Source organism: Bidens hawaiensis, unplaced genomic scaffold (genome assembly GCF_021521415.1).
Source record: "Bidens hawaiensis isolate Kalapana, Puna unplaced genomic scaffold, B.hawaiensis_p1.1 tig00010814_1, whole genome shotgun sequence".
Lineage (NCBI taxonomy): Eukaryota > Viridiplantae > Streptophyta > Magnoliopsida > Asterales > Asteraceae > Bidens > Bidens hawaiensis.
The window spans coordinates 416,263-488,351 of NW_027491834.1; the positions used below are offsets into that span (position 1 = coordinate 416,263).

Genomic DNA, 72,089 nt, shown 5'->3' on the forward strand with positions numbered 1-72,089 from the left:
CTCAGCGTAGCTGACTTTTAATATGCACGCAGGTGAGCTGATTACAGAGTTAGCATGAGGATGACACACGGCATGGATTGAACGGCTGGCATCTGAAGAAAGAAGTAAAAATGTTTTGAATATAGAGTTTTGTGTTATGGTATCAAAGAAAAGATTTAATGTTTTGTAATGAATGATTTATGTTTTATATTCCGCGAAAAGTTTTAATAAACTCTGATTTGAAGGACTGTGTTTATGAGTAAATCCGACGTTAAAGTAGGGCTACCGGGTTCGGGGCCTTACAGTCAGTATGTTGGTTGGTTAATGAGGCATTATTCTCAAAACTAGCCCATTAATGACAAACATGATTGGTTAATGAGGATTAATGCCCAAAATTAGCCCATTAATAGCAACATGATTGGCTTAAGGAAGTCAACAGCCAGATGGTGGAAACTTGATAATAAAAAAACTATAAAAGGTCCAGAAGGGAAATGAGTTTACACATCTTAACTTTTTAAAGCCTACATGCTTGTATTTTATAATGTAACTGGTTCGATCGATTTTCGTTATCATTCGTGTTTTAGGCTAATCTTAACGGGTTTTGCTTTGAATCAGGTGTAGGGTCAATGTCGTTGAAAATCCACGGAGGTCGGCGTTCTAGAAATCAATTGTAAATCGACAAAAGTTAAACGGTTTGGTGGTAGATAGCTGGTGCGACGATGGTAACCGAAATGTGGGTGAGTAATGCAATGGTTAGGAATATGAGAAAGAACCAAATGGGGAGGGGGGAGAGGATGATTGGGTTTGGAAATCATTTTTCATTACTTTTTTATTTTTTATTTTATATATATATATATATATATATATATATATATTTGTAAAATAAGTTACTTTAGTAATTTATAAAAAAATCTAATAGCTTTTTTTTTAAAGCTTTTGCTAGTGTTAAAGATGAAAAGTACGTCCAAGCATGTAATCTTGTTTGGTAGAGATTAGAGAATGAAACCCTAATATAGCATATCACAAAGATTAGGGGCTTCAAATTCTAACACGACGTGAACAGTATCTTATCTTACTTCTCGTCCTATCTTTTACATAGCATCATTCTAGGATCTCTATATATGATGTCACCTAGTTGCCATGGAGATAGTTTCCTAAGTAATCATCTTCCATTATATTATTGATATAAAACACAGAGCCTTTTTAGCTCTTTATAACCCGTGACCCGGTTTTTAGTGTTAATTAATTACTCGAGTAGTATCCAAATATTACCATCTACGTATTTAAACACAATTGCTAAAACCCTAATCCTTTGCCAAAGTTTCTCCACTTCTTCTTCCTCTTGTCGTCATCAAAGTTCTTCAATTCCTCTCTACTCCTCACTTTCTCTCCATCTACATACAAGTGTTAACCAGGTTGTTCGACATGTTGTTTGATTAAATCTATTGCCAATTTGTCAACGTATTCAATCGATTTAGGATTTTTAAAAATTTTGATATACGATTCCATCAGTTTAATATTGAGCCTGTGTTAAAATTGTTTATTAACTTGATTATAATCTTTGATAGACTCTATTGTATTCTCTTTACAATTGTTTTATTTTCCAATTTCATCATCTTTATGAATTATGTTTACTAATATAATAATAAATGTATTACTTTTTGTAAAGACTACTAGATGATGAATAGGTTGATGGCGGTGTTCAAGATAATGAGCAGGTTAATGATGTTGTTTAAAATCATGAAGATGTTGATGCTGTTGTTCGAAATGACGGTGATCAAGAAGATGTTGTTGTGACTGTATTTGTTACTCTCCAAAATTGTTTTGTAAGTATTGTTATAAATATTTTGTAGTTTTTATTAATTTACTCTGCATTTTCTTTTTTCTTTTTTTGAATTATGTACATATTCAATTTAAATTTTATGTATTATACAAACTTAAAAGCAATTGGTTAGTATTCTATTTAGAGTATAAAATTACAATACTTGTTAATAATTATGTAATGACACCATTGTTATATTTGGTGTTATATAGTTGACCTAATTTTAAAAGTTGCATGCATTCTTATTATATATATATAATATATATAGGTTACCATAGAGTCATATTTAAACCTGACCGTTAGATAAAAATCCAAGATTGATTCTCAACTCTCTAATAAGCTTATAGTGAAATTTATATCTGACCGTCCGATAAGAACCAAGATTGATTCTCAGCCCTCCGATAAGCCTAAAGCAGTTACATTTTTCTCACGTGTTTATCTTCCTTCTTCCTCAATAGTATGGTAGTTCCAGGCAGTTTCTTCTCCATTCCCACTCTCCCCGTATCTATCGGTATCTCCACCTCACCCATAAAACTCCCCCATTCATTCCGTGTTCGATGAATCAACTTTTGTGACTCAATTGCCTTTCAGGTTAACCAAAATTCTCTCTCGTGCACTTGGAATTGCTCAATGAACAGAGGGCGTCTAGGTTTAGGTTTACTTCGGTCAATTAATTTTCCTGTGATTGGATCGATGGTGTTGTTGCTAATGTGTTAAAGGGAATTGTTCGGTGTTATTTATTGGAAAAATATAAGGTTTGATTTTTAAACTGATTTATGGACTGCACACCAAATGCTTGATAAAATGTCTAGCACAGAATTTTTATGTTTATGACTATTATTTAATTTTGGGTTTTCAGAGAATTCAATCAGTTACTGCATCAGATTGCTCGAATGAACGTCTTGCTGCTTGCTTCCCATCATGGAGTCCCTATGATATCCAAGCCTACATCCTCTTAGTCAGGTATATATATATACTAGATTTTATCCCCCGTATTACGGGGATTATTTTACATTATTCGTTTTTAATATATATATATATACATATATATATATATATATATTTAATTTTATTTATTGTAAGAAATTTAATAATTATTATACTTGAGGTTTGATGGTAAAATGGTTTCACAAATAAATGATATGTTATAATCCGGTTTAAAAGCTATCTGGGTTTGGTGATACCCCATTACCCGCTTATTTTCTTTATTACAAAATTGTTTCTTAATTATAAATAATATCTTTTTTTAAATAAAATAGGATATTAATTTTTAGTATATCCCTATTTTATATGATTTTCATATCAAATATCTGATGAGATTAATTTTTAATATAATGAGATGTTATAACCCGTTTAAGAGCTATCTGAGTTTGGTAAGACCTTTACCCGTGAATTCGGGTCAAATGCGTGATAAACATTCATTTACAAATAAAGCAATCTTATGGCTTGAGAGAATGGTTATTTTACATTTTTTGTTTTTTAATATTAATTTTTTAGATTTTAATTTTCTTTATTGTAAGAAAGTTAATAATATACTTAGGGTTGGATGATGAAAGGGTTTCATAAATAAATGATATGTTATAACCCGTTTAAAAGCTATCTGGATTTGGTGACCCATGACCCGTTTATGTTTTTTACTATAAAATTGTTTATTAATTATAAATAATATATTTTTCTTTTTAAATTGGATGTTAAATTTTAGTATATCTCTATTTTATAAGATTTTCATATCAAATAATTGGTAAGATTAATTTTTAATTTAATGAGATGTTATAACCCGTTTAAGAGCTATCTGGTTTTGTTAAGACCCATACCCATGAATTTGGGCTAAATCAATGAGAGACCTCCATTTAAAAAACAAGCAATTTGGTGGCTACCGTGGCTTCCATAAAAAGGGGGAGTGACTACATTGCGACACGTAGGATTTTATGGGTTTATATATATATATATATATATATATATATATATATATATATATATATATATATATATATATATATATATTGTAGTGTAAATATTAAATGTTCACTTTTGCTTTGTAAGTTTTACTTTTGCTTCCACTATGTTAAGCCGGTAAAATAGATTATGTGTTAAAAGAATTGGTTCGTTGGTCGGTCCTCAAAACAAGTTCTTAGTTAATAGTAATAATTAAAAAGCATGCAAAATAAAAAAAACCGCGTTAAGTGTGATAATGGATAATATTGTTGAAAATATTAGAGAATTTGGTTGGGTCTAAACAGGTTGGCTCGGGTTAACTATTTATGCTAACTTGATTCCACCATTAGTTATTTGGAGTCTTGATTGTTACAAATGTGTTTGTTAACGTTTGATTTTTCCCTTCATAGCAGGTCTCTACTAAGGTTAAGGCAGCGCATCGAATTTAATGATTTTGGTCGTTGAAGAATAAGGTGCGATTTTGGCTTTGATGTGGTTTGGTTATGGCTAAAGAAAGGTGAATCACATGAATGCCAGTATGCTCCGATATTTTGTGATGAGTGCAACTTAATGCTTAAGGCAGTTATTTCTTTCATTACTTCGGGTAGTTTAAATCAAATTATTAAAATTATTATATATTGGATTTACTTTTATAGTATCCATTATTTATCCTCGTCAAATATCAGAAGTTATATGTTCATTTGGTTAATAAAATATAAATGGGTGTTCGTCTCTAGAACTAATCTGGATTGATCAAATCTGACAACCATATTTCCTTTTGGAACCTTCCTTGGTTTTAAATTGCGCGCATGTTGCGCTGATGCGTTGTTGCAATGGTAATAACATATTTATTAAACATGAGTTCTTTCTAATCTTATTAATAACATATTTATTTTTCTAAAATATTTATAGATGTATATGTTTAACTCTTTTTTATTAAGAACATGGGTCACCCATATATTAAAGTATTTTATATTGGCTTTCTTTACATCAAATTTGTCCATGAACATGCCAAATAACGAAAACACCCTTCAAAAGTCTTGAGAAACTAAAATACAGTTGCATCCTGGTTTTGTTTTTTTTTTTTTTTTTGGAAAACAATACTAAGTAAACGAATGCAATCTTTTGGTTTAGTAATTAGTAATTACCACATGGTTAGCTAAAATTGACACCAAATAATTAAGGGCGTATTTTTTTAGCTTAAATGTATCCTATTTAGTCTCCTAATTAGCCACTAGATGTGGTACTATATTTTATTTGAGAAGGTCATTTATGTCAAACCACTTCTTGGTTTTGTATTAAATCATGCAGGTTTGACAAATCCAGTGATCTGGGCTCCTGGGACAACTCGTGTTGCTTCATTTTATTCTGCAACCGATGTTTATGTTTTAAATTCCCGAGTGTAAAATTTTTTATCTATACCTTAATACAGTTTATATGCTGCTTGCTTAGAGATTATTTGTTTTTATCACATCATTATTTTAATAATGAAAAAAAAAAGAAAATCAAAAGGGTTTTAGCTTAAGCATGTCAAATATGAAACTTTAACCCCAAAGTGAAAGGGCTGATAGCTCACCTGAAATATAGATTTATGGCTCATACAAACCTATAGCCCGTGTGACATTGTTGGATTTTACAATGTAATTCTAGAAAAAAAAAGTCAAGGCAGTGTTCATGGATTTCAGGTTAACTATATAATACCTACATTTTGTATTGTCTTTCACTTATAGTATGGGCAAATTGGGTATTTTAACCAAAATTTCTATGATATGCAAGGCTGTGGTTATAGAAAACAATGTTTATTTGCCGGACAAAGAGGCAAACGCTCCAGTTATTTTATATTTCTGAGGACTTGAAGCATATTAAATAGATAGCCGAGAGAGAAGGTATATTTGACTTGCTTTCTAGATCACTTGCACCTTCAAACTGTGGGCATTCATGGAATAAGAAAGAAATTATTTTTCTTATGCTTGGTGGAATAAAAAAATTCTTAAAAATGTAACCCACTTAAGATGGTATGATGCCATTTCTTTTGTTGTCAAGATACTTGTGTTTGTTTACAATATCTTTAGACTTTAGGCGTAATTCAGTAATATATTTTAGAAATAATAAAGTTGATTTTGCCATAATATTTGCAGTGACATTAACATGATGATGGTTGGGGAGATCCTTCTGTTGCTAATTCACAGCTGATTAGGGCTATTATGGGTTATTTCTCCTTTGCCAATTTCAACCGCCTGTTCGTGGTTCTTCTAGATTGACAGTTGTTATTACGTCCGATCAAGAAACGAGTAAAACATAGTGATAAATATGAGAAATTTGAATAAACCTCATTTTTGTTACTAACTTTTTTATGACCTACTTTATAGGAGAACGAATGCTGGAAACTGGTACAATTGTTTGATAAATTAGACAAAATGAACGATCAAGATCGTGTAACAGACTCAGCCATTGCAGAAACTGACATTCATGCATCATTATATGCTAGATGCGGTGGGGTAGCATCTGCTAATCACATTCATTATAGTAAGTATTTTAATGAAAATCTGATATTTTATTCCTATTTTTGTTTCAGTGCAAGTCAAAGTTAGCATGACTTAGATTATATCTATAATATTTTTCCTATATTTTTGTCATATTTGATGTGTATAAACTATAATCTTGAAAATAATGTTGTATTATTTGCAGTGCATTGTGTCGATAGGAACTATATCAAAGCTATTGTGGCAACAAGTAAGATGCCTTAAGATTTTTAAATTGTTATTATTCATGTTACCATTATATTTTGATTGTGAGTTTGTGACTATGACTCATGTATCTCCATTCTCCAATTTCAAAAAATATTCCTCTTTCGGTTCATGTATCTCCAATTTTAAAAGTATATGAATAAACTCTTATATATAAAGGTAACAAACAGGGTTGTATTAAAGAAAGGTTGGTTGAGTTGACATTTACATCGTAGGCCACAATCTAAACGATTAAATTATTAGTAATCTAATGATGTTCTATTACGAGTTTCTTAAAAAGTGAACTGATTTGACCCTGTGTTATTTGAGTATACGTTCTAAGCATACTCATTTGCAGCAATCCAGTCCCTTTTTCACAATTCATAGCCTGAGTAGCCAATTTTTGCATCAATAGCTGATAATTGGTGTTTGGTCATGTGATGATAAAACAAACCATTGAAATATAGACCGAAGTTTATAATAATTTTTTATTAGACATACATTGATATATAATACATATTTTATGATGTATACAATTTGGTAAGACTTAAGCATGCAATTCATTCACATACCACAAATTACATAGTGAAGTAAGAAACAAACCCAAAAGATTCCAGTTAACACGTAAAAAGTACAACCATATATACGCTTACTATTCCCTACTACCTCAATATCTCATATAACACCTGTATTTTGCTCATTCATGTTATTGAAGTAATGTAGTCGTCACATTCCTACGTTAATGTTCCCGTCCGCCGGACGGATAAAGTACTAATTTTAAATAGTTGCAATTAATGACGGTTTTTTTCAAAATTAAAAAGATATCGATATTAACTCCCATAACTTTAGCAAATCATCATAAATTCGCTATACAAATTCAATGTTTAAGATTTAAATTTCCCACTAGTTTTATGACCTTATTTTTAAATTAAAATTAAAAAAAAATGATTTGTATAGTCATTTTTTTTAAATCATGTCTTCAAAATTCATTTGTTTATATAGTCCTTTTCACTCTTCTAAAGTTGTTATAGTTACAACAATGTTACAAAGGTATGTTTTCATCTTTTAACTTTTCATGTGTTTTTTTTACATTGATTCATTGCTCTATTGAATAAGGTGAAATTAATTATCCCTCACTTCGTAATAAATATCTTACAAAGTAAAGCGAAATCTAGAAATAGAAACCAAGAGAAGATTGACAGACTACATGTAATATTAAAAGTCAGCAATGATGGCTGATTGATAATATGCTATATGAGAAAAGGATCAATGTTGTTAAGTAATAGAAAAATGTGATGTGACAATGTCACCGAGTAGTTAAGATTTGACAGTTAAGATTTGACAAAAGATAACAAATTTTCTCATTTGTGTACATATATTCAAGGGTAATTTCACGATTTACATTACACTTTTATTTATGAAAAAATATTGCAAGCATGTGAAAAACTATTACAAGCTAGCATTGTTGTGCACGTGTTCTATACATAGATGACCATATATAAGACAAATATTCTACTAACTTACTTTAATGACCCCCCGGATCCTTTTAAGATATATCTAACATTTTAAATGTATACAAATGTTAAAGATGTATATGCTTGTGGTTTATTAATGGATACTACTCCCAAGTTCTTTTGTTAATATTTTTACAAAAGACAAATTGGCAAAAGACATCCTTTACGTTTGACCCGATTTTCATTAGACGTTCTTTAATGAAAGAAATAGCAAAAGGCATACATCATGTTTCAAATTCCTATCACGTTACGTCATTTAGCACTAACCCCGTTAACTTTTCTCGTTAAATTCGATCATGTGCAAGGCACATGAGGGTAGTTTTGTAATTTCACCTATATATTTATTAACTAAAACTAAAAAGAATAAATATATATAACCCACTTTCTCTCTCTCTCTTTCTCTTCTCTGCACTCTCTCTCCCCCTCCCTCTCCCCGCTGGCCAACTAGAGGTGCACAAATCGGTTTTTTTAAAAAAACCGGTTCGGTTATTAACCGGACCGGTTTTTTTTGCCCGAAAAAAAACCGGTTCGGTTAATAACCGGTTTTTGTGTGTCAAAACCCTAACCGGTCTAACCGGTTTTTTTATTAACCGGTTTTTTAATAACCGGTTTTTAGGTTAACCGGTTTTTTTTTTTTTTTTTTTTTTTTTTTTTTTTGGGTTTAGGGTTTAGGGTTTAGTTTGGAAGACCGAAGCCATTCTTTGCTTTCGTTGTTAGGGTTCTTTGCTTGGAAGATTAAAAACACATAACTTTCATTTATAGTTTTTATATTAAAAATACAAACATTAAATCGTTATCGCATATTCGTAACTCAAAAATACAAACATTAAAGAATGCTTAGACACGATTACATGAACAACTTGCTGTTTCTTACTCATTATTTGCCTCCATGTTTGCTGTTTCTTTAACTAATTTTCTTCGCTACCCGATCCCGAGCTATTCCTTAGGTAATCGTCGTACGCGGCTTCTTCATCGGTCATTGGTTGAGTGTGTCCTTGATTGACCTCGTCTTCATACAAGCCCGCCTCATACTCCATTTCCCCCTCGAGTGAGCGTTGATGTTGTGCCCTATCTAAAGAGTCCAAGTAATCCTTGTAGCAAATCGACATCTCTACAGCTGGTGGAGTGAGTCGAGTCCTCCTAATCGATATAACCCTGCCAGAAACAGAAAAAGCAGACTCCGAAGCTACCGTGGAAGCTTGGACCGTTAGTAAATCTTTGGCCATGGCGGCGAGGATCGGAAACTCATCCTCCTTACCTCTCCACCAAGCCAGCAAATCAAGACTTCTAAATTCATCCGGAGTCATGTGTTTCACAAAGTTGGTACCACCATACCTTCCAAGTTCACTGCTTGGGGTGTTTACCTTTTGACGTTTACCGGCGTCTTCCCAAATCATGTAGTACATCCCCATTTCAAGGTCGGTTTGGGATTGGGATTGGGCAACAGCTCTTAACGAGTCATGAATTTGGGAAGACGACCCGTATTTTGTAAGGTAAACATCATACATGTTTGACAAGGTGGTGTTGAAAGCATTCTTTAAAGTTTGGCTATAATAGAGGTTTTGATCGTCGTTTAACTCTAGCTCATCACAAATTTTTTCTATTAAAGCTTCAACACCACCAACATTGATGCAAGGGTTTAACGCAGCAGCACATGTCAAAACAGCGGGTAGTTCTTGAAAATATTTTCTAAATTTTTCTTTCATTTTTACACCCATATCAAAATAAGGTGCACCCCTACAATGAAGTTCACTCAACTTTGTGCACATGACAGCAATTTTTGGTAAAGCAATGGCGCTTGTTGGATAGTAAACCCCGGATAAACTACTTGTGCAAGATTTAAAAATTTGAAGGACCTCCGTAACGATCTCAATCAATAACCAGTTTCTAGGATCGTACGGTGCACATTTACCCCTACTTGACAAAATTTGATGAAACGCAATTAATGATTCTTTTTGTTGGATGGCTTTCTCAAACATATCACAAGTCGAGTTCCATCTTGTTGGACAATCCCAATTTGGCCCCAACCATTGACAATTAGCTTCTACACAAAATTTTTTGTATCTTGAAAATGTTTTATTGTTGCTGAAAACATCTCGTAACATTCTTTTAAAATTGTTTCTTTGCGTTTCGATCACGTTTAACCCATCTTGCACGGCCAAGTTGATAATATGTGCAATGCATCGGCTATGAAAAAACGCTCCATCACAAATAGGTTTATACTTTAATTTTAAATGGCCAACCGCGGCCGTATTGTTGGACGCGTTATCAAACGAAATTGAAAAGATTTTATGTTCAATCTTGTATTGTCGAATGACTTTATCCAAGAGTTTAAAAATATTTCTACCCGTGTGCGGGTAATCAAACAATTGAAACGCAACGGTTCGTTTCATCATTTGCCACGACTCGGGGTCAACCCAATGAGCCGTCACACAAATGTATGAGTCGGGCGAACCATTAGGTACCGACCACACATCCGTTGTTAAGTTTACACCAGTTTGTAAGTTTGAAAAGTATGAAATTAGTTCGGATTTAGCGTTTTTCCATGCTTTAAGACAATCTCTTCTAAGGGTCGAACGACTTACGTGTTGGTAGCGTGGTTGAACATACTTTTGCATCATCTCCGTGAATTGAGGGTTGTCGAAGTGGTTGAAAGGAAGTGTTTGTTGAATCACAAAGTTTGAAAACTTTTGACGTACCGCTTCAAGGTCGTACGTAAACACCGTTCCTTGATTCGTCATCTCCGGCTGCGAACTACTTCCCGATTCGTCCTTCAAGGCCTTGCAAAAGGGCCTTTGTACATGCGCTTTTAAAGTGGAGTTTGCATCTTTGCCATAAAACTTCAAACAATGTTTGCATCGAGCTTTTTGGCTACCGTTAGACATTTCGCATAGGTCGAAATGTTGCCAAACATCTTGGTTTCGTTTCGTGGGGATGACCCGAACGACCGTTTCTCCCGTGTTCGAGGCACCCATGTTGACGGATGAAGCAGCACTTTGGGAGGCCATGATAATCGACTACGAAATAAGAGCGTATGGAGTGGTAATGTGGTATAATTGAGCGTGAGATAACAAAATAATCGCGTATGAAATAAACGTTTAGAGCGTTTGGAGTTGTATAATCGAGTGTGATCTAACCAATACCCAACCTAAACTATATATAGATGTTTGTGGGGGTAAAATGGTAAAAAAAAAAAAACGGTCAAAAAAAACGGCTATATAGCCGTTATACAACGGAAAAAAACCGGTTTATAACCGGTTAACCGGTTATGGAAAAACCGGTTAACCGGTTTTTTTATAACGGTCAAAAACCGGTTTATAAAAAAACCGGTTAACCGGTTTTTCCATAACCGGTTATTAAAAAAAACCGGTTTTTTTAATAACCGGTTCGTTAACCGGTTTTGGCTCTAAAATGTGTAACCGAAATACGAACCGGCGGTTTGTAAACCGGTCAAACCGGTTTATAAAAAACCGGTTTTCGTAAAAACCGGTTTCCGGTTTAAACCGGCAAACCGGTTCCCGGACCGGTTTTTTTGACCATCTCTATGGCCGACACCATCATTTCCGGCAACCTTTAACACCATCGCCTGAAACCGCCACTTCCATCACCAAGACATTATCCTCTTCTTCCTCCTCATCGAAGCCTAACTCTACCTCAATCGAAACCCTAGATCTATGCTAGAACAAATCAAACTCAACTACCATCGAAACCCTATTTTGAATCGATGGTAGTTAGGGATTCTCTGATTCTCCAAATTAGTTTCAAGCGCCGACAGGATTGACCGGTAAGTGCGTTTCCGCAACCAGAAGAAAATTAGGGCAGTCATCGGAGGTGTGGGTCCCAAGGATCAGTTTATGAACGGCAAACGAACCGTCGGAGTACAACGACGGCGGTGACGGGAGCCACTGCATGGTGAGAGAAGGCCACTCGAGGGAGTGAGAGATGACGAGATCGTACATGGAGTGTTCTTCCTCCAGACGCTGAATTCTTCTTCCACTTGGTAATCTTCGCCGCCGCCGGTGTCTTTTTCAGTCGCCATTTGGGTTGGGTGGTTTTCCCGCGCTTGGAATTAGGGTCTGGGAAATGGTTGGAGTGAGTGCGAAACCCTATTTTGAATCGATGGTAGTTGAGTTTGATTTGTTCTAGCATAGATCTAGGTAGAGTTAGGCTTCGATGAGGGGGAAGAAGAGGATAATGTTTTGGTGATGGAAGTGGCGGTTTCAGGCGATGGTGTTAAAGATTGCCGGAAATGATGGTGTCGGCCAGCGGGGAGAGGGAAGGAGAGAGAGAGAGTGCAGAGAAGAGAAAGTGGGTTATATATATATATATATATATATATATATATATATATATATATATATCTTTTTAGTTTTTGTTATAAATATATAGCTGAAATTACAAAACTACCCTCATGTGCCTTGCACATGATCGAATTTAACGAGAAAAGTTAACGGGGTTAGTGCTAAAGGACGTAACATGATAGGAATTTGAAACATAATGTATGCCTTTTGCTATTTCGTTCATTAAATGACGTCTAATGAAAATCGGGTCAAACGTAAAGGACGTCTTTTGCCATTTTATCTTTACAAAATTATGTACGGGTCACCAAACTATGTATCTATCCTTTAGGTGAACTCATTAGTACAGTCGGCACATGTGCTCTTTTCGGTTGATAAGGTAAATATTTTCAAGTATTCTTTTTGAAGCGGTACTAAACTATCCTCATTCACAAACCAACCCAACTCAATCTTTATTATAAAATTAATTTTTCTCTCTTTAACTTACCAAACAAAACCAAACCAAACCAAACGCAACTTTTCACACTCATTAGCAACTCAACCTACATTATTTTTTTATTAAATAAATGTAATTTATAATTGTTGTTTTTTTTATTGAAAGTGACTAGAAATATAAACATATTTTTGTTAATAAATAAACAATATATTGAATTTAAAATATTTATATATATATATATATATATATATATATATCAAACACACTCAATACAGTAAATAAACAAAATAACAATCGTCGTATGAAATATGAATTAAACTAACGAATGATACAAACTACGTAATCACCCAATGCCAACTTTTTGTCATATATGCTCAACCAAATTGTTTTTGAAAGCAATGTGAGCTTCTCTATTGGTCATATAACCAAATAAGCTTCTAACTCGTTGCGTAGAGTATTGAAAAGTTTTTTCATCATCTTCGCTTTAGCTTCTTGCCGCCAGTCAATATTTAATTTATATTAAAAAGTATATTTTTTTATAAACTCTGTTTTTAATGAAATTTATACCGATGTGTTCACAAAAATAAACTAAACAAGAATATGTTTTTAGATTTTTTTAAAACCTTAATTAATAAAAGTTATTATAAAAAATCAATATTATAGTTAAAACTAATTAGTGTATAAAGAAAAGAAAAAACAAATTAAATAAAAATCCAATAAAATAGGGACATGTGGTAGTGAGTGGGTTTGCAAACTAGGTTGGTATGGTAAACTGTTTGGCCCATCTGTTTGATTTTTTATTTTTTATTTTTTAATTTCAAATAGTAAAACAAACCATGTATAGTTTGCTAATGAGAGTGGTCTAATTGAAGGCAGATTAAAAGAGCAATACCACACATTTCAAGTCAGATTAAAATCAGTGACTCAAAGTTAATTTGGGTTAAAATAGTTGTGAAGATGCATGTAAATGATTACTGAATTTGATAAAGATTAGCTATAGTATAGTTGAATTAAAGATTCACCTATACTTTTAGTTTTAGGTGTTATGAAAGAGCCCAAAAAAACATTAAGAGATTCGAAGTAGATTTTTTTTTTATCTTTTGAGTTTTATGTCAAAAAACTTGTGTTTGTATATTTTGTTTGCCAGTTTTATTCGAAGCTCAAGGATAAAATCCACACAAAATATATAACCGTATCAGCATGAACTATATGAAGTATATATGTTTTTATTTGTTATGTTGATAAGTTTGGATTATGTTAATCGTTATAATTGTTTTTACACTCATTTATGTTATTCTTCTATTCAATCTACTATGACTTTCTATATGATTCAATTGAATATCATCTATAAATAGAATTCTATTTAAATTATTTCCTAAATTTACACCCTAAATAATTATACTCTTCTAAATTCAAAATATTCAATCATGATTTTAATATTAGTGAACTAATTTATCAACTTTCTTATTTGACACTTCTTTTTGAATTTTAAATTTCAACTTGTTTAAGTTAAGTGTGTATTTTTTAACATTTTTTCACTAATTAAGTGTGTATTTTTTAACATTTTTTCACTAATTAATTACTAGTGAAAAATTAATAAGGTGAATACCTAGTCTGTTAATTCGGTTTCAAAACTAATTCCTTTGTTTTCAGAAAACCAATCAACTCATTTAATGATTGCTAATCCAATGACTTTATAAAAGTATCATAACGTGATGGTAAATACATATTGCGTTGAGTCCTCGGCCCCTTTTGGTAAACCGATTGATCATTATACTTAAATACAAAGTAAGTTTTTTTTTCGTTTTCCTACATTGATCATTATACTTAAATACCACACACATGCAAATAATTATTTTTGTTAGGCAGACTGTTTGATTAAATGGTCATAACCTATGGATGGATGAACAGTTCGATCTTAGCACAAATGATCCAGATTTATTACCTTATCTTGCAGGTATCTTTATAAAAATCTTTGTAATTGTAAAAAAAAATGTAAACCATTCTAATTGATCAACCGCAATTGCTAAGATTGGGTAATATTTTTTGGGCTTCCTTTTAAGTAGTGTAATCTATTTTTTATTCTACAGATTTTACATCAAACATTGGATGAATGTAGTTTAGTAGTAACTTCTTTAACTTTTGAGTTTCTTACTTCTTTAGGTTTGACCATTTATAATTTTTATATGATATTACTAGGGGCCGGGTGATCATGGAGTAGGTTCAATTTTTATCTAAAACCCAAGCCATAACCGAACACTTTGATTATAAAGATATTATAAATGATCGGTTTTGGTTAACAGTTTAGTTATTTTTTTGTCTTTTTAAGTTGTTTCTTTTATTTGTTTCAAGCTATGATTTTATCTACAAGGTTTATTTATTTATATTTATAGCTTCTTTTAGGTCACCACCAACCAAAAATCAAATTTATAACATAAGTTATATGTATAATACAGGATCAAATGATGGTTTATCAGGCACTGTCTCATTGATCATTTTGTTCTATGTTATGGACGGTGTAATTATTTCAATTTTGATTGTATGACAATTTTTTAAAGGGAAAACACTATAAAATAGTAACCAGGTTTCAAGTTTGTTCCGATTAAGTCACCCATATTTTGTTTTGTCCCAATCAGGTCACTCAACTTTCAGTTTGTCTCAATTAGGTCACTTAAATTTCAATTTGTGTTGTAAAACGAGAGAGGCATCTATTATATTATCGTAAGCGATACATTTACTGATAAACAATAAAAAAGTGTTGGGTTTAATGACGTTTAAGTTATTTATAAGCATATAATATGAAGGGAAAAACATAGTATTAGAACATTTATTGAAAGTTGAGTGATCTAATTGAGCTTAAATTGAAAGTTGAGTAATCTAATTGGGACACATTGAACGTTTAGTGACTTAATTGAGACAAAATTGAAAGTTTAGTGATCTAATTAAGACAAAATAAAATATAAGTGACTTAATTGAAACAAACTTGACTCGATTACTATTCTATAAAGTTGTCCCTTCTTTAGGTGAATTACTAAGTCAGTAAAATCTGAGTTGGAGATCATGTTGTTTAACAAGTGGGTGGCGAGAGTTAAAAAGAAGAATTAAACTCACTATTTTATGATTTTGCATATTGTATATATCACTAAGGGCACCTACTTATTGATTCAACACAGATTTATACTCCAAAGCCCTATGGTGGGTCATTGATAGGTAATTATAATATTGCGCGTGTTTCATATTAATTCCTTTGTGTTTCATATTTCAAGATACTTCTATATTGAAACGTTATAGCTTACGGTAGCATGATGGGGGTTGCTTAACAGGTCAGGGTTCATGTTTAAACTGGTTAGGAATGATCGGGTCAAGTTAATCATGATTTAAATAATAGAAGTATCTGGTCAAGTTAATCATAAGTGAATTAAGAAAATAATTATATTTATATATAACATTTGAGGACTATGGCGCCACAGAGCATCCCATTGGGCCATTTTGTGACGCCTTAATAGTGCAAGTTTTTTGTTTTTTTTTGTTTTTGTTTTTTTTTTTTGGGTTTTGGTGCGCAATAAACGTGACGAAAGTCGATCGAATGTCAATTTTTTTGTTTTAGTAATGATACCATAACAAACATAACGGAATCCGAACTAAAACTAAAACATAAAAAAAATCAGCATTCGGTCGATTTTTGTTACGTTCGTTATGCACACTGGAACTAAAACAAAATGCAGTAAGTCTATGCGAAGTCGGTCGGATTCCGATACCGTAACAAGTGTGATTGAAACTAACCCAATTTACGTAGACTAACCGCCTCAACGCATGTGATTGAAAACAGTCGACTTATACCAATGATCGAGTTTTACCAATCGGCGTCACCACATTGGTCCACTTCAATTTTTATACTTTTTTTTGGTTTTATTTTGGTTATAATTCCGATACAATAACGCGCGTAACTGAAACTGCGCGAATTCGCATCAATTTAACGCCTCAACGCTAGGGACCGACAACGCTTGGGTTTTACCACCGTCAATACGCCGGGTAAAGCCCTAGTTATATCTATTATTTATGCTGACATTTGAAGTCAAATATGACATTTTTAAGTTAAAAGTTAGACTTTTTAATTCGAAAATTAATTGCTTTTAAACATGGTAATTTACTAACTATATTTTTTTTTCCAGTTCTACTTTTGTTAGAAGTAATTCAAAATTTGTAGCAGCCAAGCAGGTCCAAGAGATTCACAGCATAAAATTAATCATTCATTTCAAAGTTCATGTTGTTTGGATAAAAGAGAGGAAAATTTTTGGTTATTAGTTTACATGTAATTGGTACCATATTGTCCTTTTGTATTATTAGATTAAATATGTGTTGGTATATTGTTAGTTTAAATACTAGCTGGAATATTATGGATTTGGAACTATTATCCAAGTTTGAAAAAAATAAGTATATTCTTTTACAAATTCTTAAGTTGTTGTATTTATATTTTCAACCGTGTGTAATACATGAGCTAACCTATTATTTACTAAACTAGTCAACCGATCACAAACTGTTTAATAAGTAAGTTAACCTGAGCATGATACATTAAATAAATGCCTCTTTAACAGTTTTAGGCAACAAAGAAGTTGACTAATATTAGAGCATCTACAATAAGTCATTTTTATATAATATTTTTGTTGTGTACTTGCCTAACCAATCACAACCTCTCTCTCTTGTCCTACTCACGTACACTTAAAAATATCATTTCTCTCACAACTCTCCTCTCTCATAATCACTCTTACATACAAGTTTTTAGTAAGGAACTAATCATCACCCTCTCTCTCATCCACGTCACCTCTTCTTTTCTAAAAGCATTTTTAAAAATATTTATTGTGGATGCTCTCTTTGCTTGCATGGATTTTAAGGAATGAGACAATTAATTATTTGATTACAAAGACTATCTATATTTACTGAAATATATGTGAATGATTGATGATATGTTCAAATTTTATAGGCTGAGGTAGCATGGGTTTATATGGAATTAACACCTAATTGCACATAAACTTCATCTTATTTTGTTTTGTTTCTTTAATGTCTAGATATGTACTAGTGAACTTGAACTCTTAATCCAATCCGTGAATGGAAGAAAGGAGGATGTTTGGATGTGTATATTCAAAGTAATGGTTAATACTTCACATTGCTGTTCCCAACAATTGTAAAAACTTTTTGTGCCGATCGTGATAAAAAAAAAATTGAGTCTTAATTAAAAGAGTTTTTTTTATTGGGTTCAAGCAAAAATTTTTGTAAAGAAGCTCATTAGATTATACTGTAGGTTGTGCAAAATTTATTTGTTTTTATATACATATATGGGCATAAATGAATCTTACTATACTATTAAAGCAACATATCTTTTTCACACGTCATTTAATTAGGTTATCCATATAGGATGCCAAGTATATACAAAATCTATAAATAAATTATCCATCTAATAAACAATTTAATTTTAAACATTTACTCATAAATTGAAGAATTTTCAAAAAAAAACTCATAAGTTGGAGAATGCTTCAAAATAAATGGTTATAATCACCATTTATTGAGTAGCAAAGGCAATTAATTGTCTTCATTATTATTTTCTAAAATTTTGAGACTTTTGATATTTTATTTTATTTTATTGGATTTTGGGAAATTATTTATGAACGTTTGGACTGGATGTATGGATGTTTTGATTGAAATGCTGGTTTAAGTCACGAAATTTGGATTTTATTGTTGTTTTATTAAACGGTTTAATCAAAATTATAATTGTTATATCTCATTATTATATTTATATTTGTAGCATTCTTTATGTTGTGTGCTTATATGTTTTATAATTTCAATAAAAATAGTTTTTATAACACAAAACTTATGTTACAACATCTACATGTTTACGATTCATAGCTTACAACATATGATTTCAGTATATGATGAAGTTTTAATTAATATGTCTTTTTTTATTTCATGGTATAAGTTAAATATATTTTAAATTGTTATTTATCTCTGTTTTCTTTATATGTTGAATTATTATACTTAAAAAACAATGTGATACTTTATATTAATAATGTTTGATTATCTGTCGTTTACAATTCATTAAAATGTATAACACATACATATACATATATATATATGAAGTTTTATATATTTCCACCCGTGTGTAACACGTGATCTAACCTAGTTGGTTAATTATATAGAGTAAAGTGGCAAAATCGTCCATGAGGTTTGGTCAGTTATACGATATTCGTCCAAAAATCTTATTTTTTGCAACTGGACCATCGAGATTTCCTATTTGTTGCCAATTATGTCCTAGCTAACTTCGTTAGTTTTTAACGTTAAATGAGGGGCAAAATGATCTTTTTATATAGTTATTAAAAAATAATAATTTATCAATATATTATTGTTATTATTATTAATAATATTATTATTATTTATAATATATGATAAAATTGTGTTAAAAATGGGTCCCGCCAATCCATTCTTCTTCCAGACCCTCACTCACCCATCTGTCCCTTTTCTTTTCTTCTTCGACCATGAGGACGATTTTTCCGGTATCCATATCACCGTCTCTCTCTCTCTCTTCTTCTTCTTCTTCTTCTTCTTCTTCTTAGGAGACTAAGTTGGTGGTGGAGGTTCATAAATCCATAGGCGCTGGTGGTGTGATGGTGATTGTGAGATTGATTTAAACCGACGGAGATGGACGTTCACAGAGAAATTACTGACTGCAACCGCACGCATACCCATCTCCGTCTTCGTCTTCCTCCGTCGACGATGAATCGAGACACCCCAAACATGGATCAAACAACAAATCAATTCCTAAACATCATTTCAAGACGTATTGATACCCGAAATAGTGAATCCAACATCAAATCGAGACCCCAAGCAGGAAGTCTATAAATAATGATGAAATCTGGTTGAACTGTAACATTCGTTATTTTTTAAACCCGAAAACCCGACCCATTTTGAATTTTTGATTTTGTTTATTATATATATATATATATATATATATATATATGCTTAAGTTCATGAGAGAAATTAAATTACTGTGATAAATGTGATAAATGAATATAGACCACTAGTTTTATTTTATGTTTAAATGTTTAAAAATAAATGAAAAAAATGTAAATACAACAATAAATGCATTCTCTCTCTTCAATTAATACAACTAATATAACCATAATAAATCACTCTCTTTTCAATTAATACAACTAATATAACCAAAATAAATTCTCTCTAATTAATAAATATCGAAACATAATATTTTTTTCAATTGATATACTTAGAAAAATTATTGTTATAAATAATAATAAAAAAATATCTTACAAATGTGTTCATTAAATATAAACAATAAATATACAACACACACAAAATTATATAACCTACAATTGTTTTGAGCAATAAAAACATAAAACATACAAAAAAGTATACAACTTACATATGTAATATAACAAACCATAATAAGAAATAAAATAATCAAAGAAAAAAATGAAGAAATGAGAAGGAAAAGAGAAGAAATAAAAAGGAAGAATGGAAAATATAAAGGAAAATTCTATCCCACATTGGTGGAGGAAAGAAAAGGGAAGACTTCCACCATGGTATAAATAAGATTTCTAACTCTTGTCCCACATCGCTAGATTAAAAAACTTGTAAGCTCTTTATAAGGAATAGAGTTCACATGATAATATTCTTATGTGCCAAATTACACCCGGTAGTCCTAGCAGAGGGTGCGAAGCACCCGACGCGCACGCGCACCGGCACGGGCTCGGGCGAAGTGCGATGGGCGCAATGTGAGACGCTTAAGGGCCGCCTTAGTATTTTTGCACATTCGCGATACGCGAAGGAGTATGCAACGTGTCAAGCCACGTGGCATAGCTAGGGCTGACTCGACAACCCTGCTGCAACTTCGCGATACGCGAAGATTCCTTCGCGATACGCAAAGATGCTCAATTTCAAGTATAAATAGGGCAGAAATCTGGACTTCATAACTCGTTCAAAAATTTCATATTTTCTCTCTTCTTAAAACTGGTATTATACCCGAGTAATTGTAACGGTACCTCTCCGATCGAAAGAAATATCACGAATCCAAAAGCTCTACCTTAACAAGGTATGACATTGTGCCATCGTGTAAAGTTTCATGTCTCGTGATTATCGTTATAATTATGGGTTTATACTAATATAGATATACTACATTGTGCTTAATCTAGGTGCTTAACATCAGAAGGCTTGTTAAATATAAACTTGCAAGGTGAGACATTCGAGTTTTTGCACAACTCACATTTGCGTGAGACAACTGATTTTCCAATGATGTCATGATACTTTTCTAAATCCATTAAACTCATGACAGATAGTCCAAATATTTTCAAACGATTTTAAATACATTACAGTGATTAAGTCTCTGTAGACTTACGGGATGGTTACTACTGGTAATGTGGGGTTTTGTATACAAGGCTTGTCTACTGGGCTATTACACGTTACTTATTGGACAAGTGCCAGCCACTAAGTAATATGACCATAGTCACAGATACGGTTGAGTGACAAGTAACTTTTAGTAATTTGTAAGCAGGCAGATGTAAAAACATCTTAATGCTGTAACTGTAAAATGTGTCATTTATAAATGAATGTACTCACCAGTATTTCCTGCTTATCAAATATTTTTAAACATGTTTCAGGTGACTTGTTAGAGATAAAGGAATGATGCCTACGGGCTTCTAGCTTAAACAAGTGGCTTGTCACCAGAATAAATAAATGTGTTTTGTAAATTAGGGTTATCCCTATAAAACTTATGTTTGTATAAAAAATGGGTTTTTATCCCAGTTTATGAAATAAGAATTATGGTGTTTTTATAACTCTGATTAATTTTCCTAACTACGGTTCTGATGAAATATTATGCTGCAAATCATTTTAATAAACACCGATACCATCACTCAACGTTCGCGGCTCCCCTCCCGGGGTATAGGGGTCAAGGGCTGTGACATGTAATTCGACATCAACAATTATATAAACTAGAAAAAGATACACACATCCTATACGTGTGTAGGTTATATATTTTTTGTGTGTAGGTAATATGTTTTCTTATTCTTAGAACAAGTGTATGTTACATGTTTTTGTGTAGGTTATATATTTTTTATTGACATTTAATGCTAACATCTGTAAGATAGTTTTTGTATTATTCATCACAATGTACCTACGTGTTGATGGATATTGATATATTGAGTTTGAAGAAACTGGTTTTGGATAGAAAAAATATTTAATGTATGAATAAATTGTATTTAAATGTATAGGATAAAATTTTCGAGTGTGATGTTTTGTATAGGTTATATATTTTTTATTAACATTTAATGCTAACATATGTAAGATAGTTTTTGTATTATTCATCACAATGTACCTACGTGTTGATGGATATTGATATATTGAGTTGGAAGAAATTGGTTTTTGATAGAAAAAGTATTTAATGTATGAATAAATTGTATTTAAATGTGTAGGATAAAATTTTCGAGTGTAGGTTATATGTTTTTGGTGTGTAGGTTATACGTTTTCGTTGCTTGTGTAGTTTATTGATGTTGAATTTTGTGTGTCGGTTATATGTGTTTCCTGTGTAGGTTATATGTTTTCTTATTCTTAGAACAAGTATAGGTTATATGTTTTTGTGTAGGTTGTGTAATTTTTTGTTGATATTTAATGTAAACACGTGTAAGATAGTTTTTGTACTATTCATCACAATGTAAATACGTGTTGATGGATATTAATATATTGAGTTGGAAGAAATTGGTTTTGGATAAAAAGAAATTTTAATGTATGAATAAATTGTACTTGTGTAGGTTAAAAATTCAAGAAAGAAAAAAATAAGTCATGAAAATAAATGAATTCTTAATATTTTCCAATTATAATAATTTCATTAGTTATAGTAATTAAATATATAACTATTTTATTTATTAGTTATATTAATCGAAGAGAGAGCATGCATTAATACTTTCCTCATTTATCTTTAAGCATTTAAAACCTAAATTAAATTAGTGGCGCATATTCATTTCTCACAGTAATTTTATTTCTCTTCTGAACCATCCATATATATATATATATAAGATTTTTTGTTTACACTAATCTATAATTTGTGTAAAATGACTAAAATGCCCTTAATGCCATAGTGAAAAGTCATTATTACCCTTGATTTAGTGATAAAAACTAACTGAGTTAACAACTTAGACGTAATTGAAAAGAAATGTTACACCTCGATGATCCAGCTGCAAAAAATAAGATTTTTGGACGAAAATCGATATAATTGGCAAAACCTCATGACGACTTTGGCACTTTAATCTTATATATCTAACTAATATATTAAAACAAAACATGTTTTTCACATGAACTTCAAATATGTCATCCACATGGAATGCCAGCTAATCTTCCATTTATACATATTCCACATAATAAACTAATTTTTAGTTACCATTCCTTCAATTTAATAAATTTTTATGTTAAATGATATAGCAATTAATGCATTTATTACTATTTAATATTTATTAATTACCTCAACTAAACCAATTATGACTTTCTTAAAATTATATTATTAACAATTTCTAATTACCTCAATGTGGATGACATATTTGAAAGCTGTGCAAAAAACATATTTGTTTTAAATATATATTATAATTGTTTACTTCATGTTTGATTTCACATGTAACTTACATCGAATATGCAAAATTTTTTTATTGACTTTATATAATTTTTCAACTCGTATAATATACGAGTTACTAACCTAGTATATATTAAAAACAAACATTTGGCTCACCCACATTTTTTAACTATTCATCAAAAGTTCACATGACTTTCAACTAATTAATTTTTGCTCCCTCAACTTTCATTACAAACTTTGTTTATATATTTTTTGGCTCCTCAACTTAAATTTCACATATTTACTTTTTGACCCCTCAACTTTGGTAATGGAAGTTTTGTCACAAAAACTTACCAAAACGAATTGAAACGATAGCGATATCCCACCGCGTACCCACCGCAACGCGCATTATATATCGAACTTGTAGTGTATTTAACCCGCTCCGCCGCAACGCACGGGTAAATATACTTGTTGGATTTAACTATTAACGATACATATTTTTATATAATTTCTTTTAGAAAAAGTCCGAGCCTATTGGGTAATCAGCCGAAAGCCGTCCCCACCCGACCAGGACTGCTACTTCATATATGGTTTGTTTGGATTGTATACATATATGCATCCTTATCACCCCGGTGGGGTTGTTGGTTGTTATAGTTTGTACATCTAGACTTGACCGAAGTGTTGTAGTCAAAATAGGACATGGAATCTTATGCAAGAGACCAAAATGGTAGGGTTCACCCGTTAATTCAGAAATATCTCTTGTAACTAACTTAATGGTCCAAAATATTGTCAATTACAAAACTATCCCTATTTGCTTGAAATATAGTTTTATTTTCCTATAACCATTTTTTCTTGAGCATTCGGTCCGTTACGGCTATCCAACCCGAACCGTGAGAAAGATTCTTTGAAATGGAGAACAAGATAGTTTATTTGAATTCAAGATTGAGAAGATCCAATATTATTTTTCAAAATTAAAATTCGAAGTGTATCTTAATTGTTTATCTATAAATAAGTTTACAAGGATTATTTTTTAGTGGGTTGTTTGTGTTGAATTTAAAAGATTGTAGGCTCGTCGCCCGAAGCTGCCAGTTCGTAAGCCTATGAATTACTCATGTGTTCTTGAGTCATTTCAGTATTACCGTGAATTAAGTGAATTAAGTGCAAAAATAAGAACAGATAAGTAATTGCATATACATATGGTTTTTATTTGACTACTATATCATCCAAATCTTCAACACAATATGTAAATAATATTTTGGGTCTTGTTTAATTATATTCTATCCTGACATGTCAACATTCGTAATACTTTATTACATCATATAATAGACTAAAATATCGTAGCACGTTGAATGTTAGGTAAATGACGTAAATATATTTTTTGAATAATACCTCAACCACAGGAATGTCAAACCAAATAGAAAAAAAAGTCTATTCAGGCCGTCTTCATTTCTACTTGCTAGCAAAATATATGGCTGTCGAAACTACAATGTTTTTTTAACCTCAGGCATAAGAATCGGCTAAATTTTAGACTGAGAGCATGAAAAAAATTGATTATGTCTTAAATAAAATGGTTTTTATTATCAGGTTCAAACAATTAAAATTTTAATAAACCTACTATGTTATGGTTTGAGTTGTGTAAATTTCTTTTATATATAAAAAATGGACTTAAATGAACAGGGTTTAAATATTAAGAGGGCTTATTTTTTTAATAAATATATATGCAAACACACGTGTATGATTAAAAAATTTCAAATGGGTGATCGGGCCAAGGACATACGCTCCCTGCCTCCTCCCCGCCCGGCCCTGACTACAAGCCACCACCGTCAGTTGAAGGCATCAAGGCTCTCTTATGCTTATGGGTCATAAACAGATGAAAAGTGGTCACACCCCGTATGGTATACGTCCTTATCATCCTGAATGTGGTCTTACATGGACACCTCCTCATTCACTGATGCTTGAAGAACACCGCGCCCCTGCCTAAATGACCACGCATGACGGGGTCCAAATGACCATGGTCATGCGGATCATTCCCCAATCCACCCAATCGATTTAATTTGTTTTTTTTCCTTTTTCTATTCATTTCTTTTTTTATTAAATAATATAATGGTGGAGAATAGTAAAAATAGTGAAGAATAAGGTATAACATGATTGAGTAGTGGGTTAAATGATATGGGAAAATATGAGTTGGCAATGAGGTGACGCAGACGTGACGAATGATAGAAAATAAGAAATGAATTATAACCCATAACTATTTAATTCATCCCATAACTATATTTATTTACAACTCAACATTTAATAAAAATTAATTTCTCTATATTTTATTACATATATATGATTTAGTTTTTAATTCATCCTATAAAGTTTTAACAAAAAATAAAATAATCTTACGAACTCGTATTAAAAAAATAAATATTCTTGAAAGTACTCCGTTTTTAATTTATCCCATAACTATATTTATTTACAACTCAACATTTAATAAAAATTAATTTCTCTGTGTTCAACTAAACAGCCCAACCCTATCTAACTTTTACTCTTATTCGTAAACCAACCTAAATCAAGTTTTTATTACATATATATGATTTAGTTTTTAGTTCATCCTATAAAATTTTTACAAAAAATAAAATAATCTTACAAACTCGTACTAAAAAATACATATTCTTGAAAGTACTCTGTTTTTAATAAAACTTATATCAAAATGTTTGTAAAAAAAATTAGATGAAACTTTGTTTATATTTTTTGAAACGTTAAATAATGTAAGTCATTAAACAAATACCAAATTATTAATAAAACTTATTATTAGTAAGAAAAAAGTAAAAAGAAAATTAATAGTTGCTATAACAAATTAACAAACAACAACCTTAGGTTGCTATAACAAATTAACAACCAGGTTATGATAATTTTTTTGTTTTTTTAATTATTTAGTGTAACCTATAGCAACGTCATCAATAAAGATGGTCTTTACACTAATTAGTAGTTTATGTTATTTACCGACTAATTTGACCTTTTTATGAAAATGAAAGTTGCTTTAGCATTCTTGATTGGTGTAAATTAATCAAAAGAATAAGGGTAAAAAGTTGAAATCATAACGTGAGACAGAATTATTAAAGATATAAAAGTAAAATGGTGCCACAAGTCATTTTAGCCCCAATATGATCAAATGATAATTCGGCAAAGTCAATTTGATCAAAGTAATTTTGAAATATCACTTATCTTGATACTATTGAGAGTGTAATTTAGATGTAATCAAACTTAATTATGTAGGTCTTAGTTTGGACTTGTCGAACTAAGAATTTAGGGATTCATATTCTACATCAACCGTCTATTTTCAAATCAAATGAATTCTAACCTTTAAGTTAATACAAATAAAGCATGTTCTGTGATCGACATAATGAAGATCAGTTAGTAAGAGTTTGAGTTTAAACTATTATAGAAACCACACCTATTTGTCATTTATCGGGCATACGCTCCTTTATTGCTTGTAGATTCAACGTAGCCAACATCATTAGCGACAAACATTTTGAATGGAATGTTTGTTACATGATTTTCACTTAGCTTTACTATTATGCTTTATAATATATATACTTTTGGGAAATTTGCCCGCATATAATAATAAATAGTGGTTACAAATGATATCGGTACCAAATCAGTCCATACTAAATAATATTGAAACTGAAAACAAGCAAAAATTTAAACCAAATATTTTAACAGTTTTGTCAGTTTCAATACACGTACCACTAAAAATGCCAAACAGTACCGAAACCAAAAACATAAAAAACAAATACCGGTACTAGGACCAATAATGTTCAGTTACTATCGGTGTAGTACAATACAGTACCGGGACGCGCCACCGCTCATAACATCCGGTACGCGCCACCTCATAACATTTATAGAAAAATTGAAAGTTACAATACACTAACACACATAACACAAACACATGAACATGCTACTTCTACTTATATGTAAAACTCAACCAGTGGCGGAGCCACATTGTGGCCATCGGGTTTGGCCGAACCCCGTCTTTTTTCGGTTTTATATATAACCGACAGTGTCAAACCAACGAGCGAACCCATTCATTTTCAGCGAGCGAACCCAGTGTCATTTTAAAAAATATATATTCGAACCCATTAGTTATGAAAATTTTAGTGTGTGTGTATATATATATATATAGGATCAGGATCATGTAAGAACTTTTTGAGAATTGAGAACTATGGGAACCATTTTGGACCACAAAAAAACCCAAAAATAAAAAAAATCATAAAACAAAAAAAAACACAAAAATAAAAAAAGTAAAAAAACCAAAGTTCTTATTTATCATCCCGGTTTCTAAAAAAAAACGTAAAAAAAAAAATTCTCGGTTTATCTAAATTATACATATATATATAATAGTACATATATGTACACACATGCTTTTTTCCTATACACATATGTATAATTTAAGGTAAATGATAATGTACATATGTGTATATTACATAACTAGAGATTAAATTAAAGTATACATATGTGTATAGATATAATACGAATTAAAAAGAAAAAAGAATCGGTTTTTTTTATTATACATATATGTATAATATGTACACATATGTTTTTTCCTATACACATATGTATAATTTAAGGTAGATGATAATGTACATATGTGTATATTACGTAACTAGAGATTAAGTGAAAGTATACATATGTGAATAGGTATAATACGAATTAAAAAGAAAAAAAAATTTCGGTTTTTTTAATGAAACCGGAATAAAATATAAGAATTTTGGTTTTTTTATTTTTTTAAAATTTTCGGTTTTGTTTGTTTTATAATTTTTTTAATATTTTTTTAGATAGTTTTTTTAGCGGTCCAAAATGGTTCTCAAAGTTCTCAATTTGCCAATGGTTCTCTTAGGATCCTTACCATATATATATATATATATAGGGTAAGGTTAAAATGAAAGCCAACATGAGTTGTAAAAACCCGTGAAAACCCTATGTAACATCGTTTTTTTTTGTAATATATGTTGTAACATTTAACACAAAACATCGAAACATAAAAAAAATGTTTTTCTATTTTTTAACATTTTTTTACTAATTTTTATATATGTTTTCAAGAAAGAGAAAAAATTATATTTATATTTACATTTTTTATTCACTTTAATTGTGGACCACAAGATTTAAACATTAATTAAAAACATGTGGTTGTGAATGAGTTTCTAGAGTTTTCACAACTCAAGTGGGTTTTTATTTTATACTTAGCCTATATATATATATATATATATATATATATATATATATATATATATATATATATATATATTTGTAAAATATGAAAACTTTAAAAATTGCTAACAAACATTATAAATGAGCCAATAATAACCGTATATAGATTATAAAAAAAGGGGTCCAAATTATTCGTAGAATTGCTCAATAAACCCAACCCAATGAACATTCTTAAACATAATACCCAAGTGAAAATTAAACAAAAGAACAAATATAACATCAATTGCTTTGGCGAGCGATATATTATGTTTCTATCGATCAGACGACCATCACCTCATCGCCTCGCCAGTTCACCTCAAGGCTTCAGCCATCGTCTTGCCTACCAGACATCAACCAGACGATAACAATGGCGGTCGATCAACTCTTTCTTTATTTGCTTCAAGACTTCAGTCGATCCAGACCTCTTGACGAATCTATCCTTGATTTTGCGTAATCAGATGGATGATGACTATGTATGATGCTTGCATTTGTTATATTGAAAATGAGTTCTTTATTAAAGTGACGATTGAAGATGTTACGAATCATTTTCAAAACATGAAAATACGTAGGGAACAATTATAATATGTACTAGGTTAGAATCTGTGTGATACATAGGTGGTTAAAGAAAAACAACAAAAAGAATGATTAAGTCTACCTTCAAATCCCGACATTAATATCATAAATAAATTTGAGATTCAGAAAGTTAATCATGAATCTAATCAAAATTCAAAACAATGAATTGAATCAAAATTTTTAAAATTACATCGAATTGCGTAGAACACTTGTCATCCTCTAACCCCAAATATTTCAAAGGTCTAATTCCCTATAAGCAATAGTGAGTGCAACAATTAACCAATTTTAGATTAACTTTTAATCCAAAATTACAAATTAGAAAGTCACCTTATCAATTGAAGGTTCTACTCATCGAATTAGAAGACGGATTTGTGACAATCGAAAATAAGAATGAACCGATGATGATTGTTGATTTTTCGATGGTGAAAACATAAGATTAAAAAAGACGAAGATAGTGTTTTGGTGAAAATTTGGTTTTGTCTGAAATTAGCGTGAAATGTATGTGGAATCGATCGGACCGGTGATGGTGATTATTTTAATTTAATTTTGATTTGTTATATTAAAGAGAAATTTTAGAAGTTCAATGCCATTTAATTTAATTTTTAATTATTTTATTATCAAGAAATTATGAGAATGCATGTTATTTGGAAAGAATTATTTAGTTTAATTTTGAATTATTTTAATAGCAAGAAATTACAAGAATGCATGTTATTTATGGAAAGAAACATTGTTTTAATATAGATATATATTGATATTGATTTTTTTATTAAATATTACTTTGTATTTTAATGAATGTTTATGATTTACAGGGCCGGCCCTTAGGGTTGGTAGTGTGGTCGACGGCCACAGGCCCAACATCCCGCTAGGTCTGATTTTTTTTTTGAAAAAAATTATATGTATTTTATTAAAAACAATATGTATATTTAATTCTTTTTTTTGAAAAAAAATCGAGGTTCTGGGTTATAGCCTCACTTGAGACGTGTTTAATTCTTTTTTTATATACAAAAGTTTTTTACACAACTCAAATTATAACAAGTAAGCACACATAAAAATTAAACTGTTTAAACCCAACAAAATACTCATTTTACTTAAGGCCCAAAAAAATTTTTCGCCTTCAGTCCAAAAGTTTTTTTGCTTTCTCGGAGCCGGCCCTGATGATTTACATTTATTATTATCGTGAAATTGCAGTTTATTTATCTCACCGAATGACCGGCCCGACCCAACCCATTTGAGTCCGAAAACTTTGACCCGAGAAAAAAATTTGAGCACCGTAAATCTAAACCCATAGAAAAAATTATCTGGCAACTCACACTTAAATGCTTGATAACAATGGCGAAGTTCTTTGGGGACCCGGGGTGGCCCCGGTCATTGCCATTTTTTCCGTTAGTATGGTAAATATCGCGATTTTTTCCGAAATTTTTTATAGGCATTAAGCGCGGTCACCCCGATTTATTTTTCCAAAATGCTACCGGTCACTACTATTTTTTTTAAATATAATACCCCATCTTTTGATTTTTTTATAAAACCTCACAATTTTTATAAGCAAAAGTTACAAAATAGTAGTCGAATAGTAAAAAACTTTGTTTTTATAAAACTCAAAATTGAGGGGGCTATTTGTAAAAATAAAAACTTGTTTAAACAAAACATTAAAAAAAAACAGGGATTGATTAGGGAGTAGAATATTACTCTTTTACAATATCAATTGCATAATTTTAATTTTGAAATGGCAAAGAATACCAATCTAAGTAGTGTTTTCAAGTATTTCTGATTATGCAAAAGTCTTGTGAAAACTCAGAAATGTAAGACATATTATTTGGTTGATAGAGTGCTTCGGCTAATCTTGACACTTGCAGTTTCTACTGCAACAACAAAGAGGGCGTTTTCAGTAATGAAAATATTCAAGAATCGCCTTCGCAATAAGATGTCAGATGAGTATCTCGCAAATGACTTGGTGGTTTACATAGAAAATGAAACAGCTGAAACATTTGTTTCGAAATTCATAATTGAGGAATTCAAAAATTTTAAAGGTCATCGAGCTATTTTGTAATTCTTCTTCTAACTTCCTCTCGGCTCTAGCATTGTTATGAATATTTTAGGTCTCCGTTGGTTAAAAAAATGTCAAGTTTTTTTTTAATTGTAAGAACAATCGTTTGAATTAATGAAAAAAACTTAGATATATAAATGTCATATTGTATCTGACCCGAACCAAACAACCAACAAAACCGTATCATCAACCCAAAAATTTTTGTAAGTAACTTCAGTTACCGCCGTAATGAAGCCCAAGCTGCGCCAACTTCTTGATAAAACTCAAAACACAAACGTGGCAGACTTTCGTTTCTTCGGGACTTTATATTTTTATATAATTATTTTCGTCGTTATTCGTACATCTGACGTGGAAATGCGTGACCCTTGTCGTTTCAACTTTCGTTGACTAATTTTCACACTAACCTACGCCTAATATGCGCACTACGCACCCACCCACTTTACCAAAGGTCTAACTATGCGCACTACGCACCTTGCGTATTCAAGTCTCTCTCCTCTTTATATCAGTTTAAAGCTACACGTTGACTGATTTTATTATTCCAAATTATTATTATTATTACAATTACAAATTTCAACATTTGTCTCGCCGGAATCCCACCGTCAATACCCACCGACGCTAATCTCCTGTTGTTATATTAATATGTGCTTTGTTTATTTGTACCTGATTTTGAAATTAGGGGTTTTGTATCAGCTTCATGAAACCCTAAATTGAAGGTGTAGTTTTTCGATTCAGTAGTGTTAGATGATATATCGAGATCGCTAGATCGACGCCGTTGTTTATTCGAAGAAGCCCTAATTTGAAGCTTTAGGGGTTTGATTGGAGCTTCGGAAAACCCTAAATTGAAGGTGTAGTTTCTCGATTCAGTAGTATTAGATGTTGTATTGAGATCTCTAGATCGACGCCGTTGTTTATTTGAAGAAACCCTAATTTGAAGCTTTAGGGTTTTGATTGGAGCTTTGAAAAAACCCTAACTTAGGTGTGGTTTCTCGATTTAATTGTATTAGATGATGAATTGAGATTTTTAGATGGACCCAGTTGTTGTTTGTTGTTTAATTTTATAATCTTGAAATTAGGGTTTGTGAATTCTGCTGACGTGGCGGGTATCTGTTTGAGAGCTTTGTTTTGGGATCTTTTTTGTTATTTGTTGTTGGGTTTTTGTTTTCTTGATTAAGTATGAAGAGATTGAAGTCGAGTGATGATTTGAACTCGTATGGAGGCGAGAAAGGCGTGTTTAAAGATTGGGGAAGAAAGGATGATGATTCGGGTTACCGGAGTTTTCATTACAAGTCGGAAAGTGGAAAAAAGGGTTTGTCGTCATCGTCTTCTTCGCGGTATGATCGTGGTGACGATGATCGGAAGGGTTCGAGGTTGGTTCGGAAGAGGTCGGAGTATGACGGCGATGGTTATGAACGGAGGAAGAGTTATGACAGGTATAGGGATCGGGATAGGGAGAGTAGTGAAAGGGGGATTTTGAGTTCTTCGCCTCGAGGTGGTGGTGGTTATAACAGTGATAGGATACATAGATCCGAAAGTTTTTCGGGGCCGAGGAGGGATTTTCCGAAGGGGTTTAGATCGGAGAGGGATCGGTCGCGTAGAGAGGGGAGTGTTTCTTCGTGGCGGCGGTTTGGTGGTGGGAAAGATGGGGAGGAAGGTACGAAGAGTGGTGGTGATTCTGCGAGAGGAGGTAGTAAGGCGGTTTCGGAAGAAATTAGTAATGTGAGGTCTCCACATGGAGGTAGAGATGCAAAGTCGCCGGCTTGGTCGAAGGACTCGGGAAGTGAGCAGTCGAAAAGTGTTGAAGTGAAAAAGAGTGAAAGTCTTCTGGATGAGAGTGGGAATAACAGTGAAAGAGAAGAAGGCGAGCTTGAACCTGATCCTGATCATATTAATGATTCTTGTCATGAACCTGCTTCTGTTGTTGAACAAAGATCTGGTGAACCGGTTTCTAAGCATTTGAAAGTCAACAAAGAGGTTCAAAATGAAACTTGTGTTGATGACAAATGCTTGGAAGATAGTGCAAAGGTAATGTCGAAAAAAGAGGTAAAGCCTGATTTAAATGAAAGCCAAACATGTGTTCTAGCAAAGAAAGCTGATGTTAAAGAACCGGAAACTCTTAAAAAGGCAATGGGTCCCACAGGTAATCAGTCTTCATCCGAGGATTCTTCAACTCCAAAAACGGTTGAAAATGCAGTTGCAGTTCCAGTATTATCAGATAATGAAAAGAAGGATGCTCCTAAAGAGGATGCTAGAGATGTTTCTGGAAGTAGTAAACCGCTGGAAACAACACTGAAACAAGATAATGATACAAATGAAGTCAAGGGGGAGAATTTCAATACAGATATACAACAAGATAATGATACGAATGATGAGGTCAACGGTGAGAATTTTAATGTGGAGATGCATGTACAGGTAACCGAAACTGCAGACGTTAATCATACTCTTGTGACAAAAGAACTGACCCAAAATTTCAAAGACAAGGGCAAAAGCGTCATTTTTTCAGCTTCTGATGGTAATGATGAACCAATAGGTTTTATGACTAGTAAAGAGATTGACATGGAAGGACCAAGTACACGCGGTTTTGATTTGTTTTTCATGGATCCCGTCAAAAAGCAAGAAACTTCTGACTCAAAAGGAGCCGCTAAACCGAAAGATGAAGAACTATCGTTAGAACCGCTTGAACTGTCTCTTCGTTTACCGTCTGTTCTTCTTCCTATTGGTTGCACGAATCCGATTCAAGGTCCCGATTCTCCAAGTCAAGATATGAGCATTCAGTCACATGCCAGCTCGTTCCAAACAAGCTCTGATGGATTCACTAGATCGTTTTCGGGTTCCCAGAATTTCACTCACAACCCTAGCTGCTCGTTAACCGAGACTTCGTTCGATTTTGAAAAATCCGTTGGAAGCCGCCCTTTGTTTCAAGGAGTAAACTGGCAGGTCCAGCCGGCAGATGACCAGAAGAACACAGAACCACCGCCCGCTCTTCAAAGAAGCGTGTCAAATGGGAACGTAGGCGTTTCAAATGTCCAATCTTTACAGTTGCATGGTGGTAGGTCAGCAGAAGGTAGTTATAAAACGCCTCTCGGATTGGAAAGACAGCTAAGCAGTAATAATAACGGTAAACAGCCATCAGGGTCACACTCGAGGCACATGAATGAGATAAGATCCCCAACTCAAAGTGTTGGATCTCATGAAACCGGTTCAGAGTTCCATAGAGATAAAAGGCGTGTTATGCGAGATGTTATCGGTACTAGTCCAGCCGATTTGGCTGAGCCCAAGCCCATTCTTGCTATGGTGGTTTCTGACCCGTTACACATTGTGTCCCGGATATTAAACGAAATGAGCCCACCGTCTTTGACAAGTTTAAAAGATTTAGCCCGTGATGTTATTCTAAACCCGAGCAAACGAAGACAGTTTTCCGCATTTCGTAAAACACTCGAAAAAAGGTCAGATATTACTTTAGATGCTCTATCAAAAGCCCATAGAGTTCAAGTCGAGATACTAGTGGCATTAAAAACCGGCATTCAAGGTTTCCTTCAAACAAATAGTGACATGCCATCTTCTGATTTAGCAGAAATATATCTAAACATAAGATGCAGAAACCTTGCGTGTAGGAGTTACATACCCGTCGATGAATGTGATTGCAAAGTCTGTGTTCAGAAAAAAGGGTTTTGCAGTTCTTGCATGTGTTTAATATGCTCAAAGTTTGATACGGCTTCAAATACATGTAGTTGGGTAGGGTGTGATGTGTGCTTGCATTGGTGTCATACGGATTGTGGTTTAAGGGAATCTTTTATTAGGAACGGTCGTAGTGCAGCTGGTGCTTCGGGTCAAAGTCAAACTGAGATGCAGTCTTTTTGTGTTGCTTGTAATCACCCTTCTGAAATGTTTGGTTTTGTGAGGGAGGTTTTTAAAAACTTTGCTAAAGGGTGGTCTGCTGAAGCAATGGCAAATGAACTTGAATATGTTAGAAGAATATTTTCTGTTAGTGAGGATATTCGAGGCAAACGTCTTCATGAAATCTCACTTCAGTTGTTGACTAGACTGTCAAATAAATCAGATATTCCGCAAGTTAGAAGTTATATCATGAGTTTTCTCAATGGTAAGCTCTCTTTATTCTCTACAGTTTTGTTCTCTTAGTTGCTTAAAGTGCGTCTTTGATGCATAAAAGTAGGCGTTTTTGTGTTCATTCATTTGACTTTAACCTAACAAACGGTTGGATGCGAACAATTAAACGAACATAGTTTTCTTGCTCATGTTTGTTCGTTAAGAAAATGAGCATGTTCGTGCACGTTTATGTTCGTTTGTTAATAGCGTAAACAAACAGTTCATGAGCGTAAACGAACAAACATAACTGAGCTAAAGCTAGTAAAAAGTAATGTGAAGAATAATGTGTTGGGCCTAATACGTTGTTAAAACTTGACTAAGTTGTAACGGGCAAAAAGATTTTACGTGAATGTATTAACGAACATAAACAAACGTTAACTAGTAAACATAAGCAAGTTTAATGAGTGAAAGTAAATGAATGATCACAAGCGCGAATGAACAAACGAGACATGTGTTCATGTTCGTTCGTTCAACTAAATGAACAAATTTTTTTTATGTGTGTTCGTTTATTGAATAAACAAACTTCCCACCAACTGATTCACGTGTTCACTGAACGTCGGTTTGTTTAGAGGTGAGAGGTCTAATAAAAAAAATCATCATATTCTGGAAACTACGTAATTATTGGAAATAACATAAACCTTTCTATTATAATCTTGCGTGCTTTACTGGTTGCAGATGATGATGCTTTCAAATCAGACAACATTCAAATCTCACAAGAAAAAGAATCATTAAAACAAAGTGTAAGTGATGTTCCAAAAACAAGTCAAGAAGCCGCCATGTGGATGAAATCCATTTATGCAGACAAGTTAAAAACCTCCAGCTCGGACATGCAACGTGCCACTCCTTCAATACCAAGAGAGCCTGTTTTTGATGAGCTGGACGGGATAATCAGGATCAAGCTAGCCGAGGCTCAAATGTTTCAAAACCGTGCCGACGATGCAAGACGAGAAGCCGAAGGTTTGAACCGAATCGCGCAAGCAAAAAGCAAGAAAATCGATGAAGAGTATGGAAACCGTGTGAGAAAGCTGCAGTTGTCAGAAGCAGAGGAAACGAGAAGACAGAAGTTGGAAGAATTACAAGCTTTGGAAAACGCTCATCAGGAGTATTTTAATATGAAAGTAAGGATGGAAAGGGAGATTAAAGATTTGCTTTTGAAGATGGAGGCTACTAAGCGTAACTTCAGTTCGTCGTGATTGCTAGGTAGATTATTATTTACAAGGTTACAAGTTTAGTACACACTTGTTTTTCTGGCAATTGATTTCTAGGTTTATGTTTCTTTTTTTTTTATTTTTAAGGTAGTGATTATGGTTATGGTTTTAAAGACAGCCTGTACAGAGACTGCCTTTTTATGTTAGATATTATTATCAGTTAAGTTACAGTTGAATCAATCAACTTCTTTTTATGACTTGTTCATGTTTTTTAAATTGTGTTTTTTACATGTTTTAAGTTATATACATATAAGGGCTGTTCAAATAGATTGCTCGAAATCGGTTGGTTGTAAATGAGCCAAGTCGAGATGTGGCTCATTATTTAATTATCTATATGTGAATTTAGTAGCCGAACAGGTAGCCCCAACCCCAAGTGTATGGCTATTTATGAGTCGAGCCAGGGTGGTTTTGAGTGCGAGCTCGAAACAAAACAAGACAGCTCAGCGCCTAAGCTAGGCTTGAGCTCGATTTTGAAGTTAAACGAGCCTAAGATCGAGCCAGCGAGACGATTTTGGCTTGGTTACAAAAATGAGCCAACTCGACTCAAGTTGGTTCGAATCAAATATTTTTAGCTAGTTTTATTCGAGCTTTTATTGAGCGAGCCATGAGCCCAAGCTTTGAGCCGTGAGCTTTTTGAATGCCCCCACCTAAGTGCCAGTATTCAGCTTAACGATAAACAACTAAACACTAAAAACCCGTATTCACAATACACGCCCATCAAGTCTCAATCCTCGTTGGTTCTAGCACACTCGTTCATGATTTTATTTAACTTTAATCCTTTGGACCTGCACGATTTCCAGCGTCAAGAATTCTGAAGTCGTGATCACCCATTTGTGCAGTCGGTAGTTGATCAATCTAACTACTTTGTCTCCATCAAAGTGAAGCATGCCTTGTCACCATTGGACTCGCAGCTTAAACCATCATTACAAAAACGAGAAGGCTCGTTTATCGTGCTTGTTATCAGAATGTATAGTGTTCAGCATATCTCTCTTCCGTACTATGCGTGAAAGTGTGTGTTTAACCGTATACAAGTACTTGTATGTTGTAGATTTAAGATATAGCATGACAGAAGAAGAGAGAAGAAGAGAGAGCATTTATATAGCCACTTTATGTGTTACTGTTAAAACAATGTTTATGTGATCCTCGAAGTTCCTTCTGCAAAAGCAAAATTGGTTTTGTACAAAATCAAAGTGTAGATATACATTAGATAAGACCATTATCATTCATAAATCAACCCAACACAATCTTTATTATAAAAAACTATTTTTACTTTCTTCCATCTATCCGATCAAATCAAACTTTTCACACTCATTAGCAACTCAAACTTCACCATTTTTTATTAAATAAATATAATTTATAATCGGTTTTTTTATTAAAAGTGTAGAAATATAAAAAATAATTTCTTTATATCAAATCAGATAATGTTATTTTTAAATAATAAGTTTTATCCAAAATATCTTATGAACCAATACGAAGCTGACAAGTGTCGGATAATATAAATGGTAATGATTAATATTTATTTTATATTAAATTTTTTTTTTATAAACTTTGTTTATTAATTAAATTTATACCGGTGTGTTTAAAAAAAATAAAATAAACAAGACTATGGTTTTTTTTTATTTTAAAAATACTTTATTAAAAGTTGTTAAGAAAAAAGCAAAATTAAAGCTAAAAATAATTAGTGTGAAAAAAAAATAAAAAAAATAGAACCGCTCATATCTTGTCACGTGACCTTAAAAAAAATTGAAGAATTGTTTGCAACCCTTTCGTCTATTATTCTTTTATTTATTTTTTGAACAGTGGGACAACTAATATGTGGTTCACGAGAATGGTTAAATATATAGGTTTGGTCAATGACAGTTATAAAAATGCAATTGAAACAGTAAGTAGATAGTAGTTGAATGAATGCTAATTTTATGAAAATTGAAAACAAATGCTCCTGGTTATATAATTAGCATTAGATCATGGCAACCATGATGCTGCATATGGACTATAGTTTGGGTTTATAGTATTTATATCGTGTTACACTCGGACGGAAATATATAAAACTTCATCACATCTTGTATCATATCATTATCCTAATCAATCAAACAAACAACAATAGCTATAGCTTCAACTATATACATCCATAACACAACATGTTACAACTGTATTAATAACAATAATAATAATATCAAATCATACCAACAATCAGTCAATATACTCAAACTCATCATCCTTCAAATGCGCGTAAAACTTAACCGGAGCCTCACCGCGCTCTTCGAAACACTCAACAAACTCAATTTTGTACGGCAAGTTAGCCGATATGTTTTTATCTTTCCAAACCGCCACATATTCTTTTAACTTACCTTCTTTACCGTACAAATCAACTTCCGGTACTTTGGCCACGTGATACACTTTCAACGGTACTGTAACCCTAATCCTAGCTCCGACCTTAGCCTGAATCTGTTCTACCTCTTCCTCCGCCGTTGACGGATTGTCCACGACGGCCGCCGGTGTGGCCGCCGGAGTCCGGTTCGATCTGGTGGTGAAGGTTTTGATTGGAACGGAGAGGTTGTGAGAATGGGTGAGTGGTGGAATTGGACGGCTGGTGGTGGTGAACGGTGGTGTGGCGGCGGCGAGTGTCGCCGGAAGTGACATTGTTTGGTTTCCGGTGGCCGGTAGGGTTTGGTTTTGGGAGAATAATAATAATAATAATAATAAGATGGTTATTGTTATTGTTATTATTTGGTGAAGTGAAGGGTGGTTTTGAGAAGTGACACGTCGGATGTTTATTATCACTTCATATTTGTTGAGTTATCCATGATGTGTAAGATGATATTTGTTTTGGATAATTGGTGTTGTGATAACACGTGTATGGATTTATGCTATTTGTGTATGTTTGTTTTGAGTTGAATACGGAAAGTATAGATACTTGTTGCCTAGTTGTGTAATGGTATATGATTAAGGTTAAGACTTGGGTCTTAAGGTCTCTGGTTTGAAACATGATTTAATTTGATTAACTGGTGAGTTTTTTTTATGATGTGTTTGGATGAGTTAGGTATGTAACGTTAAAATCAGTATGAATGATTGATATTTTGTTTTAAGAAGGCTTCTGGGGTAATTTCGAATGTTGTACAAAGAAAATAAGCATTGTTCTTGGGTTGATAGGACCGACAAATGTCACAAACTAAAAATGCGCATGAGTTTGCGTATATGGCATGGGTTTACACTTATTAATATTAACAATCTAACCTAAAATCTCTGTTCTATTTTATTTTATTTTTGTTACGTTTTTGGTTAAACACCTCGTGTCATGTCACCCAAAAATTTAGTTAAACACCTCGTTGGGTGGGTTATCTCCATAAGAAGCAAGCCGGGGGGGTGTTCAATAGGGGAGGCGCTATCCCCTTAGTGTGGTGGGGGTAGGAAGCGGGTAGTGCCCTCATGTATATTGGGCACACGACCACCACTCTCTCCATTTTTCTTTTCGGGTATCAATTCGGATGATACACCTCGAAGAAAGGAGAGGAGAGGGTGATGAGATGTTTATGTGTGTTGGGAGAGAGAGAGTTCGGGTCATGTTTTGCCGGTGATAGCAGGTTCGGGCAGCTGATGAGTTGTTGGCCAGGGATTGGTTTTTTTGGCAGGTGGCTTCATGTTGCGCCTCCACTACCCTTAGCGTCATTGAACATAGAAAAGAGGTGGGGTTCACTACCCTCCACCAATCACATGCATGCATGCACACATTTATTTCTTTTTAATTTTCTTCTTTTATATATATTTCAGTTAAACCACAACACGTTTGTTAAAGGACGAGTTCTACGTAACAGGGTATTATACACTTTTTAGTTAAACCATGTGTATTAATTCTAAAGTTATAATCAACAATCTACACTTTATAATAAAGGAAACCATTTTGTGCCAGCTGTCATTCTAATAATCATCTAACTTTTTATTTTCCCGCCCATGTATATTTTAGGGTTTATTCACAAAACAAACAATACGCAATCTACGGGTTTTCCATCTCCGGCTTGCATCTCAGAAGGCTATGTCCTATATGCTATTTCTTTTTCATACAAATGTTTTGTTTGGTCGATTTGGTGAAGGGTTTCGATTGATAACGAACAATATCAAACCACCTCTTAATCGATATTATACAATTGATCAATCGATTTCTCTCTCAAACAAAATATTTGGACAATTTGGTGAAGGTTTTCGATTATTATATATGGTGGTGATCGGAAATGATGGTGAAGACTTTAATCTGAAAAGAAATTGGGGCTAACTCCGATAAGCTATGCTGGAAATGGAAAAGTGTTGCCGTTGAGGTTTGTTTTTGTTTTTTTTTTAATTATTTTTATATATGTGTTCATTGTGAATTTGATTGTTTTAAAAGTCATATTTTTATTGCAAAATTGATTTGCTTCTTTTGTGATCTAACTTCCATTTAATATGAAAATTAAAACAATTAAATTATGCATTAATCGGTGACAAGTTATTTGTGTTAGACGACATAATGATATTATATGCATTTCAATTTTACCTAATATCTTTTACAATTTATGTTTTATTAGCAGGATTTCAGGATCAATTCTACAAGAAACAAGCTGAAGATTCTGAAGAAATTGTTGAATATCAACAACCGAATTTGCTAAGGTTAGGCTATTTAATTTACATTATTATGTTTGCAAAACAAAAGTTTAATTTATTTCAACATTGATGTGCGTTTCATTATTATAACTAATTTTATTTCTTTAGCCTCTTAGTCTTGACATGGGTCACGAGTTCGGCCAGGTTGGGTAGCAAGTGGGCTGCTTTGGGTTGAATTGTGAGCGTTTTTTTTTCTATATTTTTTATGCATTTCATTTTATCCTTAATTTGAGCTCTTTGAAATTATCAGGGAATTTTCCAAAATTACTAGAATTATATAGTATAATTACTATATAATTATACTGTGAACTCTCGGGTTCACCCTGCTGGCGGTGCACGCATATAATGTATATATGTGTGAACTCTCGGGTGGGCAAAAGTAAAATTGCACTAATTTTGACGTTATTTTACTAATCTCGTGAAAATAACGTTAAAAGTGGGGAAAGGTTAATCAGGCATCATGTGGTGGCGTTGATAGCCGAAAGACAAGGGCACATGCACCAATCAGCCGGTGTCCCGATGATTGAGTGCTATGTGCCTTATGTCCAAGGCTTGATGCAAAACTACTATCGAGCCGGGGGTCTCATCGGAAGCAGCCTCTCTATCCCTATGGGGTAGAGGTAAGGTTGTCTACATCTTACCCTCCTCAGACCCTACCATAGCATTGCTATTGGTGGGATATACTGAGTACGATGATGATGATGATATAGTATAATTACATATTGACTCACAAAACTGTTTTGACTAACAAGTCAACTGAGGTAGAAATAAATGTCAAAACAACAGTTTACTTTGGGGATAAAGGACAAATTGATAAAAGTCTAAATGTTCATAATTTGTGCTCTTTGAAATGAATATAAGGATTTCTACTAGAAATACAGTAAATATATGGATTGGAGTTAATCATGTTGTTAGATCATAGGCATAAGGAAGAAGCTGAAATTTGCCATTTTATAAAAAGAACTATAACTTAGAAATATATACTAAATTACTAATAGTCCATGCATGCCTTCTTTCTTAGAATCAAGATGCATGATTTGGTCACAGGTCATTATTGTAGCTTCTTGATTGTTCTTTCTTTCAATCGGTTTGCTTTGGAGGTGAATATTTGTTTCTACTTGTAAAGCCTTATATAAAGGTAAAAAGCTTATCAAATGCTTTTAAACATCTTCTATTCCAGATGCGTGTGGTGATGGTACCCAATATAATGATTTATAGTGGAATCATTAAGGTCAAAATATATTGAAAAGATTTATATATAAACCAACTTATATAGATAAAAAAGAGTGTGCAAATCATGCACACTCAATTGAAAATTAGATGTGAATGTGAAAATTGATGGTTGCAAGTTACACGACGCACATTGGTCATCTTCAAATTATACTTGGAGCATTTTGAATTATACGGTTCAAACCGTTCAATAAATTTGGGTTAGGTCAATGTTACAAATAATACAAGTGCAACAGTGGGATCTGTATTTGCATTGCAGATCATATAGTTGAAGATTACAAAAAGAATTTAGAGTCAACAGATGCCTTTGCTGCAAGAGTAGTTTGATTGGCATATCATTGTTTTGATTTGAATCAAATACTTAAAGTCTGCATTATAATGTTTGTATATTTCATTCACTTTCGCCATACTATAGTTGATTCAAATATGCAATAGGTATATATTTGTTAATGTGTAACATTTACAGTTTTAAAGTAAATCATGCTCAACTGGATAATGAATACGATAAAATTTAGCAAGCTTTTCAGTTCGTTGGCTCCACACCTTAAAGGGTAAAATTGTTCTGTTATTGCTCATATTGCCTTTTTTCCCTTTAAAAATCATTTTTAAGATAACACCTCGCCTTGTAAATGAATTAGACGACTTTATTTATCACTTTTTTTTATTTATAGAGCTATGACTTATACAATTTAAATTGATCAACCCGTGTAACACACGGGTCCTTAACCTTGTATACAATATAAATGTACATAAGTAATTAAATTAAAATTTTGGAATAAAAAGTCCAATATGGTTAAGTTATGACCCAAAAACAAGCATAATCTGTTTACCAAAACATGCTTGTAGGTTCCACCTAAAACCGTTTAAGACTAAAGGGTCTAATGAGTTTGTAAATCAAATTTTGATTGTTGGGTTATAATCGAGTTGTAAACATGTTTAATGGGTCATGAACGGGTTCCGAAAAGTTGTAAACAGGTGTCGGTCTAATCCGGTTAATAAACATGTTTACCAGAATGCTTCATCAGCAATGCATTTTTATTGATATTATTCTAAATTACACAGTTTGTATTGAATGAAAACTTTTAAAAACTTACACCACGATTATACAATGAGTCGGATTATTTACAGGATGTTTTGAGATCGAGAAAATACAAACACGCCACCGCCTCCCACAGCTCGACCCACAAGCGTATTCCTGTCCAGGTACGAAAGGTAGTACAACCCTCCCACCGATCGCCTGTCATTTAATATCATTGTTATTATAAACTTTCCATTTCACAACTTTTTATATATACAACTCAATAATTTGTGAACTTACCGTCCCGGGCTTGTGTTATTCACTGGAATTTGAGCTTTAAAAGTACGAATTGCTTGCAAGATCTAAAAACGAAACAAGAAATGTATTTCTTTCTTTTACAATATATAAAAAAATTAAAAATAAAACAAACTTATGAGAAGTTTACCTGTAGGCTTAAAAAAGAGCGCGGCAACAGTGCAGGGGCTATTAGAGCCTGCAACTCTTCGCTGATGATTATATCTTTAAGAGCTATCTGTCATTTTAAAAAATAAATAAACAAATAACCAATGCTGATGGTTTGGTACAATTAACCAACCGACCGACCTCTTCAAATTGAAGGTAGATATTACGACGAGACACAACAGAAAATTTTGCAGAGACTAGGAGGGTGGCGCCTTCGTTCTCCTGTAAAAAAAGCAAATGTTAGAATAAATAGTTAGGAAGATACATCCTGCATTGATGGTATAGTTAGTAGGTATCATGTATATACTATTGATTGGTATGAAGAAATGTGCTTCGTTGATCGGTAAATGAGCTGAGCGCCTGAGCCTAGCCTAAGCTCAACTTAGCTCGAGTTTGGTAAGTTTAACTTAAGAGACTTGGGCTCGTTTAAGTTAAAAGGGCTCGAGCTCGGTTTGCTTATGTTTTATTATTATTTGAAGATTTTATCTTATATATAGTATTTATTATGTAATCATATATTATAATATTTAAAAAATAACATATTTATATAAATAATAGACTCGTTTAGGCTTGCTGGTCTAATCAAGCTCAGGGTAAGAAGCTTGGGATCAGGCTCATTTATTAAAGAAACGCCATCTAAGGCTCAAGCTCGTTTAAGTTAAGATCAAACTAAACTTTAAGCGATCGACTCCTAAAATAACACAAACCTACCCTTATTTAACTCAGTCTCCTAATTATGTTTCTTTAGTTAACACTTAAATGAGTCCTATTCTGGCATTGGTTCACAAAATGATGCAAAATTTGATATTTAGAATCTCCATAAATTTAATAACAAATAATGTTATTGATGCTGGCAGGAGTCTTGCTGTAAAAGGAAGTGATGGTGATACAGCTGCTAAAGTTGTGTATATTATAATTTATAAGCATCAGTTATCTTCTATTACAAGATAACTAAACACGGATTTTATATTAAAATGAACTAATTATGACATTTACAGGCATAAAAATGAACGAAAGGAAAACCAACCTCCAACAAGCTGGGAACACTCCATCGAACAACATTGCGGACATAGCCTCCATCATTTTGATCCTTACACTCAAACTTCTGAAATATTTGGCCAACCTATTCATTAACACATTTCATCAACACTGGTATGCATGAAACACATAACTTATTTGGAATTGATCACCATATGCAAACAAATTAATATGGATACAAAATTGAGCAACAGGCATTACAGTCTAATATACACTAAAATCAACCAACAATTATTGAAACAACAAAAAAAACCTGAAAAAAAGGAAGCCTGGAGGACGAATCAAGAAGAACAAGAACATCAGAAGCGGATGTATACTGCAATCGCCACGTCCCATCCAAAACTCCCAAATCAATAGCTTCATCACTTGCTGCATAACTCTCCAAATCCACCTACAAAACACAATTTTTTTCACCATTATACTACCTAACTATGCAATTTAGGGCTGGCAAAACCTAACACAGTCCTGTTAACCAGTGGCGAAGCTTGGACTAAGACACCGGGGGGGGGGGCTCAAAATGTATACAAAAATTCACAAACGATGGGGGCCCAGACTCAAATTTTCGGCCGAAACGCTTAAATTTACACTACGCATAAAAAATTTCGGGCAAAAACGGGTAAATTTACACTATTACGCGAAAAAACCGGGGGGGTGGGGGCACCCCCGGCCCTAAGTAAGCTTCGCCAGTGCTGTTAACATGACGGAAGTTAAACAACTTTAGGTTTGAGCTTAATAGGTTTCATGTCTTAACCTTAAACATGTAAACACATTTAAGACAGTGAAATTCGGTCCAAACAGGTTGAACACCTGTTAATGACCTGTTCAAAGTTTAAACCTGTTTATATTTTTATTTTTTTTTTAAAATAAAATATAAGACATATGCCTTTCGGCAACTTTTGTTTCACTAGATTGTGATATATATCGTGTCCCTAAACAGGATTGTGTTCGTGTTTGAAAAAAATGACCTGCTATGCCATTAAATTAAGGGAAAATGATCAAAATGGTCCATTTGACCAACCAATTTCCATAATGTCCAACCCTAAAACTATCAACCTAATCACTAATTAATCATTACAAGACGGGATTTTTAACCAACTAGATTCCGTCACTTGTCCAAGAAACCTCATCAAAAACCAAAATAATCTAGTCAAAATAATCCCGTCGACTCCGACGATTTCTAAAAGAAAAACTAGCTTCCCAACATTTTATAGCGCGTGACAGAATCTGGTTAGTTAAAAGTTCCATAGTTTAAGTATGTTCATTTATGTTTGTTTATCTTTGTTCAGTTATGTCCATTTATGTTTGTGAATTTAGATTTTAAACGAACGAACACGAACATGCTCATTTCTTAAATAAACGAAGAACACAAATATTTGTTCGATTAAGTGTTCATGTTCGTTTAAAGTAACACAAGGGTGGCCAAACCCAAATGGGTTGTTTTGGGTCAATATGGATAACTTTTAAAATTGAAATGGGTCAAGATTGATCAAAAGAATTTTGCAAGAAGGTCAAGATGGGTTGGGAAAATGCTCGTGACTTTTGGTTATAGGTTAGAATGGGTTTGCTTATGGGTTAAAATGGACTAAAACAAGCTCCATCCTATTTTATTTCAAGCAAAGCCCAAGAAACCGAATAGAAACCGATAAATCGAAACTGAAATCATTGAAACCGAAAAGATACCGAAACCGACCGAAATGAAAAAAAAAAGCAAAACCGAACCGAAAAAAAACCAAAAAAAAAAATCGAACCTTAATCGAGACAAAACCGGTTTTTTTAATGAATGAGGACGACCAGAGAAATATTTTAGTTATTTTACATTTTGTGTTTTTTATTTATATTTTGAATTATTATTTTTTTATTAATATTTTTGAATTTGTTTTCGAGGGGTTTTTATATTAACCTTTACTTAAGGCAAAGTTTAACTTTACCTATCTTGGCCCACAGCCATCCTAACCTTCATTGACCCATACCCATCACCAAAATCCAACCCAATTCATTCATATCGCCACCGGCCTAGACATTTTGGTCATTATCCCTTAAAAGCTTAACTGAATCTGCCACTGATGTTATTTTACTAAATCAATGAAACGTACCAAAGACTCTTCAATTTCAGAGCGTTGGTTAGGAGTGGTAACAAGCCCACGTTGAGTGTCTTGAATGGCTTTCAACAAGTCGTACTTCTTGTTTTCCAATTCCACTTCGTTCCGCTGTTGAGAAGGTGTAAGAGTTGTGGCGGAGCATCGGAATACGTTTCTTGAATATGATACTGACGGTGGCCGGAATGTTATTGTTGCGGTGGGGAATGGTAGCAGCAGCAGCCCCATTTGTCCGGGATTTGGATATTTTGTTTTGTCACATGTTCTGTAGAGTATACACAAGTACACAACAAAAGTAGTTACACAAGTATTTTTACTTACAAACAACTTATGTTTGGGTTAGTTTGGATTTAACTTAAAAAGTTTTGGGATATTTTGGGTTTTAAGGGTTATTTTGAAATTAGTGTAATTGGTAGGGAGGTGGAAGAAACTGAAAAAATCGATATGAAACCAAAAACATAAATGGGTCAGAATGAGGGCGTTCAGGAAATCCGAACCGAAACCTGAATGATTCGATCTGAATTCCTGTTTGGATATTCGGATCGGATCGAACCTCACGGTAATCTCGGGCTCCGTGACACCGCTGCCATAGCCATCGAGGGACGGCGTGGTTAAGTCATCCATGCGACCTTGATTGTTCGGGTCCGCCATTTCTTCAACCTCGGGATTCGCGTCGTCCTCCACAACTTCGTTTTCAATGACCTCGGCAATTTCTCGTGCTCTCCTCCTCAACCTTCTCGAAGATGTCGTTCGGGTTCAGAAAAGGGGGAAACAAGATCAGGACCGGGTGTGGTGGACATGCATCACCCGAAAGAAACGCGGAATGGAAACAAACAAGACACGAAAAACTACCTAAAAATATAACTAACAAAATAAAACAAGATGAATAAAAATGAAATAGACTAAAATAACATAGAGCAAAAATATCAACAAGGCAAATCAATTACTCGTATCGTTTTCAAAAGTAAAACACCGTGTCCCCGGCAACGGCGCCAAAAACTTGACGTGTGCGAATATATATAAAATTTGAATAAAAGTTTCACACAAATCGGGTTTTAAAAATGGTTTTCACCAACAACCAAACCACAAACGAAAGGCAAGTGTACCTATCGTTTGTAGCAAAGTATCGGTAAGAACCGAGTGTCAATCCATGGACACGGCTAACTTTTGATACTAAATCTTTGTAATTAATTTAACCAAACAAACAATCCAAGTAATTTTTCAAGTAACTAAGCTAGCATACAACAATAACAAAGCAAATATAATACAACTAACAATCAATCCAAACAAAGCTACTTAGACTATGCATCCACTTAAACTTAGTGACAAAATGACAATGATAATGGCAAACATCATGTATTAAGCATCAACATCAAATTCCAATCAAGGCAACCTAATACTAACAACAAAACATCATGATGGGTATTCAACAAGTTAATAACCATAGATTAGTAAGTTTGTCAAAACTACCAAATCTCACAATTAAAGGAAAGCTAGCATGAAAACAACAAACTAACCACCTAGAATCATGTAAAAATAGACAAGTTCAAGAACACTAGTTAAACACATGAGTCTTTCAAATTAGCAAAATATAAACTAAGGATTATGGCCTTAATCTCTAGCAAACATTAACCAACTCAAAGAATCATATTATCACCATACAATTTTCCAATATCAAGTGATAGGTTTCATGCTTGTTAAAATTCATAACCAAGTTAATTTCCACTTGTCATTCCTAACTTAGTGATATAAACAAAGTATGCATACACAAACTAAGCTCATAAACAAATACTCAACACATAGTTTTCCAACATATTATGGCTAAGCATCTATCAAACTAACAAGACTAGGAATTAAAACAAGCATTCAACCATTAAACTCTATTCAAGAACATGTCATAAACTTGAAGAACACCAATTTACCAAAATCATGCATAGATAAATATCACATAAGTAGAAGTTTCAATATAATCTAAGTAACAAGAGTATTTAGCCCATAAGGCTTAATACAACAACCAAAATCAAAGTAATCTTACAAATCATTGTCAAGAACAAAAGATTGCAAAATAAGATGAATGATGATTGCTACTTGAAAGGATGATCACACAAGATGGAAGCCTTGAATTATTTATAGCAAACACACAATAATTTCCAGTAAGTTTGAGAATTCCCCTAAGGCTCCACACTTGAAATGGGAGTAGTGGAGGTGTATTTAAGCTTTTTGGACGTCTGGCACGGGCCCATGCACGGGCATGCACAGTCGTGCATATAAGTGGAAAGTCAACACCCTGCTTTAGTCTGACCAAAAGGTCAGACTTCTCTGTTCTGGCACGGTCACCGGCACGGGCCCGCACGGCCGTGCAGGTCATGCACGGGCATCCGCACGACCATTCATGGTCGTGCACTTTTGAATTCTTGCGGCACTGGCTTGCATCTTCGGGAAGCACGGTCGTGCGGGGTCGGCAGATTGCTGATTTTGTCCACGAAAAGCCCTCTCTTCTTGTTTTCTTTGTTGGGCGGGCGCCCGGACCTACAAATTCACAAATAACTCAAATAAGTACCAAAAACAATGAATTTGCATGGAGTTCGGCTAAAATATGAGGAAAATTTGGTGTAATAAGATGTACACTTTGTTTTACATCAATTACAAAAGGCCTTTCAAAATGCGAATGAACTACCAAAAGTATGTATGTCAGACACATAACCAGCACTACTGAGACGTGTGGTACCCAATGACGGTACTCGTGTAACCCGATATTAGTATGCGATTAATCCAACGCTATACATGTAACTAGCTTGAGTTTATAAAATCCAAGAAACTCATTCTTCGCCACATGCTACATTAGATCAAGTGGGCGTGTGTTGTGGAAATTTGTAACATCTGACTTTTGAAATATAGTAAATAAAGGAATTTTTATTTATTTACTTATGCGAACTTATATAATCATAATTAAATAATGATAAGTTGGGTTAAATAATTATAAGTTAGGTTGTGGGCTTGGAGATAAAGGATGCGAAATTATGCAAGTCTACAACTTGTCTTATTGGGCGTTCAGGAAATCCAAACCGAAACCTGAATGATCCGATCTAAATTCTTATTTGGATATTCGAATTGGATCGAACCAAATATCTGAATAACTAATTCGGATTCGGATATGGATTTCAAAAAATTTTAGATTATTCGGATATCTGAATGAATAAATAACATGTGTTTTTAGTGTATAAAGCCCGCCCATTAACATTTACAGTAACCTTTTAACCCTAACATCCTTTTTCGTATAATCGACCTAACATTCTAGATGCAAGAATGACCTAACACTCTGTCGTTATACTCTCTAACACTCCATCTAATTTCATTGTTTGTGTATTGTTTTATATTTTATTTTCGGTTTTGTATGTTTATTTAATTAGAATTTTGTTTGTATGTTTGTTATACGGTTTATTTTGTATTATCTGAATCCAATTTGAATTTGATTCAAACTGAATTTGGATAGATTCAGATCGGATAGGAACATCCCTGATTCAGATTAGATTAGATTTCGGATAGAGTCCTAAAATTTTCAAATATGAACTGAATAATCCGTTACCCGGTCCGATGAACACCCTTATTGTCTTCTATTTGTTGTTCTTCATAGGTTACCTAACCGCTACTGTCGAGGAGTACGATTACTAGGTTTGACAGATTGGTCAGGTCAGAAGGGTCTGAGTTACATGTCGGGATGGGTCTGGTCATATCTAGTTGGTTTAAAGTATGGCAAAAAAATCATAACCGACGAAAATTCAAGTAATTTGACTAAAAATTCATTTATTTATTTAATGGATTTTAAAAAGCCTTCCAAAATGTGAAGTACCAAAAGTATGTATGTCAGACACATAACCACCACTACTGAGACGTTTGGTACCCAACGACAGTAGTTGTGTAACCCGATATTAGTATGCATTAATCCAATGCTAGACACGTTATTGACTTGAGTTTATAAAATCCAAAAAACTTATTCTCCGCCACATGCTACATTAGATAAAAGGGTCAGCGTTGTGGAATTCCATATGTATATATAATTAGTGATTTACCCGTGCGTTGTACGGTGAAATTTGTCGGTACATCCGGGTGTGGTACCTGCGTGTCAACGCAAATTCGGTTAGTATTGGCTACATTCGTTACGGTACCAGAACTAAACCTAAAAAATCGTCAAATTAACATGTTTAAACTAAAAACAAAAAATAAATAGCGGCACTTGTGTAACATATTATAAAAAAAGTTTTCATATTTATTTGGTCAGTAAAACTGGGCCGTTGGTTCCCTGGCATTGGTCACCCGAGCGTTACGACGGTGAGTCAACATGGTTACGTTCGTTACGATATAGACAACGTTGGTAAACCCCAAGCGTTAAAACCCAAAAACTAAATTCGCTAAATCAGAATATAAAAATTTTAGCATATAAAAAATTGAATATTTAAAACGACATTTATTCGGCCGGTAAAATCTAGGCGGTGGTAAATCCTAATCGTTGTTGTTCTCGGGCGTCAAGGCGGTAATTCGGCATGAATTCGGTCGGTTACGGTTATGCTCGTTACGATATCTGTACTAAAACAAAAAAAAGTTTTAAAATTGAGGCGGGCCAATGGGTGATGTCGGTCGTAAAACTCGAGTGTTGGTAAAACCTGAGCGTTTTCATCATCTTCGTTACAGTTTCAGTTGTGTCAGTCACGATACCGAAAATACAACAAAAATAAAATAAAATTGGTGTTCAGTTAGTTATCGTTAAGTTATTGAAACTAATAAAAAAAAAGATCGAAAACAAAATTAATTAACCAATGTGGTGCCGCCACTTGGCCCAATCACGGGCTTATTTGTTTATTAACAAAATTAATTAACCCGGGCCGAAGCATGAACAATTACGCAAGGCCTAAGACGCAAATACCACCCAACAAGGGAGCTAGTCTCACGTTGAGAAGCCATAATGCTGTTAGTGTACAAAAATCTATTAAATATTGTTTTTTTATTTTTTTTATAAGTTAATGAAAAATATCTAACCCATTAAACTCAACGTGGTTCCTTTTTTCTTCCATTTGTAACTCATAAATGCAATATAGTCAACGACCAAAAAAAAAAAAAAGCCAATAAAAATAACCAAAGAACAATTCTTCAATTCAATTCATAACATAAAACTCATAAAACAAAACTTGCCGATACAATAATAATAATAATAATAATAACAACAACCATAACCATAGATCTCAAAACACAGAATAAAGAATATCATCATTAGGATGATTACTCATTCCCATCTTCCCACCCGCCGCCGCACCGCCGCCGGTTCCGGCGCCCCCCGTCTTCACATCTCCGGCGTGGTGATGGTTATCCGCCGGCGGCGGGTGGTAGTACATCCTCGCCGTCTGCGGACAGTGCGAATGCACCCTGCAAGCGATTCTGAAGGCGTCCAAAATCTCTGTGTACTTTCCCATCGTTGAGTTTAGTTTCTCTCTCTAGAACAATAATAATAAGATTGTAGAGAGAGAAACGTGAAAAATGCAAAAGGAGAAACTAGAAAACTGGCCAAACGTTTGACGACCGCCCCATACAATTGGTGAAGAGGATGTTACAGAGATAATGATGTTGTGTTGGGTGTGTGTTTATATATAAAATGGGAATGAGAATATAAGCCGCGGCGATTAGGGTAGCGTTTTGTTTGGGGTGTTTAGCAAGTTATGTTTTGGTCCCTTGGAGTTTTGTGAGTGTTAATTTCCGGGTATTTGATTGTTGAAACATGATCAAATACATTTTATTCTTAATGTGAAAATAGTGAGAACCAATTTGCTGTTATTATTAGGTTTATTTTTAAAGGTGTTGTTATTTTTTGTTTGTATTTGCTAATTTTCGATTATGAGACGTTATAAGTATTTGCTTATTTATATTTTGCTGTTATTATTATATTTTTTCTTTTGCTGTTATAAGTATTTGCTGATATTTGTTGTTATTATTGTGTTCTTGATTTTTGATTCTTTTGTTGTAATTTTTAGGTTTTTTTCTTTGTTATTATAAATCATTGTTTATGTATTGTAGTTGGTATTGTTTCTTGCGTTTTTATTTTTTTATAAATTGATATTATTTCTTGGATTCTCATGTTAAGACTAAAATGTACATGAACCTACCCATTTGATTGTTTATATCTAATTATTGTGAAGGGTAAGTGTGATCAAAATTATGGATTTGGTTCTTACTTCTTGCAGTTTAAAATTTGTGAAACTTCAAGGATAAAATCCAAAATTTTGAATGTTAGAGCATTGAGCATTAACGATAATGAGCTATAAAAACACCAAAAAGGACATGTTTAGTCAGTTTACGCATCATAAAAACATAATTTTTTAAAAAGTATTCAAAACTAATGCAATAAGGAATCCTAAAAACACCCTCCACCCAGGCCCACCACAGGTAAAAATCATCCGTTTTTTCTAGTTTTTTTCAAGGACATCATTGAAGAATGAGCAATAAGAATGGCATCCACAATGAGACAAAAACTAATGACAAACACTGAAACAAAACCTTTAAACTGTAGATACTCTTGTTAGGGACTATATTCACAATTTATAAATTGGGAACCATGCATCATGCATGGGAGAGAAATTAAATGTTCTGGACTATATTCACAATTATTAAATTTAAGGACCAAATCCAAAAGTTCAACTAAATCATAGGGATCTTTTGTGTAATTTACTCTTGTGGATCTATAATAACTTCATCATTTATGGTTATATTTTTATTTTAATCGATTAGAGTACTTTTTTCTTATATTTTTTTTTGATGAACGACAATTTTTATTTTTTTTTGTCGTCTATGAGATTTGAACCAAAGACTTTTCAAATTCTCCAAACCCAAAGTGTTTAAAAGTTTTCTCTTTACTAGAGGACCACCGATCTCATTGGTTTTTCCTTATTTTATCAACTAATCAATTCTAAATAAATTGAAGTTTAGATCACTCCTTTTGAATAAACACCTATAAGAAATTAAAGAGGGTGAATATTTGTTTTTAACTTTAATGATCATTTTTATAAGCCCTTTACTTGTTTATGTAGTACTACTACTTAACATGGCAAACTTGTAAGACGAACAATATGTAAGTTTGAAATGAAAGTAAAATCAGTACTTGAACTCAATATCTAGTTGTTTTGGACTTTTAGGTGAGTATTAACACTCATCTTACAACTACTCTACTAGCGGCTTCCCGTTTTGGCCCTCATATGTTTGGTCTTTTAAAAAACAACTTTATAAAGACATTGTAAAACGATCAAAGTGGACCACTTCTTTAGAAAGTGTTTTCAACTGATCAAGTCTTGTATCAAAGCGCAAATATGTTGACCTTAGAAAAGTAGAGAACTATACAACATGTTTTAATCAATTTCTTGTGAAAGATTCTTCTGGTTTTGTTTCACACTTCAAAGATAAAAATTAAAAGCACAAAGACAGCACAGACAACAGACAAAATCTTCACCTCTAGCAATTACCATACACCCCAAGCTCATGTACAATAAAGGTGGACAGCTTTGTATTTTATTTTTATTATTATTATTATTATTATTATTATTATTATTATTATTCCAGATTTGAGAAAAAGGTCAGTAACCAAACAATAAATTAAAGAAAAGTCAAACAATAAATTAAAAACCAAGAAAAATCACTACTACCTACAGATTTTCAAAGATCATCAGTCAACAATAAATTCAAAAAAAGTCAAACCATCTATCATTGTCAATAACAACCATTCTTCCACCACAATTCTACCAACAACTGAATCAACCAATCTCTCCTTATAGTGGTTTCCGCGCCAAGAAGAAATACATCGGCGTGAATATCTCCTTCCTGACACACAAGTTTACACGATGAAGATCAGTGATAGTTTCATAAAACATGTTTTTTAATAAATCTTTTAAGTAAGATTAAATTTTTATAAGTTCGCACTTTCCACCGGCAACAAGCCCTTCTGCGGCTTTCTCTAAGAAAGATTGAACCCTTTGGCTTCCTTTAGGAGCAAGTCCCACATATTCTAGAGCAATTACCTGTAAAACAAGCACGCATCAATCACTAATCTTATAAAAAAACATTCTCTTACATAAAAAAGAGACGTACCATATTTTTAGTAATAAAGCGTCCGGCAGCTGTGAGACGGAAACTGCTAAGAGAGAAATGACTTGTATCCAAAGGCAAGTACCATGGAAGTGGTGAATCTTTTGCAAGGTCATTTTCCCATATAACCTTAATATACCAAAAATAATAAAATGTCACTTTGTTTGCATAAAAACAAAAAGAAGAAAAAGATGTCACTATGTTCTACTCACCTCAAAACCTGCTTCTTTTAAAGCCGCAAGACATTTTCGAGTCGATCTTATGTCCGGAAGACCATCACCAATCTCAATTTCTGCCTGTTCGTTACCATTAAAATAATATATTACTATACCGCCTTCTAATATAACGGCTGAAAATTTTATGCATACAGCCTCGTAAATCTTACTATTCAAATGTCTGAACTAATCTTGTAAGAATATTAAAAATTATTTACTAAAATGGTCCCTGTGGTATGCCCGATTGCAAATTTGGTCCTTAAGTTTGAAAAAGTACATGTAAACACCCCACTATTTCTAATGGGCGAACACGGATGGTCCTTGGAATGAATGGACTCTAGTTTTTCCAGTTATGTGCGTGTGATATGACTAAACCACCCTTGCTGCTAAAAGAAAAAAAAAGATTTAAAACGATGTAGGACTCTCTTTTTGAATTCATATATATTTTACACGAAGTTAACTGGAAAAATTAACGCCCATGTCTTTTTTTACCTTTTTACTTTCTTTGTCTTTGAGCAGTAAAGGCAAATTTAGCCATTTCACACACAGTTAACTAGAATAACTAACACCATCCGTTCCAAAGACCATCTGTGTTATGCTTTGAAATAGTTGGGACCATACGTGTATTCATGTAATTTTTCAAACTTAAGAGCCAAACTTGTAATGTGGACAAAAAAGTGTTTGCAAGTCAACCCAATCTGACCCATTTCAGTAGTACTAAAAATGACCCATATCAACCTAAACTTGATTGGCACCCTACCCATCTTCCATCCTCTAGCATAAATACTCCTCATGTTTACTAAAAAGCTTAATCAAGTTGGGCTATAGACTTACAAATACATGAATTTAAATCTTGGTGCTTTTAATTACGAATAGTTGAAGACAAAGTTGAGTTTTTTAAGCCTTAAGGTGTCCGAAAAGTAGCGTGTATACCTTGATCTTTTGGTGCTCTTGGTTATTGGGGTCAAACGCATCAGTCATGCACCACTCATATGCAGCAAATGACTGACCAGGCTTCAGTACTCTATATATCTCTTTGTAGCATCCAACCTTCACTCAGATAAAAGTAATATAGTAACAAATGCCAGGAAAAATTAAAACCATAAACTTCAATATATTTATATACCGCATCTGGAGCATGACATGTAGCCTCAATTGCATATACTGCATCAAAAGTGTTATCAGAAAATGGCATCTTCATGAAATCAGCCTGTAACAATTTTTAATCACAAAATTACAATCATGTCTCTTTTACCAAACCTATATATATGCTTAAAATGTACGTTTAATGTTTGACAAAACTGACCTTTGTAAAGTCACAAGTCTGGTCAACTCCTGCAACTCGGTTGAGTGCCTAATGATAATTAAGAAATATAAAATTTCTGAAATCCATCTTGCTAACTAATTAGTATAAGTATCATATAAGGACTTACCTTTCCTCTTGTAATCTGATATTCGTTATTGTTTATGCCCATCACAGATGTGGAACTGCCACAGGTGACCAAAGTCAAATACTTGAAAAAGATATTATATTTGTGATTTATGAGAGAAAGCAAAACGAATCGCTTACCTGAATCGAGCAATTTCCCTCAGTGGTCCACCAATTCCACATCCTACATCCAGCACCTTTGGAAAACAAAACAATAATTTAATAATTTAAAACAAACATTCAACAACTGGTGTCAAATCAATTATATCATACTAACTAGATAATATTAATACAAGACCTTATGCCCAGGCTTCAAGCCTAGCTGTAAAGCAAGAAAATGTTCATGTCGCTTAATGCTCTCTCGAAGTGATTCCCCTTTCCATCTGCAAATTGAAATGAATATAATCATTAACACTGATGAAAAAACATAATATGCTGATAATCATAATGCTGTAACCAACGGTATGTCAACCTTGGAGCAAAATGGAATGACTCTCCCCATCCATACTCATAGAAGCTTGTTACAAGATCATAATATTTGTTCACCTGAAACAAAACAGAAAGTTTATTATCATAGCATTAATATTTGCTTCCACAGTTTAATAGGCATACAAGTACTGAAGTACATAATGCAAGTACTGAAGTACATAAATATATAATTAAAAAACATATATAGTTGAATAAATAGAACCATTCTATAAAAATCAGCATATGTTACTTGCCATGTCAGTGTAGTTGGCCTTTCTGTCTTCCTCTGCACCTCCAAAATCAGAATGATACTTCTCATACCTGCATTAAAGCCCATCATCATCATCATCATCATCGTACTCAGTATATCCCACCAATAGCAATGCTATGGTAGGGTCTGAGGAGGGTAAGATGTAGACAGTCTTACCTCTATCCCATAGGGATAGAGAGGCTGCTTCCGGTGAGACCCCCGGCTCGATAGTAGTTTTGCATCAAGCCTTGGACATAAGGCACATAGCACTCAATCATCAGGGACACCGGCTGATTGGTGCATGTGCCCTTGTCTTTCGGCTATCAACGCCACCACATGATGCCTGATTAACCTTCCGCCACTTTTAACGTTATTTTCACGAGATTAGTAAAATAACGTCAAAATTAGTGCACTTTTACTTTTGCCCACCCGAGGGTTCACACATATATACATTATATGCGCGCACCGCAAGCAGGGCGTGAAAAATAGTAAAGCATTCAACAAGACACGCTAATGAAAGGGGGTATTGAAGAAACCTAGAATCAAGAAACTTACAAAACATTTGTGAAAACGACTCCAATTTTAATTATTTGATTCAGGTGTGCTAAGGTGTTATCATATCCAAATTGGTACTAAAAAACCAAGAAATAAAACTGAAAAACGTATAAAAGTAATAAATCAAAAAGGCATAATAATGAAATCTAAAATCAAGAAACTTACATGTATGCTAAAAAAAGAAAGAAAACATTTCACCCAAATACATATAAAAGTAATAAATTAAAAAAGACATAGTAATGAAATCTGAAATCAAGAAACTTACTTGCATACTAAAAAAAGTAATAATAAAAATAAAATAATAACCTTTCATCCCTACCTGCCTGCCAGATTTAATCTTAAAAATGTCAGCTTCTCAAAAACCAAAATGAACATAAAAAATAGAACTCAAATCCAAAAACGTATTCAAGAAATTCATCATTTAGAAGCTTACAAAACAAAATGAATTCTTGACACACTTGGCGGATGCTAATTGTGCAAATAACTCAATTTTTAATCACTCAAACCGGGTTATCAAAATATGATTTCAAATCCAAAAGGGCACTTAAGAACTCAACTATTGAGAAGCTTACAAAACCAAAATGAATTCTTGACACACTTGGCGGATGCTAATTGTGCAAATAACTCAATTTTTAATCACTCAAACCGGGTTATCAAAATATGATTTCAAATCCAAAAGGGCACTTAAGAACTCAACTATTGAGAAGCTTGCTAAACAAAATGAATATATCCGACTTGGCTGATGCTACTTTAAAGCCCACAAAATGATAAAAATGACTGCAAGTTTCTTACATCTTACACTATTCACATTTAAAAATCCAATATAACATAGATGTTTTTGTCCTCAAAGAAATAAATGCAACTACGTTGTTCTCTTTTGACATCATACATCAAACTCATACACACCAAGATAATAACAATTATTCACTGTTCTAAATTCCAAGCACCACTACCTTCACTTGTAGTACTTTCAACAAAGAATTAAATGCAACTACCTTGTTCTCCTTATCTCACATTGTGCAAAACAATCGAAATATCCAAAAGTATCGTAGTCCTATAATGACTTACATTCTTAAAATCATAACAATCACTTCGAAAACACACATCCAAACACCTTCATATACACGCTATCCGAGAAAAAATTAATCAAGTCCATAAAAGTATCTTATCTAACATAATTCATATAACCGCCAACACGATTTCCTATCCACCTCCTCAAATCCTAATTTCTAATCATTTTCATATTATTCATTCTACAAAATTCAAAAGTTAATACACTGAAATAAATCTCGATTATCGATTATGAAACTCTACACACTTCTTAACATTTGACCGATATTTCACATGAGGACTGATAACCGAGATACCACCGAGATTGACTGCATAGATATTAAGTAGAGATCCGTATACTTTCAAAAGTTAATAAGCTAATAACTAACATGATTCTAATCACATTGCAGCATTTTATAAACTTCAAGATTTTTAACACTTTAGACACTGAACTCAATCTCAATTATGAAACTGCAAATGAGAACTTAAACCTAACATAATTCTAATCACAACACAACATTTTATAAACTTCAAAAGTTAATAAACTGAAATCAATCTCGATTACGAAACTGTATGCGAGTTTGTTACGAACTTAAACCTAACACGATTCGAATCAATCTCGATTATTATCGATCACACTTATACAACATTTTATAACAAACTAGTTAATACACTTAAATCAATCTCGATAATTATCGATTCCGAAGCTCTACACACTTGTAAACAATTCAGATCTCGATAAAATCAAACATAAATAATAATAATAACATACTTATCGACAGCAGAAAGCACGTCGTCCTTCTGGATTTTGCCGCCGAGTCCAGACGCAAGATCAAACGCTCCAGCTTTCGACATATCTCTACAAACTAGCAATGCCTGAGATCCGATCGATATTAGATTATTATGATATTATTTATAGCTTACAAGTGAAAGACGAGATCTGGAATGCCAGTAGATTTGTTGAGTGGATACAAATGCAATACAACAGCGAAGACGAACTCGTCGTATTCGCCAAATCAGCAACACACACGTGGCCAGCCGGCTGGCCACTCCACTCACTTTCACTTTCTTTCTAGGGTGTTTTCTGAGTGAGTGAATTGAAGGATTACGTCCCTTTTAACTATATAACTGTTCCCATTGACAACCCTTCCAAACCCAACTATTTGTTAAAAAACTAATTTCTTCCTCTTTCGTCTACGCAACCTAACTAAACTTAAACCTTTCACTTTTATTCACAACCTAACCAAACTAATTTTATATTAAATAAAGATATATTATGATTATTTAATAATATTAAAATTTAATAAAACAATTAAACAAAATTTAGATCTTCCTAATCATTAAGTTTGAAGTACAAATTTAGATCTATGGTAAAAATAAGAAATCAAAAGAGATTAGACGTAGAAAATCAGATGTTAATGGAAGTAGTATGATGGAAGTGATATCAATAAATAGATAAAGAAGTTATAAATTATGTTTTTTTTCTAAGTTTTTTAATGATTCGTTTAATGATTAGATTTTAAAGTGATAAATTTTATTCAAAAATATGTACATATATAATACATCTTCACCCAACTATGAATGGACAATAACAAATTAATCAAAATAATAATAATAATAATAAAATGAAAAACATCACATAATTGCACTATCCTCACAACCGACTGTCGGTTGGTGAACCAACTTGTTCACCCATTATGTATTCCACCTCAAAAAATTTTTGTTTTTCTTTTTAGTCCACCTAAGCAAACTAAGCCAACCGAGAATCAAGCTCCCGATGGGAGTAGTTAGTAACATGCATTTTTAGCTTATCTGTAATTTGTTCGACATACATCATTTAATTACATTAAAAATCAGACAGAATTACGAAATTGTCTTTTATCTTTTACCAAAATTTCATTCGTTGTCCTTGATCTTCAAAATTGATCTTTTTTGTCCTTTACGTTCAAAATCTTTCAGCGTTTGTCCTTTTCTTCTAACTCAGTTAAAAATCTTCGTTAAGTCAGGTCATGTGCCGGGCAAATTGGTCATTTTACATATTAAATTAAAAAAATGTTTTAATAAATATAAAAAACAATAAAAAAACAAAATATATATATTTAATTTCTTTCTATCTCCTTTTTCTTCCTCTCTTTCACTACCAACCTCCGGCAGCCAATGCCACCACCGTCTTCTCCGACAAAGAAAACCACCTCCACTCCTACCGGAAACCACCACCACCACCACCTTCGATGAGCATCGGTAAACCGCCATTAACACCGGTGAACCTTCGACGAGTAACTGTGAGCACCGGTGAACCACCACCACCGTCTTCTCCGACAGCCTCTTCATCAAACACCCCCTAACAACCACCATCACTCTTCATCTCAACACCAACACTCTGCTTCTCATCACCACACCAGTACACAATCACCCCAACCCCAAACATAACTAACAACCACAATTCCCACTCCACCTTTCTTTTCCCTCAATCCACAATTCCCACTTAAATCCACATCCAACTTCTCAAAAACCCTCTCTCTCAAAAACCTAACATGGTCATTCCACTATCGACGGCCACCGCTCATCTCCACGACCAGCGAGAGCCCGCCCCCATCCATTACCACCGTCACCCAGCTCCACCGTCATCAAGATCTCTTACGATCTGGAATGTTACAGATTCCGGCAACAACTATAACAAGCTCAGATCGATGTTGCTATGAAGAATAATAAAAAAGAAGGATAAGCTGATTGAATTATTAAACCATTGTGTCTTCTTCGGCGGCCATCACCGCCTTCGTCTTCTCCGGAGGTGGTGGTTAAAGAAGGCGGAGGTGGTGGTTGCAGGTTTTCGGCCCTCAGCTAATTAACCACGAGTTGCAAGTTTCCGGCAATCCATGTCTACGCCGGAAAAACAGGTAAGGTTAATCCCATATATTGGCCACCGCCACCGTCTCTTTCATTTTTCCGGCGATAGATGATGATGATGAAAACCCAGATCTCTTTTGAGAGAGACGAAATTGGGGAAAGTTTGATATTGGTGTTCTAAATATTGTCGGCATTCAACGAGATTGTTTCAGGGTTTGGAAAGGATGAAGTTGATTTGGGGTTTAGGGTTTGGAAAGAATGAAGATGGTGGTAACTGGTAAGATGATATCTGATTGAATTGTAATGGAGAGAGAGAGAGAGAGAGAATATATTTATTTTAGTTTTAATTATTAAAATGTTTTTTAAAATAAACAGGTAAAATGACTAATTCGCCCTCATATGCAAGGCACATGACCTGACTTAACGAGAAAAATAACTGGGTTAGGCGAAAAAGACAAACGCTGTTGGATTTTGAAACGTAAAGGACAAAAAGATCAATTTTGAAGATCAGAGACAACGAGTGAAATTTGGGTGAAAGATAAAGGACAATTTCTGTAATTCTGTCTAAAAGTCATAAATAATATTTTGTATATCTTTATCATTATATTTTCTCATTTATTCACTCACAACCAATTTTAGAAAATACTAGGTTAAAACCCGTGTACTATACGGGTTGGTTCATAAAATTGATAAAAATAAACAAAATATATACAATTTTTATGATTGAAAATAAGCCTTTTTGTATAATAATGAAAAACTGAAAATATATATTTTATAACTTACAAATCTGACTCTTAATAACGGTATGAACAGTGAAACCCCAAATTTAACTTTTCCATATAACATTTTCTATATCCTCTACTCGCAATCACTTATAACCATACCATATAATTTACAAATCTTACTCACATATTTTTAGAGAACGGACTGAGAATGCTCCACTTCAATTAAATAAGAGAAAATAAATGAAAGGAATTTTTTTTTTAATTTTCTTAACTCAACTCTTTCTTTTCTTTCTTTCGGTTTTTTTTTTATTTTCTTTCGTTTAATGAAACTCAGTAACATAATTTTCTCCAATTTCCTTTCTTTTCTTTAAAAAAAAAAAACCCTTTGGAACACAATAATTTTTTTCTTTCCATCAATTTCATTTATTTTCCATCAATAAATGAACCCGAGAACACAGAGCTACACGTTGGGGTGTAATCAAGTTAAGAGCCGAAATTAACTAGGTTCGAGCACAACTCAGTTTGACTCACGAGAGTTCGAGCTTGGCTCGTTTTTATCTCTAAAATCAAAATATTAACTTATCAAAGATTCTTAAACCGGTTAACAGGTCAACCCACTTTTTAATGGGTCGTGTTCAGGTTGGCACGTTTACAAAAAGGGGTCGTGTCAGCTGACCCAAAACCTATATTTTTTCGTTTCGGGTTTCGGGTCGTGTCAAGAATTGACACCCCTAATTTTTTAAGCCCAGACTAGACTTGTTTATTATTTATTGATATAAGGCCAAATATATATCCCTTGTATATTTTAATTAATATTTTATTAATTTTTGTTCGGTTTTTATTAAAATTTGTATACTACTAATATATTTGAATAATGTAGATTTCGGGACTTGTTTATGGTTAAAAAGGGCGAAAAAAGAGCCAAAACAAGCCAAAACCGGTGAACCGGAGCATCAGAATTGAACCGGACCGCATCAGGAAACAAACCGGACGGGTCAGCCCCCCACATCTGAAGCATCGCGCGACCGGGAGGCCAAATCACGTCGCGCGGCGCGCCGGGCATTCTGATTTGCGTATTTTCTTCGTTTTTTATCAGTTTTGGGCCTTGGAAACCTATTGAAACACCCCTAAACTTAATCCTGAGCATACCCTGCGAACCGGAGACGAATTTGGAGTTTCTTGGAGCTTAGGATTGCAATATTTGGCGGGTTTGAAGGCAACGAATCAACCGGTGAAGTGCCAATCGATCAAGAACGAAGACCACGGGTTTTATCGCCTTTAATCTTTCGTTTCTTTTATTTTTCACCATGAATTCCTTTATTATTGTTTTGTTTGATTTTACCATGCTAGGCTAAACTTTATAGACTGCCTAGGCTTATGATGAACCTTTGTTGACGTTTGATTTTGACTTGGGATTTATTTATCGTTATGGTTTTTATGAACTAGTTAAAAGGTTTGATTATATTAAATTGATGCATATGTGTGCTTAGGGTTGTTTAATTAAGTTTTATATTCCATAGTTGCCTTGATTATTGTTTGTCATTATGATAGGTTTTTATTAGGTTATCTACTTTGTGTTTTTGACTATTTTATGATTAATTTCGTGATAAGATCATAGGAATAATATTAGTTAATCAAATAAACCTAAGTGTGCTGCTAACCTAAATAGCTGTAAGGTGCTAGGTTATTGATAGGTCTTTGTTGATCAGGATTTGCTAGATTTAGTTCTTCGTAAGGAGTCTTTCTAGGTTTGATTGATTAACTTTGTCTATCGAGTCAATTGAATATATTAGACTGTCTTTGATTTCCGCGCTGTAAGGTAGGATTTCGTATAAAGGAACTAGTTTGTAATTAATTAGGTGACCGTAAGTAAACTTGATTTTTAATACTGGTGTGCGTTAAAACTTATTAGAAATCCATAGGTGTCTCTTGAGAAGGGTCAGGGGTCCTGTTCGGGTTTTCACTTAAGCGTCTATTTTACGATCCCAGTTCCATAACTAAATAGTCTTCCGATTAATTGATAACTGAAACTTAGGGGATTCTAGCCTATTCGGTTGTTCATAATCATCTGAATTAAGTCTAAGTTATAAGTTTAGTCGTCTTTAGTTTTCTTAATTAGTTAAAATTAGCTTATTAGTAAAAACTCCCAATTAGGCAAATAATAAATAAATAGTCGTGTCTGTAGTTAAGTGTAATTTAGCTGGTTTACGTAATTTAAAGAGTCTCGTGGGTTCAATATCCGGACTTACTTACCTGTACTAGAGTCGATCGGTTCACTTGCCGGTTAGAAGTTTAGTTAAGTTTAAGAGTCCAGAATTTATTACTTAGTGTCTAGATTAGCGTTTATTTAGTTAATAAATTAATAACTACTTTAGCCTGACCAAAAGGTCAACACCCTGCTTTAGCCTGACCAAAAGGTCAGATTTCTCTGTTCTGGCACGGGCCCGCACGACCGTGCAAATCCTACACGGGCATCCGCACGACCATGCACGGTCGTGCACCTTTGAATTTGCGGCACTGGCTCTGGCACGGGCAAGCATGGTCGTGCAAGTCTGGCAGATTGCCTATTTTGTCCCCGAAAACGCCCTCTTTTCATGTTTTCTTTGTCGGGCGGGCGCCCGGACCTGCAAATTTACAAATAACTCTAATAAGTACCAAAACCAATGAATTTGCATGGAGTTTAACACAAATATGAGGATAATTCAACGCAATAAGATGTACACTTTGGGTTACATCACACATCAACCGTCTCACCCGTGTGCTCAGAACATTCAATTTGCAAGGTGCTAATGAAGATGCCATTTTCCTCTATTTGTTCCCGTTTTCACTTACGGGTCGTGCCGCCACTTGGCTCGATTCGCAACCTGCTGGAGCATTCACTACTTGGGAAGCGGTTGCGTACCGCTTTCTTGAAGAAATACTTCCCGCCTGCCAAAGCATCTCGTCTCCGTGATCAGATTCATTCTTTCCACATGGAGCCAGACGAGCCGTACTATCAAGCTTGGGAGCGTTTTCAGAGCTTACTGTCCCTTTGTTCACAGCATGGTCTTACTCCGTGGGCCCTTGTTGAGAAGTTTTACAATGGGCTGATAAATGAGACTCAGGCTCGTTTCTACACTGCTGCTGGAGGTAATTTAATGGATAAGAAAAGTGTAGTTGAGTGTAATGAATTGTTTGAAAGTTTTGCCCAGTCCGAGTCTGCTAAAAAGCCACGTCATGGGAATTCAAATCCCGTCACCAGTACACCCTCATCTATCCAAGGTGTGCACCAGGTCAATCTGGATACTAGTGTGGCTGCTGCCTTAGAGAGCCTAACCCGTGAGATTGGAGAACTAAAGGTTAAGGTAGATAAGTGTAAGTTATGTAAAGGGGGGCATGGGACTTTAGATTGTCCGTTGATGAGTTAGGAGCAGGTATTGTTCATAGGAGGTCAAAATTGGGTTCCTAATACATTTAATGGTAATAATAATACAACCTGGAACAACTATAAAAATAATAACTATAATTCTAATTGGCGTTCTTCCGGTACACCCCCGAGTTTCCAATCAAATTCAAATCTTAACCGGGGGCAGGATCAGTCGTTTAGTGGGGATCAAAGTAGTCAAGGTAGGAGTAACGGGTAGGATTTGAGTAGTGGTATTGGTAGGTTAGAGGAGATGATGAAGCAAATACTAGTTAGAGATCAGAAAACTCAGAAAAAATTTGCCGATCATGATTTGCTTTTGAGGAATCACCAGTCCGCACTCTTAGATCTTCAGAGAACCGTAGGTGATATAGCCCGACGTTTAGATGAGAGACCCCCAGGTCAGTTTTCGGGTTCCACTCAGCAAAATCCGGCAGCTCAGTTAAATGCCATTTCTACTCATAGTGGTAGGGTTTTAGGCCCGGAGAGAGAGATTGAGGTAGAGGAGAGAGATGAGTTAGTGGATGAGGAGATAGTGATGGAGACTCCTGAGAGGGTGCAACCTAGGCTAGGCCCAGCAAGTACCTCACCAACCAGTGAGCCCATAGTTAGAGGGAGTGAAGAAAATAAATCGAGAGATATTAGGCCATCACCACTTATAGATCATGCTCGTATCCCGTACCCAGCCCGTGTTAAGAATCAGAAATTTAGAAGAGAGTACGGGAATTTCCTAGATATGTTTAGGCAGCTTAGGATTAATCTTCCATTCATCGAGGTACTCCAGCATATGCCGAAATATGCCAAGTTCTTGAAAGATATTCTTAAGCGAAAGGAAAGTCTGGAGGAGCTTTCGACCGTTCCACTGAACGGAGAGTGTTCGGCAGTAGTTCTCAATAAGGTACCGAAAATTTACCCGATCCCGGTGTTTTTACTGTTCCATGTTTGTTTGGTAGGGATAACTCGTGTCAAGCGTTAGCAGACCTAGGAGCTAGTATAAACTTAATGCCATATTTGTTGTTTGAGAAGTTAGGCCTAGGAGAACTCACCCCCACTTGCATGACCTTGTCTTTAGCTGACCGTTCAGTGAAGTACCCTAGGGGAGTCATAGAAAACTTGCTCGTTAAAGTAGATGGTTTAGTCTTCCCTGTAGATTTTGTGGTTTTAGATATGGAGGCTGATGAGAGAGTTCCCATTATTTTAGGTCGTCCATTCTTGCGTACTGCTAGGGCACTTGTTGATGTATTTGAAGGTAAGATCACTCTTAGAGCCGGCGACGATAGTGTCACTTATATTGCTAAATCCATGAGACACCCGAGTGGTTAAGACGGTCTCATTGATCCATGTCATCCCGTTTATGCGATTGAGTCATTTATTTCGGGCATGGATCCACGTCTTGAGCATCCCCGTTCCGTCAGAGGTTGTTTGGAGGAGTAGAGAGAGGTCGCGAGTTCTCGAGAGGTGATGGAGCTGGATAGAAAAAGAGGCGGTGGAAAGAGGAAGTTTGTAGAGTTTGGAGATAAGAGGAATAAGATTAAAGAATGGTCATATCATGATGCAGTTTTTTGGAGGACCATGGAGTTTGACCGTGGTTAAAGAAGCTCCACTTGGGCAGCTGATTAGATCACACAGTAGAGTGTCTTGAGTGAAAACTCAAGTGTAGAGTTTGTATATTCGTCCTGTCTTTATTTTTTAGCCGTGTCGAGTCACTAACGTAAATTTTTGTAGTTTTCTTTGTTTTTGTTTTTAAGTTATGCAGGTTTTGAGCTAGAAAAAACGACCCCCATGAAGTATAATGCAAAACTCAAGTGTGGGGACGGAGCTGCCGAACTGTATACTTTTTATTATTTGCTGCTGTTTATTCATATTTTTTACATACCGGGTGGGTTGGTTGGTCTAGTAAAACACTTAAGTGCTTAACATTTATCAAATTGATAAGATATGTTTTAGATATTGTTTGTTGAATGTTTGCCGCTTCCGTTCGTGTGTGAGGGATGGAGATATTTGTTTTATAAGCACGTTTGGAGTTGGAGGGCAGCTTTGGAAAAAGACTTTGGCATCATATCGTCATTCGCATATTACCATCTAAGTCTTTTCCATTATTTATCTTGCTAGTTTGTTTTTATTTTTGTTTTTATTTTTTTAGGTTATTAGTTTTTTGTATTCCGATTTATTTTATCTTTTCGTCCTTATCCTTGCATTGAGGACAATGCAATATTTAAGTGTGGGGATAAGACATTTGACTCGTAGTTAAATTTTAATCATATTAAAAAAAATGAAAAAGTTTTGAAAAATGTCCTTAGCTTGATTTTATTTCTTTTTGCACTTAAATGGGAGATGAGGATATTTATCGGGAATAGGTTTTTCAAACTATTAATGATATGAGATAATATAAAAAGAAGGCGTACTTAACTTGGGATGCGTCTGTAGGCCCAACTAGTCTTGAAAGGTTTCCCATTGCATATTCTTAATAAATCTAATTAATCTTAGATTTTGTGGGTTCTCATCCTAAGGGGGGGACAGTGAAGCTGAAATTCGATAAGGTATAGGGAGTATTACCATAAGCTGATTACCCTAAGGTGGTGAGAATTGAATGCACTTTAAAATTAGCACTCCACTCCGTTTTATGAAAATAAATAAAGAGTGGTGGCGCCCCGCAAATGTCCAATTTTATATGAGCTTTAGTCTTTAGTTATATATTTTTAGTTAAAAGATGCCTAAGTGCACAATAAAATAAATAAATAAATAAGTATTCAAAAAGTTGATCCTAAAAGAAAAGGTGAGAAAAGTTATGTAATGAAAAATGTTAAAGAAGCATTCTCAAAAATAGAAAAAGAGGCCAAAGTGCACATACTAGACGAGACTGAGAGTTTACGTGTTACCAAGGGGATGACGACTCTGAGGATACACTATTAGGGCTCGAAAGTTTCTAGTCAATAAATATTTTCTTAGGGCATTTATAGGAAAAAGTCCAATAATATTTAGGTAATGTTCGTACGACCTCACTTAACCTATCATCCATAATTCCATCTAACTGTATTTTCTTCTTACCATTAAGGGGTTGTTATCTTACGGTGATATGTTGAAACAGTTTGCTTCAACTCGATTATTTTTAATTGTCTTTACTATGTTTGAGATGTTGTAGGTGGATCTTAACTCTAAAGGTGTGAGACCCATTGATATAAGGCTAAATATATATAAATCACATGTATATTATAATTAATATTTTATTAGTTTCTGTTCGATTTTTATTAGAATTTATATATTATTAACATATATGAATAGTGTAGGTTCCGAGACTTGTTCACAATTAACAAGGGCGAAAAAAGAGCTAAAACAAGCCAAATCGGTGAACCGGGGCATCAGAATTGAACCGGACCGCATCAGAATTGAACCGGACCGTATCATAATTGAAATGGACCGCATCAGAAAATGAACAGGACCGGTTAGCCCCCCTCATCCGGAGCGCCGCGCGACCGGGAGGCCAAATCCCGCCGCGTGGCGCGCCGAGCATTCCGTTTCGCGTATTTTCTTTGTTTTTTATCAGTTTTGGGCCCAGGAAAACTATACAAACACCCCTAAACTTAATCTTGAGCATACCCTGCGAACCAGAGCCAAATTTAGAGTTTCCCGGAGCTTAGGATTGCAATATTTGGCGGGTTTAAAAGCTAGGAGTCAGCCGGCGAAGTGCTTATCATCAAAGAACGAAGACCACGGGTTTTATCGCCTTTAATCTTCTGTTCTTATTTATTTTTGCCATGATTTCCTTTATTATCGTTTTGTTTGCTTTTATAATGTTAGGCTAAACTTTATATACTGCCTAGGCTTATGATGAACCTTTGTTGACATTTGATTTTGACTTGGGACTTATTTATCGTTATGGTTTTTATGAACTAGTTAAAAGGTTTGATTATATTAAATTAATGCATATGTGTGCTTGAGGTTGTTTAATTAAGTTTTATTATTCCATAGTTGCCTTGATTATTGTTTGTCATTATGATAGGTTTCTATTAGGTCATCTACTTTGTGTTTTTGACTATTTTATGATTGATTTCGCGATAAGATCATAGGAATAATATTAGTTAAGCAAATAAACCTAAGTGTGCTGCTAACCTAAATAGCTGTAAGGTGCTAGGTTATTGATAGGTCTTTGTTGATCAGGATTGCTAGATTTAGTTTTTCCTAAGGAGTCCGTCTAGGTTTGATTTATTAACTTTGTCTATTGAGTCAATTGAATATATTAGACTGCCTTTGATTTTTGCGCTATAAGGTAGGATTTCGTATAAAGGAACTAGTTTGTAATTAATTAGGTAACCGTAAGGAAACTTGATTTTTTAAACTGGTGCTTTTAAGAACTTAATAGAAATCCATAGGTGTGTTCCTGAGAAGGGTCAGGGGTCCTGTTCGGGTTTTCTTTAAGTGACTATTTTAAGATCCCGGTTCCATAACTTAGCGTTTTCCTACTATTTGATAATTAATGCATTAGGGATTCTAGCCTAGGTGGTTGCTTGTCATCATTTGATTCAAGTCTAGATTTAAGTCATCTTTAAGTCTTAGTGATTAATTTAGTATTAGTTTAATATTAGGTTTACTAAAACCCCCAATAATAATAAATAAATAGTCGTGTCTGTAGTTAAGTCTAATTTAGCTAGTTTACGTAATTTAAAGAGTCCTATGGGTTCGATATCCGGACTTACGTAGCTGTACTAGAGTCGACCGGTTCACTTGCCGGTTAGTAGTTTAGTTAAGTTTAAGATTCTAGAATTTATTACTTAGTGTCTAGATTAACGTGTTTTTATATAACTACTTTTAGCAATTCAAGTTTTTGGCGCCGTTGCTGGGGACTCTTGGCAATTGCGTTATTAGCTTTAATTAGACTTACTTGCTATATACGTGCTATTTATATTTTGTTTTGTTTTTGAGTCGTAGGAGTCTAAATAGTTTTTATTTTATTTTATTTTTCTTTTTGTTTTTTAGAGTCTTTTTTGAGTCGTATGAGTTAGGTTAATATAGTTTAGTTTAATTGCCTTAAATTATATAAGTTTTTTCTTTAATAAATTATTTATTGCTAATCTCTAGTGCTCGTGATCCTTTTCTGGTTAAATTTATCTTTGCAGTGATCTTCATGGAGTGTTACTATGAGCCCAAATTTTGCCAGATATACGATAGGATGGGGAATGTTGTTTGTTATAAAGACTCATCTGGTGCAATGATGGATTGTATACCACATCCATATGAGATATTCATTGATTTCATGCGTGTTGTCCATAGCATGAATCCAAGTACTCCACTTTGGAATTTTATGGATGAGTTTAGATCAGGCTTAAAGAGTCGAATTCAATTTAGTGAGCCGATGATAGAGTTTGAGGATGTTGGTTTGCAGAATCAGATAGAGGAGATTATTTTCTTTTGGGAGGATGAGTTTGGTGAAGATTTGGTAAGTTTAGCTGATATTGATGAGAGAGATTTTAACCTCGAAAGAGATATTGAGGAGCTTGAAAAATTGTTATTCGGGGAGCCGGTTGAGAAGCTAATTGCTAAAGAGGAATCACATGAGACATCTGAAGAGTTGAAGAATAAAGAACTGCATCTCATTTTGAAACATCATCCGCGTGCGCGCGGTAAAACTGGCAGGTTTTTAGAGATACTCGTTCATGGATCGCCACATAAATCAAGAGCCCCAAGAATGAGGATATATGGAGTCAGAAATCAAAGTGTGCCAAATTTGTCTCATCCTCAGAATATCAATAATTGGTGGATCAAGCTGAATGCTTATTTTTGTGTCACATGAGTTTGGAAACTAATTTTTTCCCTACTAGTTGCAAAAGGAGAATGTTGAAGAGCACTGATGGAAAAATGATAAACAAGAAACCTCCTGATTGAGGTTTCGTGAACGAGTCTGGCTGAAGACTCTTTTATAAACTTAGCGCTTCACGGGAGGCAACCCGGTACTATGTTTTCATTTTATTTTTATTTTTAATTTGGTTTTGGTTCTTTGCTCTGTCGGGTGTTGCTTCTGTTACTTGCAGGTTGTTCCAAGATTGCTTATACGACGGTTGCTGAGATACGGTTTTATTCA

General features: G+C 33.8%; 3 protein-coding genes across 3 annotated transcripts; 1 reads left to right on the forward strand and 2 right to left on the reverse strand.

The window, feature by feature from the left end:
• Positions 1 to 31,810: 31,810 nt before the first annotated feature.
• On the forward strand, positions 31,811 to 36,679 carry LOC143536565 (protein OBERON 4-like). The gene is made up of 2 exons (XM_077030524.1): positions 31,811 to 35,261; positions 35,942 to 36,679. The coding sequence occupies exons 1-2, from the start codon at positions 32,336 to 32,338 to the stop codon at positions 36,457 to 36,459; spliced, it is 3,444 nt and encodes a 1,147-aa protein (XP_076886639.1). The 5' UTR covers positions 31,811 to 32,335; the 3' UTR covers positions 36,460 to 36,679.
• A 6,678-nt stretch (positions 36,680 to 43,357) lies between these two features.
• On the reverse strand, positions 43,358 to 47,178 carry LOC143536541 (putative plastid-lipid-associated protein 10, chloroplastic). Its single transcript, XM_077030511.1, has 7 exons — positions 46,948 to 47,178; positions 45,108 to 45,245; positions 44,844 to 44,939; positions 43,958 to 44,038; positions 43,800 to 43,886; positions 43,655 to 43,716; positions 43,358 to 43,573 (listed from the first exon to the last, which is right to left on the reverse strand). The coding sequence occupies exons 1-7, from the start codon at positions 47,176 to 47,178 to the stop codon at positions 43,459 to 43,461; spliced, it is 810 nt and encodes a 269-aa protein (XP_076886626.1). The 3' UTR covers positions 43,358 to 43,458.
• Positions 47,179 to 54,682: 7,504 nt separating this feature from the next.
• On the reverse strand, positions 54,683 to 59,944 carry LOC143536542 (cycloartenol-C-24-methyltransferase-like). Its single transcript, XM_077030512.1, has 13 exons — positions 59,811 to 59,944; positions 57,438 to 57,504; positions 57,188 to 57,261; positions 57,014 to 57,098; positions 56,857 to 56,912; positions 56,720 to 56,774; positions 56,593 to 56,640; positions 56,413 to 56,496; positions 56,220 to 56,336; positions 55,284 to 55,367; positions 55,075 to 55,200; positions 54,907 to 55,004; positions 54,683 to 54,807 (listed from the first exon to the last, which is right to left on the reverse strand). Exons 1-13 carry the CDS (start codon positions 59,891 to 59,893, stop codon positions 54,756 to 54,758), a joined length of 1,029 nt encoding a protein of 342 aa, XP_076886627.1. The 5' UTR covers positions 59,894 to 59,944; the 3' UTR covers positions 54,683 to 54,755.
• Positions 59,945 to 72,089: the final 12,145 nt, after the last annotated feature.

Coding starts and splice junctions, on each gene's coding strand:
- LOC143536565 (XM_077030524.1), top strand. CDS start 32,336: ATGAAGAGATTGAAGTCGAGTGATGATTTGAACTCGTATGGAGGCGAG. Junction 35,262..35,941: donor TATCATGAGTTTTCTCAATG/GTAAGCTCTCTT, acceptor TACTGGTTGCAG/ATGATGATGCTTTCAAATCA.
- LOC143536541 (XM_077030511.1), bottom strand. CDS start 47,178: ATGGGGCTGCTGCTGCTACCATTCCCCACCGCAACAATAACATTCCGG. Junction 43,887..43,957: donor TCTACCTTCAATTTGAAGAG/GTCGGTCGGTTG, acceptor TTAAAATGACAG/ATAGCTCTTAAAGATATAAT. Junction 43,574..43,654: donor AATAACACAAGCCCGGGACG/GTAAGTTCACAA, acceptor ATTAAATGACAG/GCGATCGGTGGGAGGGTTGT.
- LOC143536542 (XM_077030512.1), bottom strand. CDS start 59,893: ATGTCGAAAGCTGGAGCGTTTGATCTTGCGTCTGGACTCGGCGGCAAA. Junction 56,913..57,013: donor GCTTGAAGCCTGGGCATAAG/GTCTTGTATTAA, acceptor TGTTTTCCAAAG/GTGCTGGATGTAGGATGTGG. Junction 54,808..54,906: donor GGGCTTGTTGCCGGTGGAAA/GTGCGAACTTAT, acceptor CTTGTGTGTCAG/GAAGGAGATATTCACGCCGA.